A 72,089-nucleotide genomic window follows, 5' to 3' on the forward strand; every position below is an offset into this window, starting at 1 on the left:
GCCTCCGGGCACATCCCCTCCCCCGATTAGAGGACCTTTTGCAGAAGTACCCCTCAAAGCCTCGGTCACAGAGAAGCGGATGAAGAAAGAAGAACAAGAAGAGGCAAGAGCATATGCTGGCTGCGGGAAAGGAGACTGGCACACGGAAGCAGTCGGTGGTCAACTGGGTGATCAAGTCTAAGATATTCTACTTTTTACCGCAAACAGTACGATAAGTTGTCAGAATGTTTATCTAGTGAGTTGGGCTAAGATAACAAAGCTACAACACATACTTAGTAAACAACACTGCATTTTTACAAATCTTATTTCACTCTGATCATGCTAACGTTAAATACTGGGGGTGTTACAGCATAGAGTTAAAACCCTCAAAGCTTTTTAAGATGCGTATTGTATGTGTCCCTCCATAGGACAAGGCCTTGCTTTGAGAGGTTGACCATATAGCCTACTTCACCAAGGACGCATGGACAATTTCAAAACACAGGACAACATTTTAATCATACAACCAATTTGCAATGCCAGGAGGGGAATGTGACAGACTGGCAATCAGTGACTACTTAAGAATTATTTTCCATGAATTGGAATCCCAGCCCTATCCTTTCAATCCAAAATACCGCTTTTTCTTTTCACCCCTGGACGTGGTAGTTGCGGGGGTGGGGGGGCACTTATTTGTAAGCGCAGCAGGATAGATCATCCCTGCTATCTTTAAGATGTTCTGCTGCTTGTAGTAAATAAAGGAACTGCGGTATATGGCATCATGCCCAGTGCACCAAGTCTGTCTAGTGTGACCAGCAGGGAAGCGGAGGAGAGATCCGGCCCCCGCCACACTTCAGGGGTTAATGACAAGGTTATTATAAGGGATGTGCAAAGGCAAACAGGAATTGCAGCCGAAGCCCCTGGTAATATAAAGCAGCCACGGGATCATGGCTTGCAGACAAAATGGCATATGTAGCTTCATCGCTTTAACAGGGTATCAAAACGCTGTTTCTCCATTCATAAAAATGTAGAGAAAAACCATTTTGCCCATCTTGTCTGACAATTTTTTTCAGACCTTAATCAGTCATTGCCTTAGATGCAGGATAGCGTTATGCCAATTCCATACATGTTTAAATTCCCTTACAGTATTAGCCTCTACCACTTCTGATGGGAGGCTGTTCCTTTTTTACCACTCTCAATAAAGTTTCTTAAATACATATAATACCCATATGTAGACCTGCGTGTGCGTGTCGAGCCTTTCAAACTCAATGCAAACAGAATATTAATCTAGTCTTGCTCAAGATGTTTTTGGTAACGCTGCAGCTTCCTACAACCTGTTATGCAGCAGATATTGGGCTATTTGCCTCATTTTGTTATATGGTATGTATGGTATAGTCTGTGCGTCTCATCGATGTACAAATACCCGGCTGTGAGACAAGGTTTCCCAAGGACATTGGGACAGGTTATCGTATCTCTAAAGCTTAACAATATCTCTCTCTATATGAACACGTTATAGAGATATACTGTCGCCCGCTATTGCCTAAAGCCCGTCAGATGGCGCCTGCGTCTCTGCTACAGGAAGGTCAGACAGTGACAGTCTATTGGGCTCCCCTGAGACTGTCACTGTGGGTGTGATGGGGCCATTATCCTCTGCAGCAATTCTTATGGTCCTCTCCCTCCACAGTTATCAAAGCACTCCCATATTATTATTATTATTATTTATTGTTTTATATAGCACCATCATATTCCGTAGCGCTGTACCAAGGCACTGATGCCTAGCACTAAACGTCTGAGACTGATCACACAAAGAAGCCATAGCAGAGTGCCTAGTAAAGCCATGGCAGGCAGGCAGGTCTCACGAAGGTCTGTCTGGGCTTCTGATGCAATGTGTCAGCCTTTCGCGGATCTAGCGTTATTATGACGCAAGAACACACACGGATTAACCCTTTGCGTACGAGCCAAACTCTTGCACCGCTATGTGAAACTCTCCGAAGTCTGGCACGCGATGACTTTCACGCTATTTAGAGGCCAGGAGGCTCTATGCGTGTTATCGATGCTATGGAGCGATGTGATAATACCTGTATTTGTCACCGCGGATGTAATCGTCCTCGCTGCAGCTTCCTCCTTCCAGCCCGCCTCTGAAATCCCTGGTGTCCGGGTCATCCTCGTCGTCCGCTGCCTCTATAGCCACCGTGATCTGCACTTGTGTTCCTTTGTCCCAGGCTGCAGGCTGGCCGCCCGGCGCAGTCTCGCTGTTATCGTCGCTGGGCTGTAGGGCAGGAGGGGCACCTGACTCCATCCTGGTCCCCGTGCGGGTCACTGCCGGCCGCTATCGGCTTGTCTGTGCGCCGGGCACCGGGAAGTTTCCTGTCTGACGGGGGGGGGGGGGGGGGGGGGTTCTGCTGGAAGAGCAGGGAGCCAGATGCCAATGCAGAGCCTGCCAGACCCTCCTGAGGAGCGGGCGCTGGCACTGCCTCACACTGCAGCTTCAGGCTGGCCTCCCAGCGTATTATCGCCCCTTCCTGCTGCTGCTTCTGAGTACACGGCTCTGGTCACCACCTCCTCCTTCCAGCCGGAGGATGGGTCCTCCTATCCTCCTCCACCTCCCCACCATCCCCAGCCCTCCACTCCCTATGCATAGGGACAGGCAGCTGCCGGAATGTATAGGCGTTAACCAGCATACATCACTGTATAGGGGCTTCAATAACCAGATTCCTTGCGCCACTTGCTGGCCACTTTATAGAACATTGAATTCCAGAAACCCAGCCCGTAAAACTGAGAGTCAGGCCCATTTGTGTTTATTGATGATCAGACAGGACCACGACCATCGGATCTGCTCCAACTTCACATATGGAAACTGGTGGCACATCTAGGATTCCATACCTGGCTGGATCCAGTTCCAAATTGTGGCTGCTGTAGTTCTGTCCATGGCATTTTAGGGTTTGTTATTGGGGTCTATGCCCTCCATATATGTCATGGAGCCACTAAATCAATAATTTATTCCAGAGCTAAAGATGTCCATCCTCCCCCATCATATTTATGTTATAGCTGAAAACATATGTACATAACAACAAACATGTAATGTTTGTATAATCCAACATATGTCAATGCTTTTATAAACAAAAGATAATAAGTAAAAGAATGGCAACAATAATCCATCCCCTCATTTGATGAGCCTAGTTATTTCCATACAGTCTGAAATTACTGAGCTAATGCAGATGGTTTAATGAAAAAAATATTCTCAAAATACCAGGTGGGCAGAAGAAAAAAACCGTATATTTCCACAATGTGTGCACATTTACTAAACGATTGTTAAAAGACTGCGAAAGGAAAAAAAAAAGATTCAAAAACCAGATTATTTTGTATGTAACATTTTTTTATTTTATTTTAGTACATGCCGTTTATACTTTATAATTCTCTCATGAGATTGTGGTAACTGGTTGATGATTCATTTAAATGTATAGCATTCAATTTTCACTGCATTACATTCTTGCAAAAAAAAATTTGTAAATTGATTTCTATATTTAAAGTGCAGTATTGGATCTGTATGGCTGACAACCAAGAAACAGTAACTGTATCGCTTTAGCTGGGTTTATGATAGGATTCTACAAATAATAGGAGCTCACAAAATATTGTCTAAAAAAACATTTAATGCAAACAAAAACATTGTGCACCGAAGCACATTTACCAAAATACCTATAAACGAAAAAGATTCAGGTAGTCACTCAAAATAGCTCAGCACAGCTCTGTTGTCCTCTGCTGCTCCCTTAAGACCTCAATTGATGATCTAGCACTCAAGCAAGAGGAGTTCTTCAACTTAAAAAAGCAATGCCTGGACATTAGGGGTAATTTACCTATAAGATAATATATGTTGGCCACCTTGAATCTGTTATATGATATATGACAGTAAATCTTGTGCCATGCATACACATATTACTCATCCATACACCGAGAAGGTATTTTTGGAGAATGGTTACCCAGATGGCTTCTATAAATATGTACCATGCAGGGCAGGTCAGTTTTTAATACAGTGTAGCAGTATACGTATACGCACCCCACAGAAAGAAGTTATCTGGTCACCTTATTGTTAAATTAATAGTTTATAAAACCACTATATTGTGGCAGATTCAAAATAACAGTAAAATATATTATTCACGAGGACCTCTGATTTTTGGGGGCAAGTATGTGAAGGGGCTATGAAAGGATGGTAGTTGTGATGTAATGGAACAATGACTTTAATCTCCCTGTATACCAACAAATTTAATTGTTGGGGACATCTTGTCAAACCTTCTCATGTGGCTTCTTCATTAGTAAATGTGCCTGTGTGTGTAAGATACTGAATAGGATAAACACACAAGCACTCATTTCACAAGGCATTCTGATACTTAGATACTTCCGTGGCCACATTGTCCTCAACTTCACCGTCTAATGCAATGTTCTTCATATAATTTTGGTAAAGATGATCCCTTTATTGGCTAACTGAAGTATGTTTGTAAGCTTTCAAGACTATCTAGGTCTCTTCTTCAGGCAAATCATACAATTTGCATTCAGTAGTGTGTAGCTTAACCACCTCTCCTGAGGCATCTGTTTAATTTCAATTCCTTACAAAATATTCTTGACAAACAAAGTCATCAGGCTCTGGGCAGGATGCCACAGCTGAGTAACTGTTTCTCTAAAGGAGAGAATTACACAGGAACCTGGTGGATCTATTACTTCCTGGAGAATGCATCATCCATGGGACCTGAATCCCTGAACACAAAGCTTTTCAAAGCTAATCATGGACAGATGGCTGTGTTTCTTGGAAGAACCATTTTGTTGTGTTAGATCTTAAAATGGTAAGAATTGTATGTCAAGCTCCTAAATTAAGCACATGTTTGCCCAACTCTGTGTACCTTGCATATCATATGGACTTTATAAGTGGAATGTACAACTTATCACATGGTACAAAGTCCAGATATACAACTATACATGTACACACGTGAAGTAATTTCTTCCAAGATTTTCATATCTTAGAGATAGACCAGAAACAAGCCAGGAAAAAAAATTCAAAGCACGGTGCTCAAATGCAGAGGACTACATTCAGGGCTAGGCAGGTGGCAAGATGCAGGTAGCCATGCACTTTGTGCATTGTATACTGTTCTCTGCTGAGAAATCCCTGAGTTTAAAACAAAGATTTGCAGAATTTGAGTTTTTGCTGATCTAATACTCAAATTGACGTATGCAGGCTTTCACTTCTGAAAATCTGCTCAGTGACAAAGGATACAACAAGGACAGATAACCCTTTTGGACAATGGTGTGCATTGTCAGGTTCTACGCACTTCAGCGTGGCAAGGAGGTCTGGAGGTCTATTGCTGTAACCAGATGTTTGCACTATATTCTATATGGCACTACCATTTTGGACTGAAGGGCCATCTTTACCATGTAGGCAAATCAATTTGCCTCCTAGTTCTCTAAGCTAGTATGGTGCCACCTTCATAGGGGTTGCTTTCTGCATTAGTGAGAAAATGCAAGCAGGAAGGAAGCACTAGAAACATGGTCTGTTAGGAATCCATAGGGCTGGTTCTTCTAATAAGGAGGTAAAACAAACTGTGACATTTAACTTTAAAGAGAGAACAGGGGTGGCTATGAAAACACAAAGCCTGTGCAGGTGTTCAACTTCTTCAGCCGGGACAACCAAGATTCCCGTATGGCTGTGAGGTTAGAGGCTAATATAACTATTAGCCAGGTAAGGGTTAAGCCACGGCCCTTGAATCTGAATAAGCCACAAAAAAGTGAGAATACAGAAAAATGCAGGTAAAGGAGGGCACAGAAATCTTTCATTTTTTATGACAGGCCATTGCCTAAACCAGGGGTGGACAAACTTGGTTTGCTGGCACCTTTTGGCCTGGGGGGCCTTGCCCACCTGGTAGCTCAGACCTCACCTTTTTACTGACCTGGGGAGGCAATGAGACCTTCTGCATTCCTGCCTCCCTGGGCTGGTTCAGAAGTCTTCACAAAGAGCTGGTCCATGTCCGACTGGCCATTTGTGAAGACCCCCTGCCCGACCCACCCCTTATATCTACCACCAGGCAGCACTGGTGCTGGCTCCATGAACGCTGCAGTTGTGGGTCTGTTTAGAACCCCGTATGTACGCGTGAGAAGCTCTCCCATTTATTTCACTGAATTAGTGGCAAGAATTGTCAGACCACTGGAGAGGAGGGTGTTTATTTTTGACAAACGCATATTAAAGTTCTTACAGAGTATTGTGATATGCATTCTACTTTAGTGGGACTACGATGGACAGCAAACAGTACCTTTAATGTCAGGCTGCTCACCAATGTAGTGTCGGTGTACATAATTCTTACTAAAATGTTAAAGCTGTATTAGAACTGTTGGAGCCCTATAACATGTATAATCTATAAAAGGTTTCTAATCCTCAGGACATGCATGATGCATTAAGTAAATGTATTTTTTGTTTAGAATTTAATTATAAATCACTCTGCAGGAAAGCATGCCATGTTTTGCAGACTTAAAATATTGAATTTGTGTACAACATCAACATGTTTATCATAAGCAGATGTGGCTCCCCCTGACCTTATATGACATGAATGCTGTTTATATGAAATTGAAAGACACATTTTCTTCCTGTAAACTACCACGCTGACCATTTCTTTCCACATGGCCTGCGACAAGTGATACTTATATGTGTCCTAGGGGGGAAAAATGGCCGATGCGGTGCGGTCACCCTAACCGAACATGAATCTAGGAATACATACAACAGAGGGGGACTGAAAACGAGCAGAAATGACGATGAGTCTCTGGCAACTTCCCAGCCTTCTTTGTAAACCGTTTCCAAGGAGACCGACAAGCTATTGTATGAGGCGTTGCCTTACTTCAAGTGAAGTAGGCCGGTCTGTTGCTATAGTAACAGAGAGCCGCGGTATGACTGGTGTGAGGCGGACACCATTTTTATATTATGTGTGTATGAGAGAGATGTAGAAGGTCTACAGTATTATTACTCAGTGGGGGGCGAGTGAAGAGAACGGGGGTAGCCGGCTTGTGGGCGTCTACGGCTGCCATACCTCGCGGGGCTCATTTATCCTTCTACTGTCCTCTCCTGCCCCGTATTAACCCCATTCTTGCCACTGACGAGTATGAACTATGCTGCCCGGCAAATACCGCGGGAGGCTGGTGTCTAATGCTGTGAGTAGGCTGTGTGCATGCTGTGTTACTGCTGCCATTGTATTATACCCGGCTCCTACTCATATACACCCATTCATGGCGCCATTCCGTCTCCGATGCCTAGGCAGTGCTTTATGTTTTTTTTCCCCCTTGAGTCAGTCAATGCACAATGGTGTTCTGGAAGCTGTATATCTAAATTGCCTTTCAGCATGCACTGTATTTGGATACATGATATAATTATTGTATGCATGTAATATATTTGTGCTACTGTAAGCGGCATGTACCCAGTAAATGGCAGTGATGATGATAATTGTAAATTCTAGCATGGAGAAGCATCATGGAACTGAAGAAATATTAAACCCAAAAGGGGAAATCAAATAAATGTTGGTTGAATATATTATGGGGGTATCTTCTTGTCCGTTATATTCGCTTGTTCAGGTTCCTTCTTTACAAAGGGCTTGCCTGGGAACTTTGTAAATGAGCTGACCCATCATGAAGGTTCCATGTACTTGCCAAATGGCTCTATTAGCGTTATTATAGGAAACCTTGAGTTGTCATAAATTTAAAGCTATATTTAATTGAGTCGCCTGCAATCTAGAACATACTGGTAGCATCAATTGGGAGTCTTATATATGATCGCACATTGTGACCATGACTATTAGCCCCGTCACCCTTAGATCAGGGCAAAAACCCTGAGGCACCCATAGTCCAGATAATTCCTCGTCGTCTGTAACTGTCGTTGATTGATCCACCTGTATGCATATAAGGAACTCCTGAAAACATATACATGACGTCTTATATGAGAGAGCATATAACAGCTTGGCGTATCTGTCCATTCAATAACTAGTCCAGGATCACACAGACATGTTTATATGTTATGTTTGTTTTTATGATGACTCCTCTTACAGGCGGCTGGGTGGTTACGCTAGATCAGGTTATTTCAACATCTCAGTAACGAATGAATGGTATTTAAATTTTGTTCTGAGCCATTCACCATACCAAAATTCTTTAATCAATGTACTGTGACAGAAATCCTCTTGAACTCATCCTGCTGTGGTGGAGCATCATGGGATTTCAGGGTGGATTAAAATTGATGGGGTTTTTTTGCATCAAATTTATTTTAATGAACCGCTTTTGGAGGAAAAATCTAAAGAGAGTTTTCTAAGATCCATTATAGTTCAAAGGTCACTCAGCATGAAATAGAGCTTAGTAATGTCATTTTTTAAAAGATATTTTGTTTAACCACTTTAGTATGTATGCTTTATAATGTTATTAACTAAAACAATTTAAGCAGTTCTCCAAATATGAGCGATTACCCTATGAAACGAAAATCAGTTCTGATACATCTACTCTTAGAAATCTTCATCTGGTTGCAAATATTACAGATTATAACTACCAGCAAGAATGAGTCTTTACATTTAAAAATCATGATTTTACTGACTTACTCATGATTTAAATCAAATCCACCCTGCAGGATTACATTTTTTTATTTTTTTGAAGTTGACGTTTGTTCTAAACGTTCATCGTTGTCACTGTATTTTTTCTTGCAGGTCAACAATTGCGGACTCCATTTGGTTTTGCAGACGTCACCTGTACCTGACAAAAACAAGCAGGTAAATAGAATGACGAGTTTTGACATGTAAAGTAATTGTATAAATTACTTTATCATTTTTTATTTATTCAGGTGTACTTGATACTTGATGAGATAATATTTAACATACAGTACTTTTCTACTAATAAGTCAACAAAACCAAGAGGTCCCGCTTCTGTCATGACTGCTATGACGTAAGCCGTTATTCCTCTGGGGTTTCAGGACAACTGTGATTTCAACTGTGCGTTATGAAGGGTCCACCCTGAAAAGGGAAGGACTGTGGTGGTCTTTTATAATACATAGTTCAATCTGTGTGGAGACCATCAAGAACTTGGCGAGTCAAACTTTTCTTAAGATAGCCTTCAAAATGTATAGAGGACTTGGTACTTTGATCCGCCCTCCTCTAGAATAATTTTATAAATACAAATAAATCAGCACTCTAGGACTATCCGGGTCCACCCAAAGCACCCAAATACTTGACATGACAGTGGCCCTAATCTTCCAGCTGGCAATTAATAACCTGCAGTGTTCTCTTGTGAAAGATTTCTTTACTAACGGAATTGAAAAAAAAAAAGATTTCTTTACTCCCCTAACATGTGCCAGACATAATATGTTTTAAAATAACTCATCACTTTCAAGTATTGGACAACTATGTCTACCAAGAATGCACGGCTAACAACGCTTCTTAATCTTTTCCTCCATTCAAGTCCTCGTTTTAGACCAGCTATCTCTTTACATGATGAAAGACTTGGACTTGCATCAAATTGTCTTATTTTAGCTTATTCCCACATTCATATGCCGTCCCCACACTTTTTTCTTTTATGGATATTATAATGTGTTCACCAGGAGAGCTGCAGTAACTCCCAGAGATCACCCTGATGTATCCTCCTGTTGTCCCCGAAATCACTTCCAGCACCAGTCAACATGCACACCTTGGAACCCTGCTAGGTGTACCCAATAAGTAGACACAACTACTGTGAATTGAGTACAGCAGGAATGAACATTTTATTGTTGTAAAACATAGCCTCGTATATCCACAGAACTGCATTAACATAAATTAACAGATGCATGTATTCAACCCAACTTTTAATTCCCCTGGCAGCAATCCTATTAATGGGATTAGTTAAACAATGGAGTTCCTACCTGTGCCATCTTTGTTTGACAGCCAGGCTGGAGCCATCTCTGAGTACCATGGGGGCCATGTATGACAGGTCATTCTGTCACAGATATGCTCTGTAAAATATAACTTTTGCCATGTTCAACAATTATATAGCTTACAGTGCACAGTCGAATGTACTACACATTTTATGCTATTAATACAGTTTATTGTCCTCAAGAATAGATATAAAATATCACGTTTGACCAGGAGTATAATCTATTTGCATAAATGTATACACAATTCAGACTCAACTATTTTGGCTTAAATCACATGTTCCTGGAGCCATACCTGATGTAGGCGTTGGGACTACCGGTAACAGTGATTTATTACTTTTGCCTGCAAACCACTTTGCAAAGCAGTCTTGCCTTTCTGGTATTATGAATGTTTTTATTAAGTGCATATAAAACACAAGGTCTGTATTTTAACCCAAAAGCACTAGATAGGTCCTAAATATGTATGTACTTGCATTTTAATAAGTTTACTTTATAAGTAACATCATTGTATTTTTTTTTTTTTTGCAGGTTGAGTACAGATTAAGTAAAGAAACCTCTTCTGTTAATAATCGGAGCACTCAGCATGATTTAGAAAGGAACAATGCTGGCAGGCCAGGTATAAGTGTCAGAGGTGTGTGTTATGTTTTTCTTTAACGTCATTTTCAATTTAATGATGAAAATGTCTGTTTGTCCTCACCCCCTTCTTCAGTTTTTATTGTGACTAGGTGACTTACGTCTAGTATTATATAATCAAAGAGCCATAGACGGACATATTCCATGTCTTTATTGATTTTTGTTTTGCGTTACACTGTTACTATAGAATGTTAGGTGGCCTACCTATTTGTGTTGTTGTATGTTTTATTTTTAGATATCAGCCATGTCTTTTATTCCTCCAGCCCTGAAGTCTAATGTGTATGAATTCTTACAAATCATAGTAGAATTTGTGAAAGCCATTTTTACTGGATAAACTATACATTATACAGGGCCAGCTAAGCCCTTCTTGCACTATTATTGGTCCTTCATCTTATATAGAGCTTTATTCACCCAAGTGGGACTTTGCAGGAGAGTGACGTCAATCTCCATTATAAACTGGTTAGCTATGTCTGGCGCAGAATTAATTTGGGGTTTTCCTGAGTCATCTCACAGATTTACTTATTTGTTATATATGTCCTTTTGTCAGACGCTTGCAAAGGTCAGTCCTTCATAATGAGTTGAAACTACAACTACTAGGCAAAGTACCACTTTAGCAAATAAACCTAATAGTGAAGTTACCTGCAATCTTCCAGTTTGCTGCAGGAAAACACCCCATTATCCTGTACACATGCAAAACATTTGAATGGTTATACCTTTGTTTAATAAGCAATAGAGCTCTGAGCATTTCAGAGAAGTAGAAACATATTGTCTGATCTCGCTTTACATACTACAGTTACAAATTCAAGGCACACAATGTTTTTCAGACCATTCATTTTAATGTATTTGGCAGTAATTTCTCAGTGTCAGATAGTTATTTAGTGCCTAAAATAAATCCATGATGCCTGCTGCTCTAACTTATTTTTTTTTATCTTAAATCATGTCAGCAGGACAAATTGTTAAATAAATTTGCTGGTTTTTTTTTTTCTTTTTCATTTCAGATGGAAGAAATTCAAGTCCTGCTCCTCGAAACAAACCACCGTACATTCCACTAGCCACTAATGTAACTGAGGTTTGTGGCTCTGCTCCAAAGCATGGTAGAGAGTCCTTGTCTCTGGGCGCACTTGGAGACTTTCCTGCTCATCTTTCCACAAAATCTAGATCCAGATCAGTTTCACACTGCGCCAGCCCCAACAATAACAACGATGAAGCCCCTCAACCAAAAGGTAGTGAAAGATCCTATGTAAATTGTAAAAACTAAACCCTAAATGTCTTCAGTTATGTTAAGAACAGTTTGAGATATATTCAGAAATATTTCCTTGAAAACAGGTTGTAAATCCAGCCACGATGCCCACATGTTATTAACTATGGTTATTTCACCACAGAGGAGCTGACTGCCGGATCCTAAATGTCTGAGAAGTTTGCTTGATCTTGTATGCCTGTCTGGTTAGCTCTGTGTTTAGCTCCTGCCATATTGCAGGCAGTTTAATCTATTGCTGCCAATATCCAGCTGATGATTTTTAATTAAGAAATCAATGATCTGTTTACTCAACAAGTTCCACTTTAGCATTTTAGCTCCTTCTCCACACCTTAATGCAGCTTTGAAAATTGCCTATAATAATTTAACAGAAACAAAAGTTTCTAGTTCACTATGGCATTCATCATCCAGTTGCGATTATCTTTCTATAAATAAGATTGTTTTTGAACTTGCCTTAAATCTGTCCACGTTTTTATTCAATTCTAACAATTTAACTAAATTGTATAACTAAACCGATAGATTCTTGGCCTTTGTTGGGTAATGACATTTGTTCTGTTCATTTTTTTTTTTTTTAATATTCAAATAAAATTGGTAACTTATTGTATTTGTAATAGCGAAGAAAGGCCGTTCAGTTGGACATCGTGCAAATTCTGTTAGTCTGTATAAACAAAAGGTTGTGCTGAAAAGTAGATATGATGATCTTCTAGTAGTTACGTTTTCTCTTCTTTCTTCAATAGATAATTTCCATTATATTAAAAACTTGTCAAAGTCAGAGCAAGGCTGTCCGGTTGTGCGCTCTTCAGATGAAAAAGCTGCTAACCCAGACAAACTGAATTTGGAAAGGTAAAAACAAAATAACTTTCTGCGGCAGAATGTTGCCTTCTGATGGTCCATTTACTTTGTTCATGTTGTAGCGTATTAACGTCTATAACAGTAGTTTATAGTATTTATTGTATTCTGGACACTTCTGGAGTAATATGTTACTTTGTATTTGCACAAATGTTATTGTGGTAATAGTGAAGAAACTATTGAGCAAAAATCAGTTTGAATTTAGATTAAGTAAAATAGAATGTTTTATATAGCTACCTTATGTATATACCATTATCTCACCCATGTGTGATTATTCTTCTTCATTATCATCGTTTCATAGAATTTGATGGTGCTGTATAAAACAATAAATAATAATAATCATCATCATTGCGTCAGATTATTGATTGTCTTGATGTACAAGATTTTGCACACAACTCATTGAATTAAATATATTATAGTAATATTACTGAATAATTATAAACATAACTATGAGGTGATTCTCTATTTAGCCTTCACCACGATAACTATACCCCCATTAATAAGTATGGGAATTACAGTAAATTTCCATGAGTCATATTTTAATTGTGTAAAAAAGATATATTTACACGTGCAAGAATGTTAAAATGAACTGCCTCAATTATTTTCTTATTTTCGTTTTCTTTTTTTGTATTATATTTGTGATGTTTCTTTCTATGCTTGGCAGAACCTACATTTCTTTTCTTATGCTCTTCTAGGCGGAGGCTGGAAGTGTGCCCGGTAATGGAAGGTGAAGAACAGTTGCGTTTATTGTATTTGCAGCACAATTTTATCTCAAAAATCCAGAACCTTTCAAGCCTTCAGCGCCTTATATTTTTAGATTTGTATGATAATCAAATAGAAGAAATAAGTGGGCTTTCTGCTTTAAGATCCCTGCGGGTGCTTATGCTGGGAAAGAACAGGTACTGTTTGAATCATTAATGTTCGGTGTCCTCCATCGTGTTACAGATCCAACCCATCAGGGCTCCTGACATCCAGAATCCCTCTTTTTCAGAGTAAAAAAAAAACGGGCATTGAAAAGGGGAAATTATTTTGCTGGTGCCATGTTATTAAAGTACTGCTGTGTATGTGTATTGAAGCTGATAAAGATGTTAAATATGTAACAAAGCTGGTAATTGCTTAATATTTTGCACCAGTAGCTGTCTAGCTTAACGGCTGTGAAAACAACTAGTGGGGGAACGCATACACCTTCTTCTGCAGTAAATGTCTCGTTCACTAGAATACTATGTATTGGGTGTCTTTTTCGTTGGATATGTTAAGCTGTGCTTGTGAGTTTGTAGTTTATGCAGAGGTTCATCCATATGTTTGCTACTTAAATGTAACCGAGTGGCTTATTATACCCAATGTTTTGTCTTAGTGGCGAGTCAAATCCAGCATTTACCTTCTGTTTTAAGATAGACACACACATTTAATTAGTTGTTTGCGTCTAGAATTTAATAATTTTAAATGTGTATCTTAGCATTATCAGTCTGAATGACACTTCACGGCAACCCATCTGCTGCTGTTCTCTGTACGTGACTTAGTTTAATGTTATTTTAAAGAAGCTTATCTCGCATCGGGACTGTGTGAGTTAATAGACTTAATGATGAGGGGACACCTGGTGGTCATGCTGGGTAGGAACAATACCTACGTCTGACCGATGAGCCCGTCCAACTGACAGCAAGAGAACACAGAGAATGTTTGCTCTTAGAGACACACATCTCTTCCCGCATGGCCACAAGGATGTAGGGGCAACACAGTATCAAACCGGATTTGGGCCTTGTTGCAGTAACATGCCTTAATATTATCACTGATTATAACTTCAGACACATTAATGGAGCATAGAGAGAGAGCAAAGTGGGTGAAAGGGTCAGAACAGAGAGTAAAAGTGGAGAAAAAGTTTTCAAGTAGGCAGTCTCATTTTGTTTATCTTTGACCATTTCCCAGTGAAAGCTGAAACAAACTGGGTTGGACATCATGTTATATATTAGTATAGTATGTTAAACTAAGTGAGCGGCGTATCCCAAACAGAGTTTTTATTGTGGTGAATCATTTTACATCCAACCGTTATTGTTAGAATATTCACTGGCTCAGTGTTGTTTTGGGCACTGTAATCATACTTTAATATCAGACGTTAATATTTTCTTTATATTCTCTTTTCAGAATTCAGAACATTGCAAACTTAGAAAAGCTTAATTATCTCGATGTATTGGATCTACATGGAAATCAGGTACAACAGAATGTATACTATGTTGATGCCAGTATTCTCTTATTTGCCTTTAAAATTGGGACCTGCTTGCTTTTTCCCATGTACTCGAAGAGATATATTTTATTCATTTACAGCTTGTATGTCTTCCTCTCCCATTATTTTCCCTACTAGTTATTTATTGTGTTTAGTTTGTTACAAGTGATTTTTTTTTCTCTGAGATAAAATCACTTATGTTTGAAAGACCTTTTTTAAAGGGACAACTTTATTGCAATATTGATTCCAGATTTGCCTTCATGATCTATTACTAGTTCTAACAATGCACAGTAACACCAAGAAGTACTTCAATTAAAACTGTGCGTTCAACTTGGTTATAAGGATCTTGCAAATCTCATTCAGTTTTAAAGGGTATGAAAAAAAGTTGTAGTAAAATTGGCATCATTAATCCTTTATCTTTAGATAGGATGACCGCATCCGTACCTCTTGTTTCTTTATAGATATCTAAAATTGAGAATGTAAGTCACCTGCGAGAGTTGAGAGTGTTAAACCTTGCTAGGAATCTTATAAGCCAAGTGGAAAACCTTAATGGTCTAGACTCCCTGACAGAACTTAACCTTCGGCACAACAAAATCAATCTTGTGGTAAGTGCAAATTCATTATTTTGAGTGTATATTATTGACTAGGTTCCATAGCTACTAGTAATGACTTATTGGATTCCTTGCAAATATTGCAAGATAAAATATTGTAGAAATCTGTGTATGTCTTTCCAGTGTGTTTAACAAATGATAGGCGGACTGAACAAGTCTTCAAAGAATTTAGGATACAAACACAAGATATTCAAAGCCAGATTAATCTATTTAGAAGCCAGGAAGGCATGTCTTTGTAGAGATCATTATAATAAAGCACAAAGTTGATGCTCCAGCACTATATTACAAGTCATGCCTACTGGCTCTCTGTCTTCAGATGTGAAAGAATATTGTTCCCTTTAGTAACTTCAACCCAATGAATAGGATTATTATCGTCCGGTGTGTGAACATCCTGGTTAACAATTGTCCGGGGGCGTACCTTGAGTATTTGGCACCCAGCGCAGAACCTGTATGTGGCAAACCCCCCCCCCCCCCAAATTATTTTGGGAAGAATATTTATTTCGCACATTTGTAAACTGCATGTCAACTGGGAAAAAACTAGAAATCTGGAAAATAAACGTATAAATAAATAAATAAAATGTTTAAATAAGTAACATTTACTGGGCAGATATGGTACAGCATAACTCCTACCGCTATAACTATATGGTGCAGCATAACCCCCATCACTATATACTAAGCCAGACATTTATGTGGTAGGCCTCTACCCCCGAATCAGCCTGCCTGGGCCACCTCTGCCCCCTAATCAGCCTGCCTGGGCCACCTCTGCCCCCAAAGCAGCGCATCGAGCAAGTACTATCAAAATGCAAACACTGCATTCCATATTGGGAATAGTTAAAGAATATGTTTGGAATGATCTAATGATGTCCAAATCTAAACCTTGTTGAGATGTTTACTTATTGAGGGGTATATGAAAATTGCTGTTAAATAATGAATTTAATTTGTGAGACTTGGGTTTAATGAGCGTTCATTCAATTCTTTCAGACTAAAATCTTTTTAGTTTGTGATTCTTTTTTGCCTGCCTTGGACCGTTTGTTTTTATGGTGCTTTGGATCGTCTTTTGTTACTTTTAACTTTTATTTTTACCCGTAGATTCCTAGTATGTTCCACATCAATTGTTGGAAAATATATGCGCATGTTTGTATTTGAAAAATGTAAAAGCATCCAGTTATGATACGTCTTTATGTATTGAATAAAACATCGACAAATTATCTTTATTGTATTACATGGGAACATTTAGTTGGTATTCAATTTCCAGAATTTTTAAAGCCATAGAAAAATGTTTTATTTTCTGATTAAATGTATTCTGTAATCCCATTTTACATAGATGCCAGTTTCCATCCTTTTCTCTCATAACATCAATGTTCCCGTCCCACTCATTGGCAACGGCACCCACTGAGAGCTGTCGAGCCGCCCCGCGCTGCTTGTACTTTCTGCACAGGAAGTGTATTTAATTGTAGAACCCCACCCCTTTAGCATTTTAGGGGAATAAGGGTGACAATATGAGCCCCACTTCCTTTTTTTTTTTGCAAAAATATTATTCACCATATCTAGTCCTGATACACAGTTTTTATTTTATTTAGACTGAGTTCTTTATGATGAGTCAAAATAGATGAAATATTAAAAACCTAAGGAGGCTGAAGGCAAGAGGTTTAAGGAAATGGCTTTCGATGCGGCTAGAACAGCCATTAAGTCTTACTCCGGTCCATGCCAGCCCCGCTATTATAGTGCTGCACAGTATAATTCAGGTTCGCGGCCGATACGCTGTCTAGCATATGGTTAAAAACGCTGAGCCTGCATCTTGGTCGCTGCGAGGACCTCTCTCCTCCTCCCCACCGTGTTCTGCAGAATCCAGCTCCGCGCTCGAGCCACGCCAGAAAGGATGAAGCAGCGTGCTCAGCAGTAATCAATGCTGAATGTAAGACCACGTCAATTAGCACAGGCTGGGCTCTCTCCGCCGAGCAGATGTGCTACGTCACATAATCTCCTCGATGTGCTGAATCTCTGCTTCCTTTCAGAGAGATGTGGATACTTTGCCCAGCCTCCAGCTCCTGTATCTCAGCTTTAACAACATATCAAGGTAAGGCTGCTCCTGCAAATGTATCTCGTGTCTTGTTAACGCTGTGCACTTGTGTCTGCATTTGCGATAACTCAAGCTGAATGATAGAAATTATACAATGAGAACCTCTTATCTTGCTCTTTTTCTGCCCCACCCATTGAGACACTTTCCTTCTGTGTATCCAAGTAATGTAGGTCAGTTGATAGATTCATTGATGTGCGCATGCTGTGTTTGTTTCCGGGGGCTTTTAAATGCTCGTCTGTATATTCCTAAGGGTGGTACAACCATAGTCATTCCTCTTTGCCATCCAGGAATAATCTTTCTCACTAGTACCTCTTATGGGTTTGACTGGATATGGAGGTCAGACATCTGCAGCTACCCTTGTAGTGATAATCCTCTATTTTAAGGCAAGACAGGAGGCTCATATTTGCCATCTCTTCCTTTACTCTCATCATAGCAGCAGAGGATAAAAATAGGAAACAAAGTGCAGTTTGGAGCTGAAACTCTTGTGCAGTCCTAAGAACAGAGCCAAGTCGTAGAAGGCGCTGCAGTAATCATCTCATTGAGTAGGCAGGCCTACAGAAGGCATGTTACAGAAACTGTCTACAGTACACGTGACACATAAACTGCAGGGTTATGTGAATTCATTTTAAACTTAACCCCATTTTCAACATAATTAAAAAAAAAAATGAGATGTATGTTCAAATTTTAATAAAAAGCAATAGTGCCCCCCTGAGCTATTAACCAATGAGTGTGAGTGAGAACCCACTCTTTGTACCCCACAAAGCTGTGGTATGCTGTTAAATAGGGGGGTTATAATAATACTGCTCTAAAGGGCATGGCATTCTGTGGGATGGAAGGAGGTTAAATGTATATACATTATCCCTTGCAACCAGCAGTCATTTTTCAAAACTCTGCCAACTCGCAGTTGACTAAAGTTAAGTTGCTCTCAAGAGTTAAGTCTGGTTAACGATAGTAAATACAGTAAAGGGAGGTATTCTGCCTAGGGTAGCAAAATCAAGGGGGTGGTAGCCCCTGAACATCTTTACTAGGGTCCTTCGCCCTATTGGGTGACTGGCCTCTTAGCTGCACTGCAGCTCTCAATGGGCTGGTTGGGGAGATGAGAGATCTCAATTGAAACTAGGGCTGCAACTAACTATTATTTTCATAATCGATTAGTTGGCCGATTATTTTTTTCGATTAATCGGATAAAAAAATTAATGTAAATTTTCCATTAATTTAAAATAATTTAATAAACAAACAGGATGTTAAACACAAACAGCAGAATAAAAAAAACTTTTGATAAAAATGCATTTCTTGTTCTTAGTTCCCAACCTGCCCCCCCCCCCAGTTATGCACATTTGAGCCCAGGCTTCCCACACTGCCTCCCACATATGCCTTATACTCCCACACATGCCACACTGCCCTCCCCACATATGCCTTATATACCCTATATGCTTTTTATACTCTATATGCCTTATACTCCCAGATATGCCACATACCCCCAGATATGCCACTCCTTCCTCCCTAGATATGCCTTATACCCCTCAGATATCCCATAGTGCCCTCATAGATTCACACTCGTTCGCAGCACACTGACACAATACTTTTATAAAAAAAATACAGGATTAATCTTCACTGGCCTAGGATTTAGATTCCCCTCAGTTTGCCCCCCTTTACCTCTAACTGCACCTTAAGTTAACTTTATTAAATTAATTAAATTCACCCTCAGTCCTCATCATTAAATTAACCCTAAAGACCCCATTAACCACAACTGCACCTAAATTAACCCTAAACACCCCATTAACCATAACTGCCCCTAAATTAACCCCCACCTCCCCTAACTTTCAGCAGCCCAAATATTAATTTTATACTCAGTTAGATGAATTGCTGAGCTGTGTGGACGCTATAAAGAAAATGGGTTAGGCCAATCGTCCGTGTGACTGCAGGGAGGGACTGGGAGAAAGAAAGGGGCGGGGCCAATCATCAGGGTCACTGCAGGGAGGGACTGGTAAGTAGTAACTGCTGTGAGCCACACTGAATAAAAAGGATTATAAAACTAGGGGTATTTTTCAGAAAAAACCCTCATTTCTAATCTATAATAATTGATTCAACTAATCGATAATGAAATTCGTTGGCAACGATTTTCATTATCGATTATTATGGATAAGTTGTTGCAGCCCTAGTTGAAACCAACGCATTTACACTGTGGAGGTCTGCGCAGGCCTCTAGAACCTTTTTATTATTGTTTCTGCTCGTTGATTTATACCTCATTTTCTGCAGAGCTGTACGACGGGAAAACAAGACATAACAAGCAGTGTATCACATAACAATTTGGATTTACAGAGACCAAAGCTGATAAGCTCATTTAAGCAGAGCCTTTACAGCATGATCTAAGGCAGAGCTCCAGGATATGATGTCATATCCAAACACTCTGCACAAAGAAAACCCATTTCCTTGTTATAGTAGGTTAGCTAACACATCACAGACAATAAACATACCGCTGAGTAAATATGTGGCTGCCAACTCTATTTTAGTAAATTAACTCAAATCTATTTTTGAAAAAGGGGGGACATAACACAACAATTTCCAGTTATTAGTAAAGCATAAAGAAACTCGATGGATGTTTTCTTTATTCAGACAAAATGGACCTGACAATCGTACAGTTCAGGGCACTTTATAAACCTACGTAACCATGTTTATAAATTAAAATAAGCATGATATATATGTATATATACCGTATTTTCCGGCGTATAAGACGACTGGGCGTATAAGACGACCCCCAACTTTTCCAGTTAAAATATAGAGTTTGGGCTATACTCGCCATATAAGACTACCCCTCTACCCAGTATACAACAACCAGCCAATCACAGCAAGCGATGTACCTTACCGGTGATTGGCTGGTTGTTGTATACAAAGCCTGCTTGAATTGGGTGGGTCAGCTCTCCCTAACATATGCCTGTTCACACACACATGTATAGACTGCCCTCACACACCCCTTCCTTTACACACCTATACACGTACACACCAGCTTACAAACACACATATACACATACACTGCCCTTACACACACCTGTCCATACACATACACTGCCCATACACAGACATATACATACACTGCCCTTACACACACACACACACACATATATATCTACACATACTAACATACGCCTGTCCATACATACACATTTATACACTGCCCTCACCACACACCCCTGCCTCTACACACACACATATATGTATATATTGTGGCAGGATGGCCTGATCAAAACAAGAAACTCCCAACACCAGCAGAATAAAAGCAAAATGTGGTTTATTGCAGCTTTGTATGGTCCACAGTGTTGCACTTCACAGTATAAATAAACCAAAACAAATCCTACTCAATCTTGGAGACTAACTATACAAGGTTCTTACCTCACTAACTAACCGGCCAGCTAATCCAGTCCCAGTCATAAAAGTAGTAGCAGCACAACACAGTTTGTTTGGACCATACCTTTTTTATAAAGTCTGAGGGCCTCTGGCTTGACTGCCTCTCTCCTTGTTTCCAGACAACTAATGCCTCTAACGGCCGCCCTTTAAACACCTCAGTGCAGGTTAATTGGTTCCACCTGCTGACCTCCCAGGGAGGTACTGATATACACAGACTGCGTTACCTTGCCACAATATATATATATATATATATATATATATATACACACACAAATACCTACACTGCTCTTACACACACCTGACAATACACATACACTGACCTTACACACACATATATACACATACACTGCATTTAAACCCCTTTCTTCCATCTTCCATCTTCCATCCAGTTGTGGGAGCGTGAGGGCTGTCATTTCAGACCTCTGCTTTACTGCTCCCTCATCACTACGCGCCGGCAATTGATGCCGATCGGCGGGATATGACGTCATCCCCGCACTCGGCATCAATAGCCGGGGCGTAATGATTAGGGAGCACGGAAGCCGAGGTCTGAAGTGCCAGACCTCGAGCTCCCTAATGTTGGGCTAGTTAGAGGGAGGTCGTGATCTCCCCAACCAGCCCTGCTCATCGGGATCACGATCTTGCACCTACCTCGGCGCGACCCTGAAGACCGGCCCAGGGGAGGCAGCTTCTCCGCTCGCCCCCTCCCCTAGAGATACGCTACAGTTTTAGGGGCTTCGTGGGGAATCGTGATTCTCAGGCTCGGTAAGTTTCAGTACCCGGCGTATAAGATGACCCCGACTTTAGAGAAGATTTTCACGGGTTAAAAAGTTGTCTTATACGCCGGAAAATACGGTATATATAATGTGTATATTTTAAATCTGCCTGAGATTTCTACAGGAGCAATTAGATTAGTGTTCTGTTTTTAGGAATAACAAGCTTATTTCTTCGTATTAAGTTATTCTTTTAAGTTCAAGATTGTTTTTCCATATTTAGAAGGAGTAATAAGAAAGGAGGGGGATTCAGGATAAGGCAAGCAATTTGTTAACTAAAAGCTCAAGTTAAAGAAGTTAAATGGTTAAATGGTTAAATCTACTTTTTACAAATTGATGTTTTCTTTTTCCTGACCTAGAAAACATTTGTATGCCTTTTATAGGGTATTTGATAAATGTATCAATTTATATTACATTTTATGCACCAGCAGAATGCGTAGCGCTATTAAAATAAGGCATGGTGAAAGGTAACATACACAATGACTATAGGGATGCACCGAAATGAAAATTCTGGACCGCAACCGAAAATTCAGGATGCACTTGTCCGAAACCGATACCGAAAATTACCCCCATTTAGAAAACAAAAAACACACTTTTATCAAATATAAGTAACACACTAAAATTGGACAAAAAAACCCCAATAATACTAATAAACTCAAACAGCAGTTTAATATATAAAATATATATGATTAATAACAACAATTAAACTCGTATAACGCCCAGACAGTTGGTTTATGCTGGAATCTGAGTGATGGCTGCCTGGGCATGATAGTAGTCAGTGTGATTGAATGACACCATGTATATGAAATGTGGGATAGGATGACACTCCTGTCATTCCCAGGGTCCATCATGCACTGGCTGCTTGGGCAAAATTATGAGTGTGATTGATTTTAGCTGTTAGTACAGCAGCCAGTACATGCTGGAACCTGGGCATGATGAACACAACACTCCTATCATGCCCAGAGTCCAGCATGTACTGGTTGTGATTGCTAACAGCAACTGCTAACATCAGTCACACTCATGATAATGCTAGGTGAGGATGATTTGATTGTAGGGGCGCAATGTGGAGAGGTCAATGGCATGGACATCTTGAAGATGTCTAATTTTGTGTCATTATGTATTTTTGTAAGGTGCGAAATGACATTGGGGAGCTTTAAAAAGCCATCCTAGTGTTTAAAAAAAAAAAGTGCTTGAAAGGAACACCACATTACTCTTCTACACATATTTACATGGGACCTCGGGGTTTACGTGTAGTGACCTTCTTACAGCCTGTCACTGTCCCGGCTCCGGACGCAGCCGGGAGTGTCTCCGTCCCGGCTCCGGACGCAGCCGGGAGTGTCTCTGTCCCGGCTCCGGACGCCGCCGGGAGGAGGTCTGGCCGCGGGTCCCGTACGCCGGCCGTTCGGGACGGCGGTCGGTCCTCCGCCCGCGGCACTAGTAGCGGGCGAAGGGTTGTCCGCGGGTCCCGGGAAAACATCCTCCCGCTGTGTTCCAGGAGTTTGTTAATGACATATTCCGCGATATCTCCCTTCAGTTTGTTATCGTCTATTTAGATGATATCCTTATTCATTCCTCTGATATACAGTCTCATCGCCTTCACGTACGTATCGTCCTGCAGCGCCTGCGCCAGCATCGTCTCTACGCCAAACTCGAGAAGTGCCTGTTCGAAGTTCCCCGAGTCTCCTTCCTGGGTTTCATTATTTCCGCATCGGGCTTTGAAATGGATCCTACTAAACTCGCAGCGATTTCAGATTGGCCTCAACCTCAGGCTTTACGGCCCCTCCAACGATTTTTAGGTTTCGCAAACTATTACAGAAAATTCATTCAGAACTTTTCCAAGATTGTAGTCCCTCTAACCAACATGACCAAGAAAGGTGCTGACTGCAAGAATTGGTCTAGGGAAGCTGTCCTGGCCTTTATCCACCTTAAGAAGGCCTTTGCTTCGGCCCCGATTTTGCGTCATCCGGATGCCTCCAAACCGTTTATTGTGGAGGTTGATGCCTCCGAAGTTGGAGTTGGAGCAGTCCTTTCTCAGAGGAAGGACTTCAATGACAGGCTTCATCCGTGCGCCTTTTTCTCAAAAATTTTTTCTCCTGCTGAGATGAATTATGATGTAGGTAACCGTGAACTTTTAGGTATTGTTATGGCTCTTCAGGAGTGGAGACACCTTCTGGAAGGGGCAAGGAACCCTATCACAATTTTGACCGACCACAAGAACCTAGAATACCTTAGTCACGCTAAAAGACTGAACCCTAGACAGGCCAGGTGGTCATTATTCCTTTCCAGATTTTTGTTTATCATTTCATACCGGCCTGGATCAAGGAATGTCAAAGCGGATGCGTTATCCAGGCAGTTTGTCTCCGACCAAGACTCCAAGTCTGAACCTGAACCTATTATCCCTCCTTCTCAGATTATTGCCTCCGTCTCCACTCATCTATTTTCTACTTTGGTCTCTTGTATTCTCTCAGCTCAATCTAAAGCTCCTGTCCACAGTAAATGGCCCATGGACACCCTGTTTGTGCCGGAGCGGGAGAGGGAACGCGTTATGTCCTGGGGTCATGCGTCCTTAACCTCGGGTCACCCTAATGCCCAGCGAACCTTTCGGTTCATTCGTAGACAGTTCTGGTGGCCTACTATGCATATTGACTGCTTTGATTTTGTCGCCGCATGTACTAGGTGTGCTACTGCTAAAAACTCTCATGTCAAACCCTCGGGGTTACTTCAACCCTTGCCCGTACCCTCCCGCCCGTGGTCACATTTAGCCATGGATTTTGTTGTGGATCTTCCCCCTTCCCAGGGCTTCACCGTCGTTTGGGTAGTAGTCGACCGATTTTCTAAAATGGCTCATTTTGTTCCCCTCCCCAAATTACCCTCGGCCCCGGAGTTAGTTCCTGTGTTTATCAACCATGTCGTTCGTTTGCACGGTCTCCCGCTCCAGGTTGTGTCTGATCGGGGGGTGCAATTCACAGCTCTGTTTTGGAGGACCTTCTGTGCCTCTCTGGGTGTTTCCCTAGCCTTTTCTTCTGCCTACCACCCCCAAACTAACGGTATCACGGAAAGAACCAACCAGTCGCTTGAGCAATTTTTACGTCTTTTTATTAATGAACACCAGGATGATTGGGCTTTACTTCTACCTTGGGCTGAATTCGCTAGGAATAATACTGTTCACGAGTCCTCCAAGATTAGTCCTTTCTTTTGTAACTATGGTTTTCACCCTTCTTCTTTGCCTTCTTCTTTCGCTCCTTCTCAAGTTCCGGCAGTAGACCTATATGTAAAACAGTTACCGTTAGTTTGGGACGAAGTGCGCCGTTCTCTGGTTACTGCTGCTCACAAGTATAAGCGTTATGCGGATCGGCGTCGCCGTTTGGGTCCCTCCTTCATGAATGGGGATAGGGTATGGCTCTCCACTAAGAACCTTAGACTTAAAGTTCCGTCTATGAAATTTGCCCCCCGTTATATCGGCCCGTTTCGAATTCGTCGTAAGGTCAACCCGGTCGCTTATGAATTAATTCTTCCCCCCTCCCTTAGGATACCCAGGGTTTTTCATGTTTCTCTGCTCAAACCCCTCACCTGTAACCGCTTTACCCGATTGACTCGCCGTCCTCGTCCTGTTGTCATTGATTCCCAGGTGGAATATGAGGTGCAGTCTATTTTAGATTCAAGAAAAATTAGGAACTCCGTCTCCTACCTGGTCCACTGGAAGGGGTATGGTCCTGAAGAGAGATCTTGGGTTCCTGCTCGGGACCTACACGCTCCTGCTTTGCTCCGGTCTTTTCATAGGAAATTTCCGCATAAACCTAGTATGTGTCGGCCTATGGCCGGCCCTCAAAGGGGGGGTAATGTCACTGTCCCGGCTCCGGACGCAGCCGGGAGTGTCTCCGTCCCGGCTCCGGACGCAGCCGGGAGTGTCTCTGTCCCGGCTCCGGACGCCGCCGGCAGGAGGTCTGGCCGCGGGTCCCGTACGCCGGCCGTTCGGGACGGCGGTCGGTCCTCCGCCCGCGGCACTAGTAGCGGGCGAAGGGTTGTCCGCGGGTCCCGGGAAAACATCCTCCCGGACAGCGGACGACCCTCCGCCCGAGGTAGTAGGACACGGGGAGGCTTCGGCCCTGGGAACAGTAGTTCCCGGAGCCAGTATACTTACCCGTCCTCCGGTCGTCGGTCCGCCTCCCGGGCACGCTGCACGTTGCAGGAGGATTGATGGACGGCTGGGGGGCGTGGTTTTGGTCCTGGTCTGGGAGGGGCTTGTGGAATGGCGCCAGTTTTAAAAGCCGGCTGTGCCTTTCACAAGCACCCTGTTGTGGTCTTCAGTTCGTGTATCTAGCTCGTGCATCTTGTTCCTGTTTTTGACCTTCGGCTTGCCTGACTCTCCCTTGCTCCACGATTCGGTACCTTTGCTTGTTATCTCTGGTTTTGACCCCTGGCTCGTCCGACTACCTGCTCCGTGTATCAGACCCCTGGCTCGTCTGACTACCTGCTCCGTGTATCAGACCCCTGGCTCGTCCGACTACCCGCTCCGTGTATCAGACCCCTGGCTCGTCCGACTATCCTGCTTTGTGCTCCTGTCTCGTGCTGTGCCTTGCCGCGGCTGCTGCCGCTCAGAGTCTATCTCCAGCTGGTGGGAGGTTGTCCACTGTTGGGATCATCTAAGTCCTGGACTGCTGCTGCCGGGAATTCCCCTCTCAGTAGCGGTAGTTTGGGCGGAAGAACTTCTGCGGGGACGACCTTCCTTAATAGTCCAGCGAAACAGTGACACAGCCATAAGGTTTTGTATTGTTAAATGAAACATGTTCAAATGTCATTTTTTCAAGACACTTGCACTTTCTGTGTTTGATAGTGATCAATTTTACTATACATCTACTAGAATCACTTCAAGGCATATTATTTTTAAATGTGATATAAAAATGTTGGTGTTGTGTAATGGGATTGGGTTGTTTCCTTTTTTTGGCAGACTCCATGACATCCTGTGCCTTGCGGACTCCACATCCCTCTCAGATGTCACGCTTGATGGCAATCCTTTAGCTCAGGAGACATGGTACAGACCAACTATTCTGGGACATATGCTGCAGCTACGCCAGCTGGATATGAAGAGAATCACGGTTAGAGCATTTACTTTAGCCAGAACTGAAATTGTTACTCATTTATGAACTAGCCTTTTCGTATTATAAGAATCAGATTGATCATGGAACGTAATGGCTCTGTTGCAGTAAGATCCCTCAGTGTCTTTACAGTGTCCCTAAAACGGAATTATAGAATGATGATGTTCTCCTTCAAATTCATATGAGTAGTTTTCAAAGAAATAAATAACAAAAGTTAAAACAAAAAAAAGCACATATATTTTTGTATATTTGTATATATACCAATAACAAAAGCTATGGTGGGTAAAGGTGATGGAAAACCCTTCTACTTCATATATATCAAATTGCAGAGATCATCTTGACTTCAGTGCAGAACTACAGTAACGCACCCAAATGATATGGCCAGAGCTTTGACGTAGACGCATCGAGCACTGTAAGAACGGCTTTCATGTTGTCGCTAATCTGGACAAATGGTTGCCATACACTTAGCAGGAGAATTTTCAGGTGACACCTTTCTCTGTTGCAAACACAGTGCCAAGTTTTATTACCGTCAACTACCATGCCTTCCAATTCACAAAGGTTGTTGTAGTACCTACTTGACAACCACAAGGTGGCAGAAGAGAACTTAAATACATCATAGAAACTTGTATAAAATTGTTAAAGTACTTGACTTTGCCGCATGAGGACTGTGACATTTTCGCTATGATTTCCATATTCTGCAAAGGTTTCAGGTAAAATAGATTTAACTTTAAAAAAAACCCCCAAAAAAACAAAAAACAAAAAACTGGCTGATATTAGCCACAAAAGCACAAAACAAAATTCTCAACATGCCATAGAAGTAAAAAAATAAGGCATAACCTTGAACATATAGCTAATATCAGAGAAAGGAAATACAGCAAAATATCCATAAACATGATCACTTTAAATAAAGAAAACAACCATCACATTGATAGTTTTTTAGATTTTTATGAATACTGTTTTTACAGAAATAGTAATGTTGTTCTGATTTTAATTTAAAAAATTGTGCTAATTCTAACCAGAACTAAGCAGTCTGGCTATAAACAATGTTAAACTGGCATGAAACTTTTTGACTCTTAAGAAAAGGATTAAGCACACCTTACTTAAAGTTTGCAGAATCGTTCACCAGTTTAATTAAAAGCCAGTTTACTTATCTGCCGATGCACACTTCTGTCTGCTGTCATATAATTACACTCTAAAGTAAACAATTCTGCAAACCTTACTATTAATATAGGTAAGGCTTGCCTCTCCCTTTACAGACTGCACTATAAAGAACAAAAAAAATCCTAGAATTAAGAGGGGATGCTTAAATGTATAGAAATGGCAATACATGATGTCTGAAGTCAAAAAGTACTGAGATACTTTTACACTTTGTAATAAGAAAACTGTTTCTGATTACTACTCATAACTAATTGATCTAACCCTATTTGCTAATAGGATGAAAGCCAGAAACCTCAATGTTTCCAAACTGTCCAAACCCCGCTATAATGGCCGTCATCTGGATGTTATGAATGCAGGTGTGTGCATTCTGTATGTCAGATGAAAATATATATTTACCCCTGCAGTTTAACTGAAAGGTAGAAGGGGGATGCGTGTGACTAGGCTCTGATTTTTTGTAGGTAGGCTTGACTGCAGTGCTTTAATCCAAATTTTTGAGTGAAGCCCAATTTCTGTCTTTTTAGGAAGAAGAAAGACGGACTGCATCTGTTCTTGCAAGAAAAGAGGAAGAGAGGAAGCGTGAAAGCCATAAACAAGCCTTACTTAAGGTACTATTTGCTATACTGGAGTAAGCATGATAACAAGTATTTCAGATCATCATGTTGACGGTCCATTTAATTTGATCAGGACAATGTCCAGAACTGCTTCCAACTTTGGACTTCTTTGTAAATTGCTTTCCCAATGCCCTATACTAGTTATTGACTTATAGTCTTGTCATCTATACCTATAACTAAAGGAGTGGTCCAGTCAGCAGGTTTGACAAGCACTTTTTATAAACACTTTCCTATTCTGTAACCTTAACATCTGTCATCCATGATGATATCCTTTTAACCCATCTTAGTGAGTTTTTTCTTTTTGTACAGATAGATTTTTTTTCCCTCCATGATAAATGTGCCCACATAATCTTCTGATCTTTTCTTGTAACTATTCTGTATAGAGATAAGAATTTCTATTAAGAAGATCATGAATGTGGGTGACACACAACATAACACGCAGTTAACGTGTTATGAAATGTATATAATGGCAAACGTGTAAAACAATATGACCATCGTCGCACAAATGAAACAAACGGGATATAGGTTCGGCACAGGTTCTAAGGAAATGTTAGTTCCCCATATATTTCATATGTTTATAGATTTTCTTTTATGATATCAAACCTATTTTGTGTGACCTGCATCCAGGCAAAATGTGAAATTCCTGAATTGCTTGAAAGCGTGTGAAACCTAACAGGAAACGCTGAGATCAGAGAATAGGCATGTTTTGCAACACAGTAAATATACTTAGAACTGTTCAAATTCATGTTGAAAACATTGTAGGTTAAAATATTTCAAGAGAGCCTCACTCAGCACTTGAATACAGTAGAAACACTCATACATATTTCACATCCTCGCCAATCATTCGCCTTTACATTTTTGCAGTTAATGCATGACGTGGTTTAGCTATTAAATTGCAGAGGTCAAATCTGTCCAGCTGAAGGTGCATAAATAGATAAATAGATGCTGTCAACTAGTCTGTGAAAAGGAATGAGGGGAATTGTATTCTACACTTGTCTGCCCGTATGAGTGACGGATATACACCTGGTTAATCGCAAAACATGTGTTTCTGGTTCATAGTGGACAGGAAATCTTATATTTTCAAACATTTAACAAGTAGATTCAAAGATAGTGTGGCATACTTAAGTATACTATTTGCTTTTTTGAGTATTATTATTGCTTAATATGAATTAAGAACCGTTATGCCTTTTTTTTCCTTCTCTAACGTGTTTTACATAAATAAATGTCCTCTTCATATTGTAATAAACATTATAATATCTCATTACATAGAGGGACCCCATGGCTAATTGGGATCTATGGGGAAACTGATTTAATTAGCATTGCCATAAAGAATCCGCTCAGTGTGGTGTTTGCGTTTAGAATATAACTAAAATATCACATGGCTGCCTACAGTAGTGACTTCCAGAAACTGCAGATGTAGGAGTTTTATGGGAACAATGTTTAGAAACCCAGTTATTTTCAGTAATACAACACCGTATTTAAGACACAAATAGAAATATTTTTGATCCATATTTCCTCTTTACCCTCAATCTGTTATGTACAAGACAACGTTCAGCATACAGTTTGGCTCCTGTGACTTTGTATGCTGTCTCCATGTAAGATTATGAGCAAATACAGTACAGATTATTATTATGCTTTATTTATTAAGCACCAACAAATTACTCAGTGCTGTACAATTTAAGTGGGGCAGTTAACACACAAAATACAAATATACATTAATACATACAGACACGCCAGGAGATGAGAACCCTGCCGTAAGCTTGCCATCGAGCCTTATGGTACATTTACACAAAGTTTCTGGCCGGAATGGTGGCAGCGCGCTTGTGAGCTTACAATCTAAAGGAGTAGTAGTTGGTCTTGAAATCTCATATCATCTTTATCAAATTCCCTGTCTTCCTTTCCATGTTGCAGTTCTATACCTTTATCACAATGACCGCATTTGGGCTGTAGCAAGTTTGAGTGCACCTTCTAGTGTACACAGTCTGTCTTTATGGCACTGAAAGAGAACGAGTAACTGATTTTATAAATGCTAAATATATTTCCTATTTCCCTACTACCATGCATTTCAGTTTGATATCCTGTAGCAATTGATCCAAATTATAAGTTTGGGGTTTTTTTTGCGTACGTGAATGAGTATAATTCTATATTTTTGTGAAGTATGAATATTTCGACTAAATTTTATCCTGAAGATGCATAATACCGTGTAACTTTATCATTGGTTTGTGTATCTTTGTAGTTCCATGGCTAAAAGTTCAAAATTAGACATTTCCTTCTTTCATGGAAAGAGCCCATTTTAGCCATTAAATAAGAGTTAATTGCTTGTCTTGTATCACCCAGCAAGGACACCGACTGGGTTATAGTGGTCATTAGTGGATTAACCCTTGTTAGGGAGATATTTGGGGCAATTATTCTGAAGCTAAGATTACCGTTTACCTTTCAGAATTCAGTTCATTCTTGTGTTGTGGTGGGGCAAAAGGGGACACCAGGAACCCTCTCTTCACCCTGTTTTTTTTGCTCTAGTAATATAAAAAAAGAAACAGGCATCGGTGTATAATAAGATAGGGAGAGCTGAGTTGAATACAGTAGGATGACCAGTGGCATACTTGATTCTTATGATTTGGCAAACCAGAATCAAAGCAGACCCCATATAATAATGTAACTGGATGAAAATATGAAATTATTCATAGTTTTGTATCTAAACCCTCATTTTGGGGCAAAATAGAAATCAAAAACATAAAATTGCTCTTTTTTAATGTAAGTATTTATACCCAGTTTTAAAATGGTGAGAGTTTAGCCCCTTCTCTGGTGTCTTACTTGGGAGCAATAGAACTAATGGATCATTACAGGTTTAATTTGGAAACGTTGTACAGTTGGGAAAGTTAATCTTTGCCAAGTGGCTATGGTTGAGCAGAGCTCAGTAGATTGAAAATAGCAATTAAATGAATTAAATTTACTCAGTAGTAAATTAAATGTTTGATTTGAAAGACCCAGACGTGGAAGTAAGAAGTCCGTAACAATATGCCATTCACGAATCCTTAAGACCTCACTGCCAGAGAGACACTCAGAAGGATTATATGATAAAGATATATATAAATGCCTTTAATCGCATGGGCAAACAATGACAATGAACTGTGACATCTGTGCTCTGGGGGTTTTAACAATATTGTCTTATTGAAAGTACAGAATGTGATTTTCTGAAAGAAAAAAAATTGTAATAAACATTTCTTCTCCCCATAACACTCCATTAAAATATCAGATCAGACTTAATCCACCTGAAACCCATCTTCATAGATTCCTACTTACTCTTGCATGAGTATTTGTGCTTGAAAATTTCCGATTTTACCTTGAGATAAGCCATTGACTTTGGAAAGAAAAGCTTTGCCCGCCTGACGCTGCCAGTTATGCTGAAATATCGTTTCCGTTTAATTTTAAAACAAAATGTAGTGCGGAATATCATCTTCTACAATGATAATTAATATGTTTATGACATGGCATTCAAACTATATTACATAAAGACCTTTATGAAAGATGCACAAATAATGCCAGTTATTTCACTTTATCTAAGGCGCAAATGATGATTGGGCGATTGTGATCTCTCTCCCTATTGATTCATGGAGGAGGATTAGAGGAGATCTTTTGTTTTTTGTGTGTTGGTTTCTTCATTTATTTTGTTGCATTTGAGGGAATGGGGGGTTACCTGTTCTCATGTATAGTTGAAAAGTTCTTAACATATATATATAAGTTTTTTTTAAAAGCACATTTAGTTTATTATTTACGGAATAATCTGTACTTTTATTTCAAACATGATACTTTTATATGGACTGCATTTCATGTTTAATAAAAATATGACATTTTTAAAACTACTCCAATATTTTTCTGAAAATTTCCATTTTCTTCTGGGGGAAAAAAACTTTTTTTTTTTTACATCCCTAGTCATGATAAAATTTAAAATTGAAATACTTTAGTGGCTAGCTGTACACCAACAATCACAGCACACTCACTTTTGTGTAGTCCTCTTAATTGTTTCCATCCTTAAATACACAATTCCAGAAATAAATGCAGATAAATGGCTCTGTTTAATATTTGGCAGAATCTATGCAATAACAGCTGACAGAAAGCTCTACGTATTCTCGTGACTATAATAAAAAACAAACGTAGGATTACATTATCATAGACAATCTGTGTACATAAATATATGCTGCATGTAAAATGTAATCTTCAGTAACAAACAGGGCCCCCTAAATAGGCAGTAAACCCAGGAATTATTATCTTAGTTAATATCTTTAAAGGTGACATTAGATGTATGACCACCAGGTTTTTACAAGACACATTAACTGGCTGTACAACGTTTAAGGTTTCAGTGTTGCAATTAGAATTATATACTATTTGTGTCTCAATTTTACCGTGTCTATATATAGCGTGTGTTTGACCGGATAAAGTGATGTGACATACGCCAATGCTAATATTGTTGATGTAGACTATCCTGGATTTTGGCGGGGCGAAGGGATCCAGTTTCCTGATGACATTCCTCCGATGCTTCCTCTACTCAGTCACTGCCTCGGTTACAGTGGTGGTTTTCACCGGTGCTTCTGCTATTGACTTTCCTCTACTTATGAAATTGCTGTAATTGTGGTATCGAGTGAAAATCCACACTAATGACTTGTCTTGATTGTCTGCGCCATCAGTGTTCACATTGCTATACGTATATAATATGTTTATACAAGCTTTTCTAATGAGAAGGTCTAGTCATTAGAAACATTAAGGTCTGAGCCAAAAAATGATGATATGATCAAGATTATTGAAGGCAAAAATGCAAGTAAAAGCAAAACTATATTTTCTTTTTAATAGGCACACTTTTGTTATTTTGGTGTCTTTACCACAAAATATTCATACATAGAATTCTTTGTGTAGTCACATCTATATGTAGCAATATTTGGCATACTCAGGAATTATAATTTTGTGCTTATATATTGGTAGTTCCATTTTCCTGACCCAACTCGCTCTTGTTCACTAGTCATTCCAACCCATCCTATCTGACCACATCGTGTCTTATGCTCCATGATTTCCACCATATGTCCCAAAGCACCCACTGCCTCCATGGTCCCAACAGCTGCTTGGACGTTCTCCCCACTGGCCCAGCCTGATGCTGCCATTTGCCAGCTTGTGGCTCTTTTTCTTTAACAGTCCTCCCACCATTAACTGAGACTTCAGTTCAAGACAAATTCTGCTCTTATATCAAATACTCTCCAAACCATCCCCTTCACCCTGCCCCTAACTTGCTTATCTTCTCAGCTGTTGTACACCTTCCAACCCACAATATAGGTATAAATCCTGGATATGCAACTATTCTCTGTAATTCCTTATCCCAGTCTGTAAGACTCCTCTTTATTCTGACTTTGGACACTCAATAAAACCTACATTTTCTGGGAAACAATAAAATCATCCTCCCCTAAGTGTTCCCTCACCGTTTATCTCATTCCACCTTTTAATAGATTTAAGCTGTCAAGAGCAGGACCCTCTCCTTTTTCTGTAGCAGCGTCTTAAAGTGTGTCCATGGGGATTTTTAGATTGTAAATTTTAATGTGATTGGTTTTTGCCCTGCTCGTTAAAGTAGCCCTACAAAGCCTGGTGGTGGCTTTGGATAAGGGACTATGTTAGCTCAGCTGGTACATTGGCTACATAGAATCTGCTCAATATAGGTTTGTTTAGTGTACTGAACTATAAAGGACATCATCCAGTGTCACTGTTGTCATGGCTTGTGGTGGTCTATTAAAATTAGAATTCTTCAGTTCTGTAAACTATAGTAAAGATCTGTGAACTGCCATAAGAAAACCTTTTTTTGTTTTTTTGTTCCAGGAGAAGAAACGTTTAGCGATATGTAATGCTGCACGTCAATGGGATATTCAGCATAACAGAGTTACACCTGTCGCTTCTTCAGATCAAGAGAACAGAGACCGCGAGAGTCCTTCTCAAAAAGCATGGCGTGTAAATGGGGCTACAACGTATGATTTTACCGAAGAGAAAAGGTAATTTGCCATTGAAAATTCAAAGGAATTCAGCCAAAGTGTCTTTAATAATTTTGGTCTGACTGCAACTTTTTAAGGAGGAATACTTTCTGTCACCTAAATGCTATGTAAAATAAAGAAGATGAGAACCTTAAAATATAGGCAGAGGACCTTGACATGTTCTCCTACTATGTTCTTTCTGAATGTGTGGGATATTGGTATACCTGGGCCCAGGCTTGACCAGGAGTCTACTAGCAAAACCCAGGTCAGTTTTCTCATTGTCTGTGCAGGGAAGTGACGTTTCAGCCACATTTACTCCCAACTACTTTCCCTTCTACTGCCTGACCATTAAAGGTTGTCTGGGGCTATCCCTTCTCTATAAGCAGGGCTCGACAAACCCCGGACGCCAGGTCTCTATTGCCACTAGAAATCGCTTGATTATTAATGTTATTTATTTCAGGTAAATTTAAACATCTGATATATTTTTGTTAGCAGGGCAAAATTCTATTGAACCTCTGTTACTCCAAACATTGTATAATGGAAGAACCAAATTACTCAGTAGATAAACTGCTGATCACCTGGTTTATGGAACTAGATGTTTATTCTCTTTTGCGCTAAAGGTTCACGATATCGTTTTTCTAAATTCTCCCTCTTCTCCGGTTGGGCCTTTTTAAAACTAGATTCCTCAGTGAGAACTTTCATTGTGGAGATGCATACTTCCAGAATATAATCACTTCATGAGTCTCCAAGGCATCTGGTGCCCCACATCATAAATTATTTACTACATTCAATGAAAGCGTCTATCTAACCATGCAGTTTCTCTAAAATATGTTCACCGAGGAGATAGTAAATCAAGAAAATATCTGCAAAATGGTAATCGGTGCTTGGAACAGATTTTTTGTTTGCTATTTAAGGCAGAGCAGGTGTTCCAACTATTCAGATTCTCTGAAGCTATGGTGTTTGCGCAAGGCTAGAGGTTATTCCAGAGTGAAATTTGGTTTTATCAGTCAGTAATTTAAATGGGATATTCAACTCTGTTAATCATCATTAAATAAGTATGTCTGCGGCACAGCAATATTATAGTAGAAGGAAATGTCAAAACACTGGGTTATAATTAAAGTGATAATAAAAAAATTATATAAACAAGCAGTGAACCACCTTTTAATGTATTATAAACGTCTGATAAGCTGTGTAATCTCAAGTACAGGCATCTTGAATGTTCATGACTTGGGTTTTCTTCCTTGCCCCTCAAATAGAGGGTGACATTTTGCCCAAATGTCGGAAAACAGATCTTAAAGGCTAGCCATATATTTTTATGTTTGAATATTTGTTTACAAGGTCTGAGGCAGCTTATACATACATGTTTATACCTTTAGCCTAAGCACCTATGTTGTGATGAGGATTTACTTTCACTTTAAAGTTAATATCAACTCCTTAGCAAGTCACCAGCGGTTTTCATGAATCTTAAATCACTAGTACTTTTTTAGTAGTTTTTCAAAATCAATTTTGCATTAATATTAAATTTATACAGAAAAAAACATTAATTTCTGTATAGTATTTAGTAATAATAATATTACTATTTTAATTTTTATATAACCCCCATCGTCTATGCAGATCTTGCACAGTAGGGAATATGACATATCAACACGACAGACAAGTTAAAGAAGCTGCGCTTACAAGCCTACAAAGATATCATTGGCATAAGAAGACTTGAGGATCCATGTATATGTAATGCTCTCCACAGAGGGTGAATAAATATATATATATAAAGATGCTTTTAATACCTAAACAGACATAACATTCTACCAGCGAGTTAATTTCCCTAGTGCTCCTGTAACCACAATGTGAGGCACCACAGAACATGTGCCCTGACTGTAGGTTTTATCTGTGGTGTCCACAGACCCCGTGTTACTCGAACTTGTTTGTTACAGGTTCGCAGTAAACTGTTTCCATACTATTCCATCACATTTGTGTGTCTATTTGTTTCATAGTGCAGCTTAGAATTTGTTTTTACACATTGCATGCCATGTCTGAGTGTTAACATAAATGGACCTTTAGGTCTTCCCCATTAACTCTGACCATGGGTCATTTTAGTTGCTGTCATTTTGCAACTTTTGACTGTCGTAAGCCGATCACGGATCAAGTACCTCAGACGTACGCGTTAAACTCGCAAAGCTTACTAGCAATTGCCTGTTGTGGTAACTAAATTAGATTCTGTCTTTATATAATACATATTAGAGTGCCTCTATGGTCCACTATGTCGTGGCTCATCATTGCAGTCTACACCGTATTATTTCCAACCAAGCTACCAAAGAAATATGAGAGACGGGAGTGTCGGCGTCCTCCAAATCTTGGCATGACTTTTGGGACAATTTAAAATACAATATTAGAACTATTCAACAAAAACATTAAAATGACTTGAACAAATTTATGAGAAATTGCGCAGCAAATCATATAGGACACAAAAAGTGATGGATTCCCAAACAGAAACCCTCTTGTTTTCACTGAACGCCTGATTGTTCATCAGTCTCCCTAATTTGCATACAGAGGAAATTCAACCAAAATCTGAGGGGAGTTTTTAATTATGCCGAAGTAATACCTGGTTGGAGACTCAGTCTGCCACGTATTTAGAGTCCTGAACATATGCATTAACTTTTATAGGATTACCTCATATGTCAGATTTCCACTCGTACCTCTAAGGCTCGGTATTCAAATCCTGTTCTAAAACAGTGCGCATTCCTGATGAACAAAGTGCGATTTATGCAATGCATCGCTACACTTAATTATTCTGTCAAAATGATTGCTCAGCTCCGCGGAATAATATCTGTGTCACAAAAGAAAACACTGTTTAACGTGTTAAGATCAGATAATGAGAACCTGGCGTCCTTAATTATGACAATTCAGCGATCAGTATCACCTGTCCTGGTCTTATCCCATATATGATCGGTTGTCCTACCTTGTTGAAGTAAAAGTCCTATCTAATAAAACTGAAATGAAGTTTACCAAATTATAGGAATTTTTTTTCACTAGGCTTTTTTCCTTTCAAGATATATTTTTTGTGTGATTTGTATTTCTTATAGTGCAATGAGGAAGAAAATAATATGCGTGTTGTGTTTGCTCTAGATGATTACTAATAATACGCTAGCTGGTAAACCACCTTGCTGATTAAGACGTCTGGGCAATTTAGCAAATCCTTAAGATGTTTTGTAACACGACCTCTTAAAACAGAGGCCCCTTCTTTAGGTATGCGTTCTCTATGAGTGATGACCCATTAAAAGTTATCAGACGCTTTATCAGACTCTAGCTTCTATATTAATGATACGTGAATATTATTTTTTGTGTTTCAGGTTAGTTCTTTGACTCCTTACTGCAATTCTGATTATTACTTATTACCATATAAAAAATCAGCAAGATGTTTAGGAGTATCATCCCTTTAGCTATTTTAGTGTTTATTATACATATGCCCTACATCACAAATAAAATAAGACAACAGCCTAATGAGTGGTCTTTGGCCAGAGTTGGGCCAAAGACCACTCAATGTTGGGTTGAGTTTCTGTTATACCATGTTTTTGCAAAGCCCAACATAACTGTCTACTCAAGTACCTATTTTTTTTTATCCTTTTAATGTATTTCGAATAAAATGTCATCCTATTTGCTTAGATATTCAACAAACACGTCAGAGTTAAAGGCTTGTACCTTTGATTTATAAAAAGAGACTGTAGTCGTCTTTTGTAACATTCAGGTAGTGATACCATGATAGTCCATATATAAATGATAAAAGTAATGTAACCAGCTATCTTCTTCACTCCATTGGTCACTGTTGATATATAACCTCTTATTTCTGAAGTACTCATAAAGCCCTACTGTTTTTGTCTTTAAACATAATAGGCTCATACGCGCATCTGTTGCTGTAACTCATTCCAGACCACCCCCAAGATACACAGAAATGCCACTTTAACAGTTTTCCTATTTAAGTAGCAGTGAACAATAATTTGTGTTATCTTATAATTCTTCTTTGTTAAACTTAAATGGTGTACTTGCCTATAAAAAATACATAGCTCTACCTTTCTCTCTCCCTCATTTCTGTGTATGTAAAAAAAGTTAGAAATTGCTTATACACTTCCAAATATAACAGACACGTATGTATGTGAATACAAATGGAGCTAATAAGTTACAGCAAAACGTTACACTATTACAATTGGCAAAGTTCAACCATCACACAGTGTGCTTTAATGCCTTTCTTTAAAGATGATGTTTTGGGAGGTGGCCACCGCAGCAGGTGCTTTTTCTGGATTATTCTTCTGGGTCGTAATAAAATAACTTTTGCGAGGCCAAGGTGAATGATGATGAGATGTTTCACCACTGCCTCTGCTAGCATATAATAGCTCATAGACATGGTGGCTGCTAATTATGCTTCCTCTTGAACATTTTCTGTGGTGTACTCAGCAGGTTGGCTGGGTTTTTTCATTAGTGAAACGTATTTTGGGTTCATTCACATCAAGTGATTCTACAATATTAAACCTCTCCCTCACCTTCTTCATTCAATTCAAACCACTATTTTCACACAACTGTATATAACCATGACTTGGAGACTATAAAGGTCAGTTAACTCCAGTAGTCTTCTTTGTGACCCAGGGTTGTTAGTACATTTCATAACCAAAAGACACTGGCATGTGGCCCTCCATATTAAAATCTTGTACAATACTGAATTATTTGTTTAATAGTGATTTTGTCTCAAGGAACATCTTTTTACATATTTTTTTTCCTTCACAGATCAATTGACACTGTTCTCAGTAGTGCTGTGGAAGCACTTTCTGTAATAGATTCCCATCTTGTGGAACTGGAAGGGGATACCCTCTGTCTTTATGGGTTGGCGGCTTTGGAGTCGTTAGATAGGACCTGGAGCGTTCAGACATCTGGATCAGTCAGCACGGTCTCCTTTACATTTATCAACTTTGATGATATTGTACAAGTTTTACCAAAACTGAGAACCAAATTTCCCAATGCAACGGTAAGGGAAAACCCCAAAACAATCAATGTTTGTGTGACTTTATTTTGGTTGCTGCTTTAAATCGGTCTGTTTAGAATTGATTGAAAGAAAAAAACACCCCAGCCTTTCTATTCTATTACTAGGTTGTTAGTGCAGGTTAGGCTGGACAGGGAAGACCTGCTAGGATGAGGAGTCCATTGGCCCTATCTTATGCAGAATGTTCTCAAAAGCTCATGTTTTAGCTATTGAGTATGGACTCCAAATCATAGAGCAAATAAAGTCAGATTCACTAGATTCATTTATGGCTGCCAACTTTAGTTTAAACCTTGTTGACTTTAATTGGATTCATTTCAAGGATGTGAAAACGGCAGCTCATTATGAACTCTGAGAAAGAGAGGTGCAGAAATGCTACTGTTTCTCATCAAATCTGTCTCGGTGAATTTCCCTAAAGTGGTACAGCTTCCGGCACCCCCGACATGAGGAAGGGGTTGGAGGAGGCTCCATCCTTTTACAAAAGTTCAGCGGAAGGCCAGAATAATGAAGACAAATATATCTGCACTATTCTGGCCTCACTGTGCACTGCTGCACAAGGAAGAGCCTCCAGTCGGTGGAGAGGGTGTGCCTAGAGGTGCCGTCCTTTCGCAGAAGTTTACTTGGAGGCTATGTCCACCGAAAACTGGATGAAGAAAGAAGACACAAGGAGCAACAGGCGACAAGAGGCAGATGAAGGGAGGCATTCAGAGATAGTGTGAATGAGAGCATAAGTGTGAAAGAGCAAGAGCTGAATCGTTTTTTGCTCCATTCCCATACTAACCCATTTTAAATGTGAGGTCAGAGGCTTTGAATCTGAAATGTACACCCAGAAGAAATATAAAACACAAGTATGTTTACTTTTTACAGGTAATGCATAATACACATCAAACATGATCTTGTTTTCATTGTTCTAAAAAAATTTAATTACAAGTGCAGCTATGGAAGAGCTACAGGAACATAACAGCTAACTATTTATCATCAGTTTAACAACTTGTCATTTAACGTAACTGTACGATCTGGTAGGCAGACCACAGAAGCTGGGAATTTGCAGGAGAAATGAACTTTTCAACTCCAAGCTGTCACTATGCATTACATATGGCCAACTCTATCCTTCTTATAGGAGAGGCACACTGCGGTTCACCTGTTATAATACAGTTAAAACACAGAGTGATTTCAGATAGGAGCAACCATTTATCGTTTTATTCTTTTACGCAGATATTTAAATTCACTCTGGTCGGGGCTTTGAAGCTTTCCCTCTTACGTTGCTTATCAAACTTGGTGTATTTTCTAAAGACGTTAATGGGATTATTGTGGGCAGAGGTGATGTACATCTAAATAAATGTTATTCTAAGTAACCATTGCTGTCCTAGTCATTGCTAACACATTATTAAAATGCTTTGTGTGACCAAATTGTTCCTGTCTTTGCTAACAGCACTTAAAGTTTAAAGAAACCAACCTTGTCACTCTACATCAGTTCAATGCCTTGGCTCAGCTTCGCCGACTCGATCAGTTGACTGTGGATCCTCAGGGAAACCCTGTAGTTAATTTTACGCTGTGGAAATTCTATGTTCTTTTCAGACTGAACAATTTCAACATACAGAAAATCAATGACATTGAGGTAAGAAAAACGGTCTACACTGTCATGATACAAAATAATTATTTTCTGTTCTGTAAAGAGACAAAATAATTATTTTTTGTTCTGTAAAGAGACAATTGAGTTTCTCCCACAAGAAGGCCAAATTTGGCCATTTACAATGCTTCTGTACCAGAAAAAGAGTTTTGTGTGCTTTTGTGCATATTTCTTTGTTTATCTGGTTTTTTGTTTGAAGTTTAAGACATGGGAGAGTGAAAGCAACATAAGAATATGAATGTACTATATTTATTAGAGTATGATAAGGCTTATCTCCCTTGCACGCCGCTCTTCTTCTGCTTCCCCACTCTGTAAAATCCTCCACTAGCTCTCTATTACCTTTAGCATTAAATTTTACATCCTTGTACCAACATATAAGGCCCCCATAACACTGCTCCTCCATATACTTCTGCCCTCATAAAAGAAATACTCCCCTATTCCATCTTTACGTTCTTCCCATGGGCTAAGGCTCTCCTCCTCACTTATCACCTCATCCTTTTCCTGTCTACAAGATTTCACTCGAGCTGCCCCATATCTCTGGAATCCACTTCTACCAAACCTTCAGCATTCACCCTCCCTCCCGACATTCAATAAAAATCTCAAAACCTACTTTGGTGCACTTAGAAGCTGCACTTAGTAGCAAGAACTTCCCTGGCACTGATACAACCACCACGCTACCTCTCACCCTTCTCCGTACCTTATGTTTGTCCTCACCCCGTTCCCTCTGCGAGCGGGGCTCTCTCCACCTAATGTATCCGTTTGTCTAAGTCTGTCAATTCACGTCTTGTCATACCCCTTGTATTGTAAGAAGTGTTGTGTAAATTGTTGGTGCTATATAAATAAAAGATAATAAATAATTATAATAAGATAATTAAGTTAAATGATACATGTAAGGGCAATAAGGTATACAGAAAATTGGCTTTATGGTGAGGAAAACGAATCGTAAAAGGAAATTAATGCAATTTTAAAACTGCAGTTTTAAAACAGTTTGCTTGTTTTCTTTCTTCAGATTATGAAAATGTTGAACCGAATGAAGAATATTGAATTTATTGTTTTCATTCCTTAAAAACTGAAATCTCCTAAATAGTTAGTTAGCGCCAACATGAAGTATATCAAAAATTCAGCATAGCTCCCAACATAAAGTTGCAAAATAACATTAAAGTTGCAAAATAACATTAAATAGTAACTAGGTGCGGGGTACATCAGACCTCTGACATACTTGAGGTTTCCCTGGAGGCAGTTCTTATCGGCAAGCCTCAGGCCAGATTTCCTAAGCTGACACGCTATTGTTCTGTTAAAAAAAAAAAATTATTAATAATAATAATAATGAGAATGTTAACATTTTGACACACTCATTTGACAGGTCACACAAAATGATGTTGTTATGTCTGAAAGACTATTTGGAATTCTTGCCTACGTAGCATCATCTGAACTACCAAATTACAGACTTCATGGGGATGTAAAGTAAGTAACGCAACAAAAATACACCAATTGTTTTAAAGATACTTGTAATCAAAGACTGATAATAAAAAATTGGCTAAATGTGCATTTGTTAAAGTTCAAAGATTCCAAGATTTGTTACAATGCCTTTTTCCTTCTGCCTTTCTTTCTTTTAAAGTAGGGAACATCAGTAGGAGTTGCTTCCTACATCCTTTAACCAAGATATAAATCTAATCACAAAGAATAATTAATAAGAAATACTTTTGAAAGAGAGCTCCCATTGATAAAATATCAAGTCTTCTGTCTAGTCTTCTGCACCCCCTCTACCTGTAAAGTACGCACTTGCTCTAAGATCAAAACTCCCTAACATAAAACACGAACACTCACTTTAACACCATACACTTACACATACAAACACACACTGCCTCGCCTTGACAGTCTAACACCATATGTTAACAAACAAATGCACATAAACACAGACTCACACTAAAACCATATAGTAACAGACACATTTAGGCTAACATCATACTCGCACATCATACTCGCACATCATACTCACTGTTGCTCACCAAAGACAACCATATATGTGGGTATCTACTGTATGTGTGTGGCACATGTAAGTGTCTAGTGCATATGTCTTTGTATGTGTGTCTGCAAATGCATATGTCATACGTAACATACACACATATATAGATGTATTAAAGTTTTTAGTAGTCACTTTAGTAGTATTGATATATTTTGCAGTCCCTCGTTTTGTACTTTCTTCTTCCCTTTTTGTCTTTTACATTTCCCTGAGAATCACAAGGATTTACTTACTATCCTGTGCAAGGTCTGCTTAGTTAAGTTTCCTAGATCTTTTGTCAACTAGGCTAGTCTGTTTTTCGTTTTGAACACTTATTGAGTTGCCGCAGGGCTGTCTCTCTGAATTTGTGGCTTAGTTGTGCACAACAATCAGGCTGATATTTTAGCATTTTGAATCTTTTCAAGAAAATCACAAGCAGAGAAGCAAAACCTTTGAGCATACATGGAGTTAAATGTTAATTGTGTCACGAAACACTCTATATTATAGCTAGTGTGGATGCGTGTTGTTAAGCTGTAATGTGTCTTCCTAAAGAAAGAAACCATCCCACCACCATCTTGAGGGGAAGCCTAAGAAGTATCCTGCTGTAGGTGACGAAAGTTATGATTGCCAAAAACTAGGTGACATCCCTAATCGAGCAGCATTATACTACGTTCCTCAAGACCTGCTCAACGAGAAGCTGGAGGTAATACTGTTTTCTAGATTTCCTGCAAGCTATAGCATGTGCGGCATGCGTCCTTTAGCAAATGTCTTATTTCATTTTTTTATTTAATTATTCCTCCCCGTGCCCTGATGCACAATATGGTACTATATGTGGTAGAGGAAAAAGGGTGAAGAACAATTAAATAAAAGAGGAGCGAACACATAAAGGTACATACACTATATGGACAAAAGTGTTGAGACACCTGACCATTATACCAATAGGGACTTTTACGACATCACATTCTAAATACAGAGACATTAATATGTAGTTGATCCCCCTTTTCAGCTATGCAGCCTCCACAATCTTTCCACAAAGTTTTGGAGTGTTTCTGTGGGAATTTTTGCCCATTCATACAGTAGAGCATTTGTGAGGTCAGGCACTGATGTTGGATAATGACCTGAAAAAGGTCTAACTTGCAATCTCTGTTCCAGCTCACCCCAAATGGGAGTGACGTCAGAGCTCTGTGTGGTTCAGTCAAGTTCTTCCACACCAAACTCATCTAACCATGTCTTTATGGACCTTGGTTTGTGCACTGGGGCACAGTCATGCTGTAATAAAAAAGGGCCTTCTCAAAACAGTTCCCACAAATTGGAAACATAGGATTGTCCAAAATGTCTTGGTCTGTCCCCTTTTCTGATGTCATAAAATGTCATTCTAATAAAAGCAAATGCCAAACACTCAGAGGCTGTAAGAAGCCATGTGTTTAGTTTTTTTCTGAAAAAAATTGAAATCAAAAAAAATATGTAAAAGAGAAAAAAGAACTCCTATCCCTACTGAAAGTGAGTCATAATGTGAAAGTAGGTCACATGTTTAAACATTTGTAGGAAGAAAACTTTTATTTACTTTTCTCGTCTTTAGGAGTTGTCATTTTTTTGTGTACTTAATAACTGCCATGTTTTCATCTTCCATTTTTTGGAAGGACTCACATTAGCTTCTTCAATATTTACATTAATCAAGTATTATTTTAGGTACCTAGCTGAATGGATTGTAATATTTTTTGATGACTCTAAAAAAAAATAAATGTAAATATAGTGAGAGATGGGGAAGTAAAGGATAATGCCTTTAAATATAAAAAAGGGTTGTGTTAAAGATGTATGTATCACAACAAGTAGATCAAAGCTCACATTTCCACCACTGGATGTTACTGCCAAAATTTTAATCTTAGGAAGGCTAAACATATATATATGCTGCAATGCATTTATTTTTTTTAACTTTATTAAGAAAGTGGTAGATAAGTGGAACAGCCTTCCAGCAGAAGTGGTAATAATTAACACAGTAAAGAATTTTTAAACATACATGGGATAGGGATATAGGTTTCCTACTTCTAAGATGAAATGAAAACCAAAATTGCCAGACTAGATAGGCTGAATGATTCTAATCTACCATCAAATTCTGTGTTTCTTTATAACAAGCGTGTAACACTATTGTCTTGCCTTTCTAGTTTCTTTAGAAAAAATCCATTTACTGGATCAAATGTTATTTTGGATTTAAGGGCACATTAAAAAAGTCCGCCAAGTCCTGTTTCGCATCGGTAATAAAACTCCAACGTAAATATGATGTGCCACAAAAACCCTGTTAATGAGGATCCCCAGTTGAGTTTGTTTGTGGGGAAAAAAACACGTTTCTCATAATAATCAGCGGGAAAGGATTTTCTGCCGCTTATCAAACATTTAGAATTCTCTGTGAGGATTATCCAAGCTAAGATCTAATGCTTTTAAGCAGCAACAAATCCCAAATCATTGACTTTTCTTCAGTCCACGATAAAGACATAACTTAATACCAAGAGATATCTTTACTAATGTCATACGAATTATTTTTATGCACGTTAAGGTTTTAAGTAGGAATGGGGCTGTGCATAGAGCCATAATTAGATGTAATGAGATGTGCTTGCACTGGTGTAGGTTGGTTGATAAAGTGCAAGTTGTTTTGTTCCTCAAAATATTGTAAGTGCTTCTTGTCATACAGGCATTTTCACTTTAAAGATGTTCGTTTTTTACCTTATTGAGCATTCTGCGTTGTGCCCTTGGCTGGGCGCCCACTCCTAGGGAGGGTACCCACAGTACTAAATTGTCTCCGTTTATATATAAACAACTTCTTCTGTGGAAAGATGAATATGTAAACTCCTTGAGATTATTCTGTAACCCTTTCCAGCTTTATGCAAATCAACAATTCCTGATTGTGAGCCTTCTGAGATTTATTTTTGTGAGACATTGTTGTTGCTTCTTAAAAACAGAAAACTTAAAATCTCTGAGTGTTTTTTTATGTCATTTATTGAGGTTAGTTAACTCTTGACTCCAATTAGCTTTTGCTGAAGTGATTAGCCTAGGGGTTCAAATACGTTTTCCAACCCATGATGTTTGAATGACATGAACAATACAATCATTTACGTGTTATTCATTAAAACAGATTGCGTTTGCTCATTTCTGTAACTTAAATTTAGATCATATCATATTTGAAGACCTAAACATAAATACTGGTAATTCCTGAGGATTCACTTACCTTTTGTTGCCACTGTATATATACTTAATTTGCTCAATGAAATGCAAGTCAGTATATATGTGTCAATGAAAAATAAATTTAAAACTGATAGTAACCTCAAATATGCCGTATGAGATATATATTAGACGTGCGCAAATTGACAGGTTCTGAGTTGTCAAGTAACTTGCCCTCTAAGTCGAGAAGCTGATGGTAGAATTGTAAATAATGTTTCAAATGATGTCTATGCTGATCAAAGCTGTAACTTGTTTCTATTAAATCAATAACCATAAATTGTGTTTGCTTCACTGTTTTCTCACTAAAGATTTCACTTAGAAATTAAGCTCATCTTTCCTTTGACTATGGCAGTGCCCATGCGTGGGAAATTTTTGAACACACATCGTCTGTTTTTTGTTTCTGTTACTATGTAACGGTATCCCTTGGTAAATAGTACACATTCCCATGATAATTTGTTTGGTTTGTTAAGTATTTGTGATTTTACAGGTTTACATACATTTAAAGAATAACTTTAAAATTGTTTTAACAACTCAGAAAATGATTTTAAAAAGTAACCTGGCAAACATCACAATCCATGTGCTGGTTAAAAATAATGGCTTGGAGAATCTCCCGGCAATGTCATTTTGAGGCATTGTAATACTCAGGGCCGGCCGAAGACTTAACGCCGCCTGGGGCGAAGTTTAAAATGCCGCCCCCCGCCGACGCCGGGGGGGGCGGCATTATCTACCCCCCCCCCGGTACTTACCCTTAAACAGTCCTGCGGCGAGTCTCCCTGTGCTGCCACGGTGCCGGCTTGTAATGCTGAGCGCCGGAAATTCGCGTCACTTCCGGCGCTCTGCATTACAAGCCGGCACCGAGACCGAACAGGTAAACTCGCCGCAGAGGAGAGAGAGAGGGGCGCCGAGCGGGTAAGCGAAAATCACTCGGTGCCCCTCTCTCTCTCCTCCGCTTCAAAAAAACCAAAAAAAAAACGCTTGGGGCGGCCCCATTGTAGGGCCGGCCCTGGTAATACTATATCAACAATAGCAGTCTAGTATGTTTTTCTTTTCCATAGAAGCCAGCGTCTGGCAGGTAAGATAAACTTAACCTGTTTAGATGAATCACCATAATGAATAATGTTTCCTTTTCAGGAAATCAAAGAGAAGAAGGCCTTATGCCACTCCTACGTGCAGGACCTTGTGAATGAAGCTGCTGAAATCAACATGAAAAATGAGTCCCTGCAGAAGCTATGGCCACAGATGTTCATCGAACTTGTCAGAGATGCAGTGATTGAAGTTCGTGATAAAAACTCCTACATGAAACAATGTCTACAAAAGATTTCAGAGCAAAAATAGCTGTGCACGACCACGGTTTGACCAAGTCCAGGAAGGGCTCTATAACTCAGTATTTATTAATATTTACACGTTTTCATGAAATTTCCTAACCTGATAAAGGAAGTATATCATGTTAACTTACACCTGTGCTAGCCAAATGCCTACGCCACCCTAGGACATGACAAAAACAATTGGTTTGACCAATACATAGGAGCAAGGCCCATTTGATTACCATATGCATTTATCGTCCCAAGATTCCAAGTATTAATCTGTTTTGAAACCAGTTCTAAGCAAGAAATGATTGTTATGGACAAAAGTCTTCCATTTTTGTTGCTGTTGAAAAATATGTGGTAACTGGTTTGCTGGGTGTTTGGTTTGAGGGATCTTTACTTTTCAGTGCATTTAGCTTTTTATGAACCCTTGTTAAAAAAATAAATAAAATAAAAATCTAATTAATGCTCTTTTTTGATTTGGACTCTTGGCTTTCTTGGATAGTTTAAGTCATTGTGACAATCACATTATCAGTTAGCAGTATTATTTTTACATAATGTAATGTGTAGAGCCTTACAACTTGTAGTTTAGTAAATCAATCATCCTGTGTTTTATACCACGTGTGGATATTGATGTTCAAATACATAATATCCTGTAGGGAAGCGAGTAACCAAAGTTTTATTTAATTACAGAATTTCAGTGATTCTGGCATAGTTGGCAAGTAATCTTTGTACACATGAAACGATCAGAATGTGTGAAAATGTAGCCTATGGAGAGCCTTTAAGCCTTTTAATAACTACTTATCAATGGATGTATATTAATTTAAACTAATGACATAACAGAAATTCTTATTAAAACAAACAGAGCTTTTTATTGCTATAAAATAGCTCTAAACCATATTACGTCTAGTGGCTGTTATACTTGGATTGTATATACATAATATGCGCTTACGTTTTGGCATTGAATGAATGTTATGTGCATGTTGTAAACAGCCACTATTTATTAATCATGAATAAAATAAGGGGTGTGTGAGAAATACTATTACAACAACCATTAGAGCTGCATATTATGCAGACACTTATTGCTTGGCTCTAAAGATTAACACACACACACACATATATATATATATATATATATATATATACACATAGGTAGTGGAAGCATTATTAAACACTCATCTACAGACACCAGACAAGCCAAAAGGCTTGCTTTTCACTCAGAAATCTCATGGTGCTGCCGCAACCACAAGGGATTCTGGGTAGGCACATGCAAATAAGGTCAAAAAATGATCACCTTTTGCCTCTATATCCACTCTATACATGATCCCTTGAAAGTAATTGCCTGCTGTACAGGACAGCCTTTATACAAAACTCTATATAATAGAGAGAGGTCTCTATGATCTACTATCCTACTGGATGGACACCAGTGATATTCGCAGAAAACCCTCCAACACTTGTGTTAAAAACAGACCACCGCCAAGTGCTGTCCTGCAATTAGTAAAGCTCACTCCAAAAATCCATATTTTTTTTTACTATTAAAGATAAAACGTGGGAAAAGTCCTGTCTCTATGTAGCAAATTCCTGACTTAAAGTGTGGCCAGATGCATGTCTGACAGATTGGTATGTAGTGCAAGTTCTATCTTTGAAAATTCCATAGTTGTCAGTAGATATATATATGTAATCTTGTTATATAAGCCTATATAGCTAAGGTTTGCTAACAAACTAGTAATTTAATCACTATGTATTAGTGTTTTTTTAATATGCTCTTTCTATGGCTTGTTAGTATAGAATGGCACCCTTTAGCTCTGCTTTATAAATCACACTTCTATTCTGTTGTTTTTTCTTCAGATGTAATATTCTTCAAGTTAAAGACATAGACAATGCCTAAGACAGCACCTTTATGTTCATGACTTCCACTTCGTACTGTAGCCCAGAAACCAGTGAGATAATCCAGACATTAACTTGTTCTCACCCGACAACAACAATTAACCAAAACAGTCTGAAATCAGATTAGATATCCTCCATAGAGTTAAAAGATCAGTCTGGTAACATTTTTCTCACCGAAATGCATTCTTTGAAACCTGTCATATTTTTCATGGTCTTTGTTTTACAAGCAGGTTTTGTATTAAGTTAAGCAATGAAAATGTATGTATGGTTTTGTCCCATGTTACCCTGAATCATACTTTGGTTAATGCAAAAATGTAAATTACCCAGTGTGTCTTATTTCCCCAGGTTATCTACTTCTTTTTTATGGCTGTATGCTTTTTAGTCAAAGTAATGGGCTTCTTTATAGTGCCTTAAAGATACATATAGCACTTTAAAGGAGCCAAGGCACTTTAAGGAATCATAACACAATTTAGAACATTTAAGATGTGGTTGTTTACCTTTTCATATCTGAAGTTTTGTGAGTGCATAGACACACATTCCTATTTTTTATTTTTATTATTTTCAATGTTCTACACTATATATTTTTTCTTGTTTCTTTTTTCTTTCCCCTATATAAGCGCCACATTGTATATTATGTGGAATTAGCAAGACAGGAGAGTGTTGTTTTGGGTGCTGCTGTATTCTGGGAAAGTATTATTATTTTTACTCAATTTATCCTGATCTATTATAAATTGCAGTCTTCACTTCAATTATATTAATTTTGTTATATAATCTCTTTGTGTAAAAGGAAAACTATCCATGAAAAAAGTGCTGTATGGAGCAGATATGGCTACCTTGTGGAGAGGTTGGCCCCAATTTCAGTTTGGTTTAAAGACTCTGAATTCAAATAATCATATATTATTTAGTTCAATACTTTGAATTGGTTAGTAAAGGTAATTTTACCGGGGTTAAGCCTATGACTTTTATTGACACTACACGAATGCTTGTCTTTGAGAATATCACGTTAAAACTAGTACAGTCTGTGTCTGGATAGAATCACTTGTAGCACGGTCTCCTCTTATGATATACTGACCCAACCAAAGGAAGATAAGATATTATTGGTGGAACAAAACAGATGTTACTCTTCTGCCTTCTCAATCTTTCTGATTTAAAGTGGCTGCCATCAAGGAATACAATTTGTGGCTAGCTGCCAGAAAAATCACATACATACACAACAGCAAGTGGTGACATGAAAGAAGGATTTAACATGTCTTCAGTTCTCAGATATACTGCTAAAGATCAAAATTTAGCATGTAGGAATGGACACAATTTTTCTACATAGTCCATATTAGGGTAAACTATTGGTGAGAAAACAACAATAGTTGTTCTTGTACGTTCTTGGGACCTTTCGAAGTGTGGAGCACAATTTTGGTCTTTCCCAATTATCATGTTTGAGATTTCACTTATGTATGTTGACAAGTTATTAAAATGGTTTATTCTTTCTCTATCATTATCCAAATAAGGTTAAGTAGTCAAGTTTCTACAAATAAGCCAAATTCCAAAAAGGCATTGAAATTATAGAACAAAAGCTGTCCATGGCTTTCCTGTTATGAGTAACATTTCGACGTATAAGTCTTGAATGTGTACTGTCTGCTGACTGGCTCAAGGCTGCTGGACGTTCCAGCTTTACCCACACAGAAGCCCATTCCACCAAGATGTCCGTTCTGTGTAATGTGGCCAGATGATAGCCATGCTCAAGCTGACTTCCACTGTAAGCTCAAGGGTGCAGGAACCTGCTTTCCTAATGTGTTCATACCTATTGTACCCCAAACAAAAAGGCTATAGACTATTGAATGTATTATATGATTGCATGTATTGTAGTGTTTAATAAACTAAAATATACATACATAAAAAAGAGTAAATCCATTATGACCAAATTTTAAGTGCAAGTAGATAGTGTCTGTATAAACTGCAATACCGGAAACAAAGGAAACTATTAGAAACATTTTTCATAGTGAAAGTAAAATGACTTGTAAATGCCCTAAGAAACATTGCGATAGCCACCAATGAGTGAGTAATACTTTTATATAGATTGTAGATACACTATATGGATAAAAATATTAGGATACCTGACCGTTACACCAACAGGGACTTTTAGGACATTGCATTCTAAATACATAGACATTAATATGTAGTTGGTCCCTCCTTTGCACCTGTAACAGCTCAACACTCTTCTGGGAAGGCTTTCCACAAGATTTTGAAGTGTTTCTGTGGGAATTTTTGCCCATTCATCAAGTGAGGTCAGGCACTGATGTTGGATGAGAAGGCTTGGTTCGCAATCTCCATTCCATTTCATTCCAAAGGTGTTCGATGGGGTTGAAGTCAGAGCTCTGTGCAGGCCAGTCAAGTTCTTCCACACCAAACTCATCCAACCTTCTCTTTATGGACCTTGATTTTTGCACCACTGTATGGCTTAAACTCTTTGGACATACCTCTTAAAAAGGGGGGGAACAACTACATATTAATGTCTCTGTATTTAGAATGTGATGTCATAAAAGGCCCTGTTGGTGTAATGGTCAGGTGTCTCAATACTTTTGTCCATATGTCTGAGCAGAGGTCATTCTCGATTATGAGTCATGAACTTCATGATTGCTTTACAGTTAGAGTAATGTGCATTTGTAAATTATTTTGATTTAATGCAAGGTAAAGCTAGCAAATATATTTTGAAAGGTAATTTTCTCCAGAGCATCTTCTCTTTTAAGACTGATAACTGCCAGGTTTTTAGTTTTAAACGTGCTATTTCGCATGTCACCACATGGGGCTGTCTAGGCAATTACAACACCAGGTGTTTGTGTAGTATTTCTACCCTGCCTGGGTGCTGACTTCTTCCTTGTGGCATTTGTTTTGGACAGGAATAGTGATTAAGCTTTTGGGCATGTGACAAATGTTACAGACTAGCCTAAAAAGCTGGTTTTGATTTTCCATGCAAATATATTAGCAGGGCCGGACGAAGACTTAACGCCGCCTGGGGCGAAGTTTAAAATGCCGCCCCCCGCCGAGGGGGGGGCGGCATTATCTACCCGCCCCCCACCGGTACTTACCCTTAAACAGTCCTGCGGCGAGTCTCCCTGTGCTGCCACGGTGCCGGCTTGTAATGCTGAGCGCCGGAAATTCACGTCACTTCCGGCGCTCTGCATTACAAGCCGGCACAGAGACCGAACAGGGAAACTCGCCGCAGAGGAGAGATCGAGGGGCGCCGAGCGGGTAAGCGAAAACTACTCGGTGCCCCTCTCTCTCTCTCCTCCGCTTCAAAAAACCCCCCAAAAAAAACGCTTGGGGCGATTGCAATTGCCCCAGTCGGCTCCATTGTAGGGCCGGCCCTGTATATTAGGGCAGACCGACGTTGGGTCAACCTTAATGCAAAGAATGCCCTGAGAAGAATGTAAGCCGGAGTCAACCTGGCTTAAACCCATTTTAAAAAAAAATAAAATGATTTTGCTCCCCGAAAGTATCAAGCAAGTCCTGCTTGGCTTCCACCTGGGTTGAAGAGCTGAGTCTGCATTTCGGCTTGGCCCTCCTTTCACCTGCTCACTCCCTTCAATATGCCACAGTATACCTCTTTTACTACAAATTCTAAATATTGCCTACTGAGAAACTTCACATTGTGTACGTACATTTGATAATGCATTCAGTATAATCATGAACAAAGATATATATCAAATATTTATAAGCAGAAAACTGAAATAATACACTGAGAAAATCGAAATGGGGAAATACCTGTGTTGCTGACAACAGTTAATTGCAAAGGCTTTCTCTGGCAAGGGTTGAAGACCCCTCTGGGAATAAAAAGATTAGATGTTGACTGAGCATGACTGTACACATTGGTTAATATTCTCAAACTATGATTCATATTGCTTTCTTATTCACTGCATACAGGAAAATTTCTGGATAAACCTCTATAGTTTTTTTTTTTTTTTTTCTTTTACATATTGTAGGTTACTGTTTTTTTGTATTGATGTCATAACAACCCCTGAAGCAACTTTTACTTCTGGAGTATAATATCCTACATCTGCCTGCCTACACTAACATTAAGCTAACATAACATACACATTTTGTGCTGTAGGTGCATACCTAAATGGGGCCAGACATGAAAATATGTCTTCGTGTTTCGTTGCCTTAAGGTAGTTTACTTTCTTTTCCCTAAAGTTAAGCCTTTTGATCACATTGTTTATCATGTGTGTGGTGAATGCTGAGTTCGAGTTCATCCCGGAGTTATAATTATGAAATGATGAGCCGTTTTTGAGATTTGCTTGATACAACACATCTTAACTGAGATATAACTCAAAATCGGTATCATATTTATCAAGGTTGCCAATTTTTACAGACTTTCCATGCAAATTGACAACTAATACAATGTAAAGTCCAACAGCACATTTTAGTTAAACAAAAAAAATATTTTTTAAGAGCAGTTCTAAGTTTACAGCCAATGTTTTTACTGATCTTGACTTAAATGCAAAAATAAAACTCAGGTCTTCTGTGTTTTATATCCCACAGGGTAATATTGGTTAGATTAGTGTCATTTTCTTTAGTTTTGCAGCGTTAAATGGCAAAGAAAAACAATGTACAGTATCTGGAGTAAGAGTCTTTTTTGGGATATTCCCTTATCATATGTCAGGGCACTATTTTTTCCTCTTCTTTCTCATTATCCTTGCCTCCTGGTATACCTGAGCATTGCAAACGGTGCTGTTTGCTTGTATGGTAACCATGGATCTCCTATACCATAGATACATTAACAAGCAAAGATCATGGAGCAAAGAGCTTGACTTGGAGCAAAGGCTTTAACACGCATGAACATGTCCTAGGCACGTTCTAATGGCCTTTTAACATTAATACAAATCATCAAAAACCTAGCTGAAGTCTGGCATCAGTAGATCTGTGTGGGTAAATGCATGTTGCCAAGTAAATGGAAAATTAAAGTCCGAGCCAAAGAATCCAAGCTGATTTACCAAACCTGTTGATGGTGCATGCTATCCCTGTGCACGCGTAAAATTATTTATGGACTCCTTGGGGGTATAAAATGTTTGTAGCTCATACTTTCTCATGGGCTATTCCACTTGAGTTTAAAAATACTAAATGGAAAAAGATTAAAAGCCAACGATACTTTAAAAACCCAGTAACAGAAGGGTCCACATGTTTGACCTGAGGTCATTTATCTTAAACTCCTTCACTTTTAACTTTTTTAAATTATTGCGTAGCCCTCCAACACTCTTTTTTATAGCGTGATATTAGGTGTCTAAACTTGTAATATGTTCTTACAAAGTACAGAAAACTGTTTTCCTTTTCTATACCCTTCACCTGCTTTATTTTATGTTTTATGTCTAAATAATGGTTGCACATATTTCTGTAGCATAATTGTTTCTCAGCTGGAGGGTAATTGGTGTCTGTAATTAGCCCTGTCTTATAAGATGGCAAAACTGATATTATTCATTGGTATGTAGTAATTATTTTTTATTTAATGACAAATAGATTGATGATTCCTACAAAACAGTAAAATAAACTGTAGTTTATGATTGCAGATGAGAACCAATCGCTCCATCAAGTTTTAAAATTCTTAGAATTTAGGTACTTGTTTACTTATTGACACATGGTAGCCTAAATCATCTCCTTGACGTTTCTGACATTTGTAAAGTGGCATTTGGCAGAAAAAAAGGTTTATTATCTTGAAGTTGCAGAAGATAGAGAAGACTTTGAATAGAATAATACACAGGTCACCCATAGTTAGTTTGGATTTTTTGGGATGGACAAAACAGATGTTGACCTGGCGTGTTTTGGAAATAAAAAATAATAGGGAAAACACACGGAAATTTGTATCTAAGTAAGTGTATAACACTATGCACAGTACCCCATAGTGTAAATGGGCTATCTAGGGGTCATATGTCTCCCTTTTAGGTGACACACCAAGTGGTACAGGGGCTGCCTGCTCCCATACCTGCTGCTGTTTGCCTAGTCAGCCAAAGCCAGAATATTTCACGTAAAATAACAATCTAGCATTTCATTTGTTCAAAGGCCCTATATGATTGGATGCAATACACCAACCAGGGGTGTAGTTAGAATCCACAGGGCCTTGGTATGAAATTAACCCTGGGGCCCCCCAACTTCACCAAGCAACACATGCCACCTTTGCCCACAAACAACTTGTAAGTGCTACAACTGCAAAAACTACCAAATGTCCTAGTTTGGTTCCAAGCTTTTATGTCCTCTAACTATCCTCTTTTTTATAATAACTCAGAATGCTACTCTACACAACACAACATAAACCTTTCTTGACGGTAACTCTCATGATGTTGACCAGCAATAGTAGGAATAGTAGTTGGTAGTTTTCAGTGCAAACACTAACTTTTGTTGACTGCATCTACAATAATAATCAGCAGCCATATTGCTATCTGATTTGCTGATCATAAGATGTCATGTAATATTTGCTAAACGTTTCAATGCTTTAACCATTCTTGATCAACACAATACACTTTATACAACATTGAACCAGTACTATGTAAATATAAAAAAAGAGCTATACACAGATCAGCCATAACATTATGACTGCTGACAGGTGAAGTGAATAACACTGATAATCTTGTTATCATGGCACCAGTTAGTGGGTGGGATATATTAGGCAGCATTTCATCCTCAAAGTTGATGCGTTAGAAGCAGGAAACATGGGCAAGCGTAAGGATCTGAGCTACTCTGGCTAAGCAAATTGTGATGACGAATGGGTCAGAGCATCTCCAAAATGGCGGCTCTTGTGGGGTGTTCTCGGTCTGCAGTGGCTAGTACCTATCAAAAGTGGTCCAAAGAAGGAAAATTGGTGGGGGGCGAAGGCTGGCTTATGTGGTCAAATCTATCAGACGAGCTACTGTAGCTCAAATTGTAGAAAAAATTAATGCTGGTTCCGATAGAAAGGTGTCAGAACACACACTGCATCATGGTTTGTTGTGTGTAGGACTGCGTAGCCACAGACCAGGCAGGGTGCCAATGCTAATCCCTGTCCAATGCAAAAGCGCCTACAATGGGCACCTGAGCATACAAACTGGACCATGGAGCAATGGAAGAAGGTAGCCTGGTCTGATGAATCAAGTGGATGGCTGGGTGCATGTGCGTCACTTACCTGGAGAACACATGGCACCAGGATACATCCATAGAGGCCTCACCTCGCAACTTACAGGACTTAAAGGATCTGCTAATGCCTTGGTGTCAGATACCACATCACACCTTCAGAAGCCTAGTGGAGTCCATGCCTCAACAAGTTAGGGCTGTTTTGGAGGCAAAAGTGGGACCTACAAAATACGAGGCAGGTGGTCATACTAATACAAAAAAATGGTTCAGCGCTGGGAGTAGTCTTTGAACAGAGGTGTGGGCAGCAACACAAACTGTGCCAGGAATCTCTCCTATCTGGCTTGAAGGTAGAATCTTTGGGATGGGTGTGGCAGTCGCGCCTAAGGGTATGATGGCTGTAAGGCTGATAACTACTTGGCTTGGTGATGTATTACTGTATTGACACTTGACACTATAGCATTGATTGCTGTGATATTGCTTGATTGATTTGATTGCTTAGCTCATTTTATATACACACATATACATATATATAAGTTTGCATACACAACTATTTTCTATCTGCTGTACTACGAGTTCTATATTAAAGTTTTGCTTGATCAAATTGCTGTGTGTGTGCTGTCATTCCATATCCTCATTGATTGGGCAAAACAGGTGGGAGTAGAAAACTAGTCAGAAACTTAACCTAATTGGTAAAATATATTTGTATACACCTTGATGAAATTCTGATTAAAGTTATAACTTTGTAACTGATGGTTTTAAATTTTATAGAACACCTCCCTTACTTGTAGCAATATTATAATTTCTTGTTCGTAGTGAAATCTTCTGCTTGTTGAAGACCTAATCCCTACAATACCCCTCAATAAGGAAACTGTATTGGCAATTTTCATTCTCTTCTGCCAGGGCTCTGTAGAGAAAGAGGGCCATATATCAACCTGTCAACTTTGGGATTATGTTCTTCATTCAATTTTACTATTCCAGTAGGGCACAAGCTGCAAACCGAAAAATCTTACCAAGTAGTACTTTAAAGATTACATTGCCCATTTTCCTGCCAAACATTCTTTCTTTTTATGCCTCTGTGAAATAATTTGCCTAAAAAATAAATAAATAAATAAAAAGAATATTTTAAAGGAATTTACATATTAAGGCTATGTAGTACAGCTCAGAATTAAATATTGTACTCTAGTATCGGGGTATAAACATAAAGGATGAAGGTTTAATGTATCTTGCTAGAAACCCAGGGGCTATGTGGTTTTCCATTCATCTCAGCATAGTTTCTATTGAAAGCAATTTTTTTCCTGGCTTTCTTTCTCATTTGGTTTTATTCAGTAAATGGGGAGGGGTGAAACTTTTCATCTAAAGAAAGAGAAAGGTATGCAATTAAAATATAATAATTTGTCACTCTGTTGGAGAGAAACAACATACATAAATTATAACTACTAGGATTCTATTGCTTTTCCGCAAAAACACCACAATTTTCAACAGGATTTGCATATATTATATATTCTAAACAACTACTAAGACTACCATGATTTTTGAAGGGGGTTGTTATGGCACAAGACCGCACATGATATAAAAAAAACCTAGTAAAATGAAAAAGAAGAAGCACTTATACAACTCCTTCCAAAATTTGCTGGAGAATCAGAAGTTCATCTTGATTTATGTTTGACATATCTGTTAACTTGACCAACATTGATAAATTGTTGAATGTCTTGCCACATATTCTTTTTTTGGTAGTAGTCATTCTTAGCAACTATTGTACTTTCTGTACATACACTTTTCTATGGGAATTTCTGAGGATTTTCACTTAAAGTAAAAGATAAGACCAGACACGGACCTTTTTTCTCACTGTGCCAAGAGTGATACGAACTGCACCTCACTGATGTGGTCAATTGAGGTTGAAAGCACATCTGGGGTTGCTGGTTCCATTGTGCAGAGGTAAGTAGGCGAATTTGCATCAGAGTTTATCAATATGAGATAAATAAATAGTTACTCAGTCTGCAACTGTAAAAAAAAATGACATGGGTCAGTTAATCAATATACGCAGCACAAACACATTTTGAGTCCAGGGAAAGCAGTCCTTTTTGGGTCAGACCCATCATGTCCCCAAGTATGGCTGTAGGGAAAGAAGAAGCAATGACATTTTTTGATAAACATTGTGAAGAACCTATGTCTGATCTTCACTGTTATTATTATTATTATATTTATTTGTACCCTGTTTGAATGTGGCTGCAGCTCCAGCCTTCAAAGAGACGATCCTATAATCTGGCTGGGGCTCTTAATCAGCCAGCACAGCCCTGTCTGCCCAGACGGCACCCGCACTACAGGGGGGGATAACACAGGTGGGGGAACCCATTGTATCCCTTAATCCCCTCACGTGATACATCCTCTGTATACCGATGGGATTTGTGAGGGGATGTGGCTGATGGGATTTGTCATGGGATGTGGCTGATAGGATTGGGGGTTGGGTTCGGTGCACAGTGAATGTAGATTGTATATAAGTTCTGTGTGTTTGTAATAAAGAGAGTTCTGTTTTTAACCTCAAAGCATGAAGTCCTGTCTCATGATTGAGGGAAGTGCTGGTCTGTGACTGCTTTCTTCGGACAGCCGCAGCGCGTCCGCTTACTGGGAGAGGGAAGGAGCTGACGGGCGGATGTGTCCAGTCTGGGGCACAGGACGATCCGTCACATTGGTGGCAAGCGGTGGGATCTACTCCTTCCAGACCAGAGTGGACCAAAGCAACTAGCCGCAGAACAAAGTTATACCCTGGCGAGGAAGAGCCAAACGGATCCACAGATGGAGTTGATTGAACAGTCACCGGGATGCGAGGTGACTTGGAGGGGAGTCGAGACCCTCGAATCGGAGACTCCAGTATGGGAGTTTGAGAGACGGACCCGAGCCCGGCTCGTGAGATGGAGAGCGACCCTAGAAAAGTGGAGTGCCCACCGAGTTACACATCTGCCCACCCTAGAACAACAAATCAGGGACCAGGTGAATGGGAGGCTCTACTTGTTCGGGGGACCTGCGTCTCCAGGTGAGGTTGCAGAGCTAGAGAGGCTGGTCCGACAGGAGATTGGGCTCGAAGAGGAGTACCGAGCCATATACTGGGAAGCCCGAGGCCCGCAGCGAAAATCCAGAAAGGCCCATTCTCCGGAAGGGATGGATGTTGGCGGGCCTGGCCTGTTGTGGGAGGCATTCGAGGAAAGGGGTGTCTTTGGCAATGGCAACATGGACCGATGGTGGGACATTAGTGACAAGCGCCGGAGAGCCCTGCCGCCCACTGCAACAAGTGAACTCAGCCAAGACCTTGAGAGACTAGTAGACAGAGAATGGTGTCTCGAGGCAGAATACTTGGCACTGTTCGAGGGGAGCTACGCCCTGCAGTGTGAGCCGACAGATGTCACAGAGCGAGCTCCGGAGGCCGCTCACTGTAATTGGCAAGCCTCCGGACTTGAAGGTTCAGCCACTCTGCCCCTGGTATTGCAGCCAGAGCCCGAAGAGGTGAAAGTGGGCAATCACTTTTGGGAGGAAGTCTTCAGGGCGATTATGGACCGCATGCAGTCGCTGGAATTTGAGGCAGTGGTCTATGGGTTTCCACTAGAGGCGGCAGAAGCGCCGACAACAGGGCAGAGGGACGCTGTTCTCTGCCCAGCACCATGCGCCCCTCCTACTCTGGCTGAAGCGCCGGCACCGGGGCAGAGTGCCGCTGGCCTCTGCTCGCCCCACAGTGAAAGCCTGCTAGCAGGGACCCACCAGGGCAGAGCGACGCGATCCTCTGCCCAGCACCGCAAAAGGCCAGACCGGCAGAAGAGCCGGCCACGGGGAAGAGTGCTGCTGGCTTCTGCTCATCCCCCAGCACAGTGTTCCCGCCGGCTAACGAGGACCAACCAGAAGTGCTGGCACCCGGAGAGAGAGTCGCTGACCTCTGTCCTGCACCAGCAATCCTCGCTCTGGCCTCTGCCCGCCCCACAGCGAAGGGTCCCCACCTGCTAGCAGGGAACCACCAGCGGAAGAGCTGGCCACAGGGCAGAGTGACGCTGTTCTCTGCCCAGCAACGTTCCCTACACCAGCAGAGGCACTGGCAACCGGGCAGAGAGTCGCTGACCTTTGCCCTCCACAGCTTATACCCCCATTATCTGGCTCTCCCCAGCACGAGCATCTGGGAGGGGGCGCAGGCGGCGACCCTCCCCAGCGGCTGTCACCAAGTATGGGAGGAAGGGCAACCGGCACTCCTCCACAGCGGCATGGTCCAGTGGGCAAAACGAGCCCCAGCTCGGAGAGCCAGGTAGGGGTAAGTGAAACTGCTGCTGCTTTGGAGTGGGCTCTTGTTGTTTGGGTGGGGGAATGTGGAGCTGACTCGGGACAAGCCCGTAGTCAGGGTAACCATGGGAGGGTTCCATCAGGTTGGGAGGGAGCCGAGTCTGGGCTGAGGGCCCAGAGGGGAAAGGAAGTCCTGGAGAAAGGTCTCCCATGCCTGCAGAGGAGACTAAAGAGGGCTGCCCACTGGAGAGGCTGGCCTCTTACCCTTTGACTACGGGCCAGGCCTAGGAGCCTGGGTGACTGACATGGGGCTGCCAGGGAGCCCCAGAAGCCGCACGCCCGCTCTCCCTACCCCGCAGGACTAGAGACAGTAGAGGCCCGGTCATCCCCAAGCCGATCCGTTAGGGATCTGGCTGTGTCTGCCGGACGTTTGCACAAGAGGGGAGTAATGTGAAGAACCTATGTCTGATCTTCACTGTTATTATTATTATTATATTTATTTGTACCCTGTTTGAATGTGGCTGCAGCTCCAGCCTTCAAAGAGACGATCCTATAATCTGGCTGGGGCTCTTAATCAGCCAACACAGCCCTGTCTGCCCAGACGGCACCCGCACTACAGGGGGGATAACACAGGTGGGGGAACCCATTGTATCCCTTAATCCCCTCACCTGATACATCCTCTGTATACCGATGGGATTTGTCATGGGATGTGGCTGATAGGATTGGGGGTTGGGTTCGGTGCACAGTGAATGTAGATTGTATATAAGTTCTGTGTGTTTGTAATAAAGAGAGTTCTGTTTTTAACCTCAAAGCATGAAGTCCTGTCTCATGATTGAGGGAAGTGCTGGTCTGTGACTGCTTTCTTCGGACAGCCGCAGCGCGTCCGCTTACTGGGAGAGGGAAGGAGCTGACGGGCGGATGTGTCCAGTCTGGGGCACAGGACGATCCGTCACAAACATACAGTAGAAAAGCATTGACCCACACAGCTTGTATTCACAAAAGTATACTTCTACCGTTAACTTTGTGTCACAAAGTTTCGAAACAATTTACCTTGTTCATATTTAACAAATATGCCAAAATTACTTCAACAAGTACACTTACATATTGGTGGATTAACCAACCCTTAGGAACCTTGTTAAAATAAAAGCTGGGTTTTGTTAAATGTTCCTGGTAATTAATTGCCTGGCACTGCTGTTAGACGCCAAAGGTTTAAAACCCTCTATATTAAAATACTAAAGAAAATACCTTTTCTCTTTCATGCTAGATCTGTCATTAGCTTCTTAGTTTCTCATTCTTGCATGACACGCAAGAAGGTGTTGCCAAGAGCAACAGGATCTCCCATAATAGAGCAACTTCCACCTTCTAACAATTGGCAGGCCCCATGAAATACCACATATGTACTAATGCGGAGTGCAATAAGTTTCTGGGGGGTTAAAAAAAACATGTTTTTTACATGCTCGGATCCTAAAAACGTACTAAATATTTTTGGAATAATTTAATAGCTGCTAAAAAGATTTTTTTTTTTCTTGAAGAAATAGAGGTACAAAATATGCGTATAAATGCTACATTGATGCATGTTTCTGCTGTCTAGGTATAATCTGCATAATGAAGCTCCTAACAAGCCCAGACTGGCCATTTGGTCACTTACCTTTTACTTACATTTTCTCTGCTGGAGGCGACCATTAGCCAAAGTGCTCTGGCAACTGGTGTTATGAGGGTACAAAACTCTTCATTACGCTTAAATGCAGGCTCAGTTAATACAATCTTTCTGACCTTGTAATCAAATTAATTAGATATTTCTGTTTAATCCATGGCTCTTTGCTAGATAATGTACTTGTTATTTAGAAGTTAGAAATATGGGAAAACATTTCTGATGTTTATTGAATTAAAAACACCCTTTTTCTCTACTAAAACCATTTTTAAAAATGTGTTTCTTAGTTTTTTTTAATAAAAATAAGGCCCTATTTAGAGCAGATGGAAGAATTAACATCAGGGTACAGTGGCAATTTAAATGGGAAATATGGCAAACGTACAGTCTGAAATTTTGAAAAGAGTTTGGGAGGAGGACAGCACAAGCAGTTTTGGGTCAAGCTAGGTAAAATGGCAACTAGACATTTTGGACCAAATCCTGTCTTGACTTTTGACTGAAGTGTCCATCCATACCAGTGCATTTTCTCTGAACTAACGATGTATCCCTATATGCTGTTTCTTTTGTATAAAGGAAAACACAATGATGGAAAATTCCTTAAGGGTCAAAGAGTTGACCCATTGTATGTGATCAAAGAAAAAGAAATGGAAAGTTAATGATTTAAAGTTGGATTATCCATAAAATACCTATCTAGTATGTGCTGCTTTTAATCTGCCTACTCTTTAAGTATAACCCAATATTTCTATGGCAAATTATTACAATTCCTTTTTATTTTTATTTGCATTTAGGGATTTAATGCAGAGGTGTGAAAAGCACATGTTCTAGTGAACTGAAATAAGCACAATTGCAATTTTTTCAAGCATCTATACCTAAACATTATATCACCTTTTTATTGTAATGCAGTGGTCATGAATGTTGCCCGAAGCAAACAATCTGTAACTTAACAGGTCAGAGATAATTTAATCAGGAAGAATAATAACGGAGAACCGGAATTTTAGTTTAGCCCATCGTATACACATAAAGTGGGTTTTTAATAAATATGGCTTGTATTAATCTCATTTAACATCTTTCATTTAGTATATAGAACTGTGCAATCTAGGATTTGAGAAAGGGGACAGATCTGATTTATTCATGCTTTATATAGTGATTAATTTGTAACTGCAAATGTAATCCATATGTGTATTTAGTGATAACATTGTTTGTATATTGTAGTACAAATAGATGTTTCATACTTAAAACACTTTGCAAACAATGTTTTCACAAGATATATTTAGGTAATTTGTTTCTTTTTTTTTGTAATAACAATTATTGTAATAATAACCCACTGCTAAAAAAGCAATTTGCTGTTTATTTAATCTCAATTTGCTGAAATGATATAATTAAAGGCTAATTTAGTACCTCTCTTACTCTGGAGTAGATGTATATCACCGGATCAAATAAATTAGTTTTTTTCCATGAGAAATGGTGGCATTTTAAAACTAGATTCATTCATATAAAATGTAAGAATATAAACTATAATATAAAAATTCCTAAAATGTAGTTATTAATTAACTATTAGTAATAAGTCCAAGAATGTGTGTCGTTTATTGCTAGTTTAATCAGGCACAAATCCTTATTTTTTTCGTAACTCAGGTTTTTGTATTTCTGTATATTGTAAGTATAGGAACGTAAAGAACTTTTAGATATGTGTTTTGTGTCATATAACAATAAAATTAATTATCACTACCAAACAGTGATCATTTTTTTCCCTTAATTTTGTTCCAATAAACTGCTGCAGACCTATTGGTTGCCATTGTAGGAAGTAATATTTGGGTGACTTTGCCTACTCAAACACTACACTGAGATGATAATGCTATTGAAGTCCCGTGTATCCAATTTAGTAATTTCATCAGTCAGAGAATTGCTGTGATTGATTAAGACAGAGGAATTCAATTTTTTTAGAACAGGGCAGTATGATGAGGAGTGAGAGTATTTCAACTAGTAGATTGTGTTATGAACTAGAACGCATGCAAATGACAGATGTACAGCTGTATAAAACAGTATATTATGTAAGAAAATGTAATAGTTTTAAAGCAAAAAACTACATTTTTTGTTTAAAAAAAGGAAAGGCATTTCATTATAAATGAATTATCCTAGAACATTTCTGGAAAATTGCTATTGTGATTAATCTCCCTTTTTCTGGCAACCAAAACATAACTAAGAAAAGAAATTGGGATTTTTTTTAAACAAAGAGTCATATCTTATAGATGAGTGTGTGCTAAACGTCTCCAGGAAGTGGTCCATGGGACTGTATCCAAGTTGCTAGATAACTTTTTTATCCCGAGGCTTCCATGATAAAGGAAAACACCAACAGTTCTTTTATGATGTCCACTTTTACCACCCTACTCTTCAGATACATGCTGGAATTAGTTGCAAACTGTAACATATATATAGAATACTTCTTTCCTGTACATCTTTACACAAAAACAGAGAATAGTCTTTCCAGACTGGTTTTATCTTTTACAAAAACGTATATTTGGCTTTGGGATATTTTAAGAGAAGGACATACACAAATTGACCAAATTCAGCCAGTGCCACAGTCCAAACAGGACATGTATCCACATGCTCACAATATAGTATGGAATCACAACCGCTTGGACATCATTGGACATCATTGGCCAACATACAGAGTGTCTACCCTGTTTGGATTGATGGATTAGATACCATTAGATCAGATTTGATTAGTTTTAGTACCATACTTTATTATGAGACAGACAAAAAAAATAGAGAAGAGCTGAACGATGACTTCTAATTGTCAACAATATCTTGTATATTGAAAGAAAAAAATGTACTAGGTGTCCGAACATGCCAGACTAAACGACACATAGAGCCTCACCTTGCACAATTACGGTGTACTATTTGCAAACAAGACAAGGCATGTCCTCTGTTCTCTGTGGAACCACTGCATATAAATTGGAATGCTAGATCTGAAATGTATAAATTCAAAAAAGAAAACAAGAGCTATGCACATCTTCTGATCTGGCATCAGTCATGATTTGGCTGCTGAGAGGATAAAGGCTGTTAAATTGTTAATTGCTCATAACATTTTATTCTTCCTGAGAGGAAATTGAAACATGTTATTGTAGAGAAAATTATCTTTACAAGTATTGGGTATGTGTCAAGGAGATGATTTTTAGAGTGAACACAGTGGAGACACAAAACTGTTTTACCTTCATTTACATCTGTACAAACACAATAAACTGGCTTCCTAAGAAAAAGGTATGGGATTAAGCATCTCGATCTGGAAATAAATGAAATATCTGACCTATATCCCACATGAGACTGTACCAACTAGAGAAACAATTACCATTAATCTGTTTTCTCCACAAATGTAAAAATTGGGAAAAAAGACCAAATATACTATATATATATTGACAAACCTGCCAGTGTGGTTTTTTTTGTGTGTGTGGGGGGGTCTTTGCTAAGATCCATAATAGTCCCAGAGCCAAGTAACCTCTTTAACTATATATAGCGATATGTAAACAGGCATCAGGTGAGCCTAAGTACCTGTAACAAGATAAAAAACCCAGCTTGGACTCTATTGCGGGCTCCTTGAAAGTGAAATAAGGAACCTTCACGCCTGACCCAGTTAGCATACTTTCCAAGCATACATAGAAACGTACTTGGAATGTGTTATGAGCCTCTATATGAACTGTTTTGCTTATTTTGTTTGGGGGCACTGGAAATCAGAGTTGATTTACATAAGATACAGTGATGTTTGACCAGATCCAATGGGGTGTCTTGCCCCATCCCTATGTATGTCTTAAACTTGTAACAATTGCCCTTCTGTCCAATGTTTTACATCCTTTCGTTTAGTGCACCTGAGTTTCTCTTATTTTATTTATTAGGTCTGAGTGACTAAGACTAGGCAAAGTTGGTGAAAGGCCATGACAAATGGAGACACTTACAGTAGAGCAATGGGATCTGGAGACTTGAGATGAAGCATAAATAAGATATTCTTATTAACATTGTCCTGGAAGCTTTATTAAACCAAAGTAGTAAGCTGGTGACTTGGCATCGGAGACTGGTGCCACAGCTGATTACCTCTGGGCAATGTTTAATATCTGTGGGGATGTGATTTTCCCTATTCCTCGACTGTGGACATTGTGGACATTCTCTGTCCCTGTTATGATACACTAAGCGCTGCAACCTTCCCAGTCCTGTTAAGCCCTATTCTAGTTGGATGTTAACAGCACCAAGCCAGCATACATGGGGAGTTCCCAGGTATAAATAAAGGAGTGGTTATTGTACATCTACATTCTGATGACAAATAAGTTAATAGCACAAGTTATGGCGTTGTCTTGACATCCTGCAGATTTACCATGATTCCCTGGTTTTGTTGGCAGGATTAGCATAGATATCTGAAATCCAAATAAATGTACTTAACTAGGAATGGCATTGAAAATGTTCATTGTGTGTGAAAAACACTAAACTTTGAGAATGCCGGATACATGGCAAAATGTGAAAGAACCTAGCTAGAGTAACTAAGCTTTTCAATGTGTCACTTTCATAATCCCTTCAAGTACAACTGTCTAGGCACATCACTCATGACTGTTGAAAGGAAGGAAATTATTAATAATAATTAGAATGTCTGCTTAGGTGAAAGGATATTGTTGAAAAACAGTTTCTTTACCTTGGTTGACCTCAGAAAAATAAATGATGGTGGTAAAAATGAATAAATCTTTTTTAAAGGAACAATCCAGTGTTTGCATGGACCCAGTCTACAGCTTTTGCACCTGCATCTTTTTGAGAATTGGTGGAGCTTTTGGCATTTTTTAATCACTAGCAGGTTGGCACATGTTACTAATCTACTAATTCTCTTGGATTTTATTGCTACAACACGTCGCCGGCACATATTTTAGCCACTGAATTGTTTTCGTCACGTGATTCCCATGTTGCAAATAACACTAATTTTAGAAGGTTACACCATCACATCTATAAAGGTAAGGTGAAGTTCAGTATCTTTTCCAATTACTGTGCCAGTATTTTTCCTGTCTTTTTATTTAACCCCCAAAACAATATGTCTTGTAAAGGGTAAAATAATACAGAGGTTATTATAAAAAGTGCCAATTTGTAAAGTAGTTCTAATTAAATGTCCCTGTTAGTTTGGCCATTCTGTCCAAAACTATGTTCGATCAATATTCCTTTATTATACATTCCATATGTCCCATAGTATTTTAAATCAGTACCGTTTATAGGTTCAATATTAAATAATTATTTGTACAAGTGTATTTTATTTTCATGACTACAAGTTAATGTCTTATGCAGAAAGTTTTAGAATACTTAGGAAGATCTTTTTACATTTATTCTTCTCTGCTTACTTGTCACATTTTACTATTGTATATAAACTATGTAAACTTTGCAAGCGTCTCAGGTTTCTTTAATTTACCCTAAGTAAATAACAAGTCAAGCTTTCCCATAATCACTGGAAAACTATTTGACAAAAAAAGAAAACTATTCTTATTTTTAGGTCTTCGGATTGACCTCTTATAGTCCTGATAAGAATCAGCAAAAATCAAGCTCTTTTTTTTTTTTTATAATGGTCCTGAATAGCATGATAAATAGAAATTAGACGAAATCCTCTGACATTTCCTCTCTCACCTTTTCAGAAGACTTAATGCCTATTGCATCTAATTTTATGGATTTGCGGGGGCTCCATTTGGCTCGCAGTAAGCAGAAAGGCTCAGAATTTTTCTTGATTGATACAGTTCTCAGATAATGAGCAGGAAAAACCAGGATTCAATTCTTACTAATGCTAATAGAAGCGCATTGCAGTATAATCATAGTTATGAGAAGCAGAACTGGAAACAACATTTATTGAAACCAACTGACGGCAAAACTACATAAAGATAGATGCAAAAAATGCTCCACCAGATTTACGGGAGGATAGCCCAACAGGTCTAACCTTGAAAAGATGTCATGTGTTTGCTTAATGTTAACTGCAAATTAAGAAACCACAGGATTTTTATGACACGTAATACGTACCGCTGGAGCCACTGATGATTTGATTGGGTTGTTTAATAGGATATGGGAGACCCTGACATTATTTTTGTCTATTGGTAGATTAGTCTGAATGTATCCCCATGATTGAGTACTTGCTTGGAAAATATAGCATTTGCTGATGCAAAAGTGTGACAATTTTTCTTTTTTTTAAAGTGAGTTCTAGAGGTCCTGGGGGCCAGCAGACTGTACCCACTGTGTCACTTACTCCTGGGGGGGGGTTAGCACCCCAGGGTGCTCTTAATGCAATGTGGGACTCATCAGGTGTGCTTTCCAGATCCTCTGGGTTCCCAAGTATGATCAGAACTCTGTACTCCCTGTGTGATCGACAGTGCCACGGGAAACCCCAATGAGAGATCTGTGCTGACCCCAGCAGACAACCAGGAACACAACAGCATTGCACCTCTGACATCAAAGAATTAACAATGTACGTCACTGAATGTCTAATATCCAGCCCCTAGCATGACTTTAAACTCAAAATTATTGCATATCTTATAGTTCCAAAGAAACTCGACAGGGATAGAAGACGGGGAGTAATTTCCTAATTATAATAAATTCAAGTATCTATTCATCAAATAATTCATACATGCTTAAGCTAAGAAAAGAAAAAAAAGAAACAGTTTTTGCTCAGACATTAGCAAAGCGCCTTGTGTATACTAAGAAACAACCTTACCAGGTAAAGTTTACATTTCATAAATTATAGCAGGCCATTACACTCCTTAACATTTCCAACGAGCTGTTTATCAGCCATTCCCACAGGCTTGGGGGCCCTGGAATTGTTAAATCGCATTTGCTGGCGACTGTGTCATCTCACAGGAATGTTCCTAATCACAAGTCAATAGAGGAACAAATGTTTTTCTCTTTAAATTCAGCCCCCTCGATGCGAAGCAGCTGTAGCATACAAAATTCCTCGGCCTGGACAATAATAACCTGCTCTTTACGACAATACCTCACCGCATTCTATATTCCTCAAATGTTTTAAAACAATGCCCCAGAAGCCTTCAAATAATCACACATGATTTGGTTCTTGACGTGATTTGAATTTCCAGGATAATCTAGACTATGCACAAAAGGGCTTTGAATTATCTCTTAATAACTAATAACCTTTGTGCTTACGAAAATCTGTAAAAAACAAAACAAAAAAACACACGAGTGCCATATATTATTTGAAGGGCTTTGTGTAAAATATAGAAGCATGTATGCATCGCCAAGAAAACTGAAAGGAAAGGGCTGGTAATAAACTTTCAAATACGTCAAGGGATTGATAGAATTCAGGAAGTAGTTTTACAGAAAAAAAACCTGTTTAGAATAGGGATCTGAGAGATATTGTAACATATGGAAAAACTATAATATATGAAATCTATGGAATAGTCTCCATGCAGATGTGATGGGGAATCATTTTCATTGCAACATAGTTCAGAAATATACAGAATAGGCATAATCCTTAGATTAAAGAACATATATTTATTCCTGGAAGTTTTAAGAAGAGGATAAGAAGCCCAAAAGCTTGCTTTCTTTCCGCTAGGCCACAAATATTCCACATGTCTCCTCAAGTTTGGTATATTGAGGGTTTTCCCTAAAAGTTTGTATCACATTCCAAAAGTTGCTTGAGGTTTAGGGGTGACACCTTATACCCTCAAGTACAATGTTAAAAATTAGAAAATATCCCCTATGATTTCTAATAAACTGAATTAAATAAAGCAGAACATATTAATGTTCAAAAGTTCCAAAAAAGATTTTTCCCCCCAATCAAATAACTAATCGACCACGTGTAGGTTCCATTTACACAATTTTATTACATACACATATATTATTACATATACAATTTTATTGCATGCACTATATACACTTATACTAGATGGTCCTTATATCCACTCTTACAGGACTGAATTTTATGTTTTTATTGCTATATAGCTCAAATGGAAGTACAGTACTTTTTATAGAAAAAAGGCATATGAAAAAGCAACTTCACTACCGGTACTCATCAACCAACAATAATTCTCCTCCTGCTACCAATGCCAGTTGTCCTCCTTTTCCTCCTGTAGTCGCTGGCACCACCAGCAATCTTACATTGAGGCAGGAGCAACAAGCTTCATTCATTCTTCTTTGGGAAGACTTCAAGGTCATCAAGTGTTCATGTGTTTGAGGTTAGTCTTGGAATTTTGAAATTAAAAAAAACTCAAAACTTACTTAAAAACCTGTTTACAACATTTACTGGTAAGCACAAAAAAACGTTCACCACAACAAAAATATTTAACACATATGCAAATGACAGCAGAAGAAACTTCTGCAGCTGGTAAAAAATATGGTGTTATGGTAAATATATCATACTATGGTGGGAATAGAAGACAAAACTCATGAAAGATTCTAACAAACAGGTTGTTGAGTATGTCAATGAGATCCATGACAAAGTATAATATATAACCACAAAGTTTATGCATGGGGGTTCACAAAACAACTGGGTAATCCACATTTTAAAGCAAACACTGGTTGGTGTGTTAAAATGATGTTGTGGAATGGGTTAACTTTAAGGTGACACACATCTTTGGCACAAAGACTACCAAATGACATCAGTGAGAGAGAGAAAACAATATGCCCTCAGTCAAATTTGTAATGCAGATCAGACTCCAACGTATTTTGATATGCCTAGCAAAGTTACAGTTTAGTGTAAAGGAGAAAAGACAGTTCTCACCCGATCCACTGGGAATAAAAAGCCCAGAATGACTGTGATTCTAGCAATTCTAGCAGGTGGTGCAAAGTTTCCACCATATCATTCGGAAAGGAAATCCTTTTCATCATTTCCATCAAAGAATACACCACAACCAAGAGCAATACAAATAAAATAAAACAATAAAATGTTTGGAGGATATAATTTAAATATGAACAAAAAACAATTGCAAAAATTAACACTAGTTAGAATTGTTAGGGATGTGAAGGTAATCAGGGGGCAAAGTTGTCACAAGAAACAATTAATGAATAGAGCGTGGGAATAGGGAAAATGCGTGCTTTCAACAGCAACCAATGAGAGGGATGTCTACCTTCTCCATGTTATTCTGTATGGATTGGCACAGGCAGCCCATTTTAACATTTCTTGCATGCAGCTGCTTCATATTAATCCTAGAACGTACTTCCCCAAACTGGGTAGATGCGCTCCTTCCCCCATCACATGGGGTATGGCCTCACAGTTACAATCCTGGATGTTGTGGTTAATAAACCACGTAAAGTTCATGTAGAAACAGTATAGATAGCTTAGCGCTGATAACCACACTATAACATCAACAGGAAAAATCAGGAAGCAATCCCTCAGTCTCGATTGTCTCGAAACATTTTTACTATTTTAGCAGTATTTGGCTCCCTATACTCATCTCCTTCCATACTCCAATGTCTTTGCTCTGTGTCAAGTTCCCACTTCTCACAGATATAAGATAT

The 72,089-nt window shown here is 39.3% G+C and overlaps 2 protein-coding genes across 2 annotated transcripts in view; one reads left to right on the forward strand and one right to left on the reverse strand.

Annotated features, from left to right (window-relative positions):
- Positions 1 to 2,272, reverse strand: part of LOC149297766 (la-related protein 6-like) — a 15,922-nt gene extending 13,650 nt beyond the window's left edge. The window contains exon 1 of the mRNA XM_089488213.1: positions 2,052 to 2,272. Coding sequence (XP_089344339.1) covers positions 2,052 to 2,272 — 221 coding nt within the window. The remainder of the gene's footprint in view (positions 1 to 2,051) is intronic.
- Positions 2,273 to 7,113: 4,841 nt separating this feature from the next.
- Positions 7,114 to 47,771, forward strand: LOC149297767 (leucine-rich repeat-containing protein 49-like). The gene is made up of 17 exons (XM_089488307.1): positions 7,114 to 7,155; positions 8,685 to 8,747; positions 10,406 to 10,493; positions 11,509 to 11,733; positions 12,503 to 12,608; positions 13,310 to 13,513; positions 14,754 to 14,820; positions 15,294 to 15,437; positions 17,459 to 17,520; positions 26,647 to 26,794; positions 28,474 to 28,557; positions 34,420 to 34,589; positions 39,342 to 39,579; positions 41,024 to 41,209; positions 42,585 to 42,685; positions 43,776 to 43,926; positions 47,568 to 47,771. The coding sequence occupies exons 1-17, from the start codon at positions 7,114 to 7,116 to the stop codon at positions 47,769 to 47,771; spliced, it is 2,283 nt and encodes a 760-aa protein (XP_089344433.1).
- Positions 47,772 to 72,089: the final 24,318 nt, after the last annotated feature.

This window comes from Sceloporus occidentalis, unplaced genomic scaffold (genome assembly GCF_023333645.1).
Source record: "Sceloporus occidentalis isolate IW3139 unplaced genomic scaffold, rSceOcc1.0.p SCAF_37, whole genome shotgun sequence".
Lineage (NCBI taxonomy): Eukaryota > Metazoa > Chordata > Lepidosauria > Squamata > Phrynosomatidae > Sceloporus > Sceloporus occidentalis.

What these genes read in the sequence shown, in the direction of transcription:
- LOC149297767 (XM_089488307.1), top strand. Translation starts at nt 7,114, where the DNA reads ATGCTGCCCGGCAAATACCGCGGGAGGCTGGTGTCTAATGCT. An exon ending in TGGATATGAAGAGAATCACG is followed by an intron (nt 26,795 to 28,473) that starts GTTAGAGCATTT and finishes CTGTCTTTTTAG; the next exon opens with GAAGAAGAAAGACGGACTGC. An exon ending in AGAAAATCAATGACATTGAG is followed by an intron (nt 41,210 to 42,584) that starts GTAAGAAAAACG and finishes CTCATTTGACAG; the next exon opens with GTCACACAAAATGATGTTGT.